Source organism: Triticum aestivum, chromosome 6D, assembly GCF_018294505.1.
Source record: "Triticum aestivum cultivar Chinese Spring chromosome 6D, IWGSC CS RefSeq v2.1, whole genome shotgun sequence".
Classification (NCBI taxonomy): domain Eukaryota; kingdom Viridiplantae; phylum Streptophyta; class Magnoliopsida; order Poales; family Poaceae; genus Triticum; species Triticum aestivum.
This window is the reverse complement of record NC_057811.1, coordinates 289,050,815-289,122,903: the sequence shown is the minus strand read 5'-3', so window position 1 is coordinate 289,122,903 and position 72,089 is coordinate 289,050,815.

The window sequence follows — 72,089 nt, the reverse complement described above, 5'->3', positions numbered from 1 at the left end:
CGACTGATAAAGATCTTCATAGAATATGTAGGAACAAATATGGGCATCTAGGTACCGCTATTGGTTATTGACCGGAGAAGCGTCTCGGTCATGTCTACATCATTCTCGAACCCGTAGGGTCCGCACGCTTAACGTTCATTGACTATATAGTATTATATGAGTTATGTATGTTGGTGACCAAATGTTGTTTAGAGTCCCGGATGAGACCACAGACATGATGAGGAGCGCCGGAATGGTCTGGATGTAAAGATTGATATATAGGATGATATGGTTGGGCCAAGGGGTAAGGCCCACGGGGCTTTAGTTCGATGCAAAAGAAAGGTTTCCGGAGATCAGGGACCAGACGCTAGGGACCCTGGCGCCTAGCCTTGGGCCAGACGCCGAGGCCCATGGCATCTGGGCCAGATGCTGAGGACCTGTCTGGTACTGGAAACCGAGAAGGACTCTTCCTTGCGTTCCAAACCAACTTTGAGGAGGCTCTATCTCCAAAAACGACCCAGGGCTCAACATATAAATAGAGGAGCAGGGCTAGCCCCTAGGGGACACCACGATTCACCAAGCCGTGTGTCGGCGCCCCCTCTCCCTCTAGTTCGTCCTCCGTCCTAAATCCGTTGTGCTTGGCGAAGCCCTACGGAAATAGTTTCACCACCACCGTTACCACGCCGTCGTGCTGCCGAAACTCATCTCCTACTTCGCCTTTCTTGCTGGATCGAGAGGGCGAGGACTGATACATCTCCATCATATCTACTTTTCCTAATGCTTTTGCTCTTGTTTTGGACTCTAATTTGCATGATTTGAATGAATCTAACCTAGACTGACGCTGTTTTCAGCAGAACTACCACCGTGTTGTTTTTGTGCAGAAATAAAAGGTTCTCGGAATGGAACAAAACTTTTTGGAGAATTGTTTTACTACAAAAGAAAAATACTGGAGCCAAGAACCACTGAGGGTGCCCCCTGGTTGGGCACAAGACACCAGGGCGCCTCTCCCCTCTGGCACGCCTGGTGGGTTGTCCCCACCTCGTGGCCCCGCAGACCCTAATTCTGACGCTATAAAATCCTATTTTCAGAGAAAAAAATTAAGGGAGAAAGTTTCATCGCGTTCCAAGATAGGGAGCCGCCGCCACCTCCAGTTCTTTGTTGGGAGTCCAAATTTGGAGCCTGTTCAGGGCTCCAGACAGGGGAATCTTCGGTCTTCGTGATCACCAACTCTCCTTCATCACCAATTCCATGATGCTTCCCACCGGGAGTGAGTAATTCCTTCATAGGCTCGCTGGTCAGTGAGGAGTTGGATGAGATTCATCATGTAATCGAGTTAGTTTTGTTAGGGCTTGATCCCTAGTATCCACTATGTTCTGAGATTGATGTTGTTATGACTTTGCCATGCTTAATGCTTGTGTCGGGGAAAACAACACCTATGGGATCCCGAGGACCCCTACTACGGTTGACGGGGGCGAAGAGCTGCGCAAAGAGCAAGTCGCGATCAACGCGAGGGGATTTTTACCCAGGTTCGGGCCGCACACGATGCGTAAAACCCTAGTCTTGCTTGTCTGTGTTTATCTCGTGTTCTTCAGTTCTTGGACTAGCTACTATGTGTGCCCGTGTCATCCCCATAAAAAAGAGGAAACTGCAGGGGCGCTGCTCTTTTACCCTCCGCACCTTTTCCAATCTTGGAACCGCCGTTCCCCTCTTCTTCCTCGAGCGCAAATTGGAGCTTTCGCCTCTGCTCGCCGCCGTCGCGCCCCCATTGCCCTTGATCCCTCGCCCCTTCTCAGCCGCCATGGCGCCCAAGGCAACCAAGGGCAAGTGAGCGGCCAAGGACGCATGGGGGAAGGAGGTGCCGGAGAGCGTGTTGGTGAAGCTGCGGACGCGGTACGCCCTCTTCACCTCGACGGTCGACGCGCTCACCCTCAGGGAGAAGTTCAGGTGCCTGTGGGGGAGGGAGACGACGGGGCATCCCGCCACGCGCATCGTCCCTGCCTCCTTCACCAAGCCCGGTCCAAATCGATATCCTTTCTTTGTCGACTACTTCTCCTGCGGGCTCTGCCCCCTTTCTTAGATTTCTTCAATGACATCATGCACACCTACGGCTTCCGCCTTCTAGATCTTACGCCGAACGCCGTGGCATGCATGGCCTTCTTTGCTCACCTTTGTGAGGGCTTTGCCGGACTGCACCCCAGCACGATGCTCTTCGGCCATTACTTCACCCCTCGCATCCAGGCAGGGGTGCCATCTCTGGCTGCATCACTTGGATCCCGAGGACCCAGAGCAGGGGCACGTACCCAGAGGGTTCCTAGAAGGAGAGGTGGGACGAGTGGCGGGGCCATTGGTGCTGGATTGAGGAGACAGATCCGTAGGAGTTCTGCCAGGTCCGTCGGAGGCCGCCGGTCCGCGGTAAGGACTGGGGCGAGCTCGACGCTGACGATGGGAAGCTCACGGTTGCCATCACCAGGATCCATCGCCTCGCCTCGGCCAGGCTTACACTCGAGATGATCGGGGCCGACTTCATCCGCCGCCGGATTGCCCCGCTGCACAATAAGAGGAGGCCGGCCAGGGACTTCAGGAATGCGATCGACATCATGAGGCTCCGCCCCGGCCTGAATCACAACTTCACAGTGCTGCAGCATGCTCATCTTTGTTAGAGGCTTTTCCAGCTCAAGGTTGACGAGGTCGGTAGGGTTGAGAGGACCGGCAAGGCCGAGAAGACCGGGAAGGCCGCCAAGGCCAGCAAGTCTGATAACCTATTCGGGTTGCCAGCGGAGGTGGTCCCATTGAGCAACAACTCTTGCCTGACCACTAGTATCGCCATGATGCCGGTTTTCAACGCGCACGGCCTCGATTCGACCTGGGCCGAGCCAAAAGCGGAGCTGGTGTAGACATTCTTCGACAACTTGTCGGAGAGGTATGTTCGTGACGAGCCACAGCTCATCCGCCCCACCACTGAAGAAGAGTTGGCGTACATTGCCACCAGGGCGGAAGAGGAAGCACTTGCCGAGGAGGCCGGCAGCTGATACGTCTTCGTCGTATCTATAATTTTTGATTCTTCCATGCCAATATTCTACAACTTTTACATACTTTTGGCAACTTTTTATACTATTTTTGGGACTAACATATTGATCCAGTGCCTAGTGCCAGTTCCTGTTTGTTGCATGTTTTTTGTTTCGTCGAAAATCCATATCAAACGGAGTCCAAATGGGATAAAAACTGACGGAGATTTTTTTTGGAATATATGTGAATTTTGGGAAGTGGAATCAACGCGAGACGATGCCCGAGGGGCCCACGAGGGTGAGGGGCGCGCCCTGGGCCCTCGTGGCCACTCCGTAAGGCGGTTGGTGCCCTTCTTTCGCTGCAAGAAAGCCAATATCCGGATAAAAATCATGTCCAAATTTCAGCCCAATCGGAGTTACGGATCTCCGGGTATATAAGAAACGGTGAAAGACCAGAATCTAGTACGCAGAAACAGAGAGAGACAGAGAGACAGATCCAATCTTGGAGGGGCTCTCACCCCTCCCATGCCATGGAAGCCAAGGAACAGAGGTGAAACCTTTCTCCCATCTAGGGAGAAGGTCAAGGAAGAAGAAGAAGGGGGGCTCTCTTCCCCTCTCTCCCGGTGGCGCCGGAACGCCGCCGGGGCCATCATCGTCACCGCAATCTACACCAACACCTCTGTCATCTTCACCAACATCTTCATCACCTTCCCCTGTCTATCTACATCGGTCCACTCTCCAGCAACCCGCTGTACCCTCTACTTGAACATGGTGCTTTATGCTTCATATTATTATCCAATGATGTGTTGCCATCCTATGATGTCTGAGTAGATTTTCGTTGTCCTATCGGTAATTGGTGAATTGCTATGATTGGTTTAATTTGCTTGTGGTTATGTTGTTGTCCTTTGGTGCCCATCATATGAGCGCGCGCGTGGATCACACCATAGGGTTAGTTGTATGTTGATAGGACTATGTATTGGAGGGCAAGAGTGACAGAAGCTTCAACCTAGCATAGAAATTGATGCATACGGGATTGAAGGGGACCAATATGTCTTAATGCTATGGCTGGGTTTTACCTTAATGAATGTTAGTAGTTTTGGATGCATAGAATTCCAAGTCAGGGATGACATGCTAGCAGTGGCCTCTCCCACATAAAACTTGCTATCGGTCTAGTAAAGTAGTCAATTGCTTAGGGACAATTTCGCAACTCCTACCACCACTTTTCCACACTCGCTATACTAACTTTATTGTGTCTTTATCTAAACAGCCCCTAGATTTTATTTACATGCTCTTTATTATCTTGCAAACCTATCCAACAACACCTACAAAGTACTTCTAGTTTTATACTTGTTCTAGGTAAAGCGAATGTTAAGCGTGCGTAGAGTTGTATCGGTGGTCGATAGAACTTGAGGGAATATTTTTTATACCTTTAGCTCCTCGTTGGGTTCGACACTCTTACTTATCGAAAGAGGCTACAATTGATCCCCTATACTTGTGGGTTATCAAGACCTTTTTCTTGCGCCGTTGCCGCGGAGCAATAGCGTGGGGTGAATATTCTCGTGTGTGCTTGTTTGCTTTATCACTGAGTGGATTTTATTTGCTGTTTTATGTTGTTCTCTATCTTTAGTTATGGATATGGAACATGAAATACCAAAAAAATTAGGTTTACTTGCTACTCATGGAGATGGGGAACCTCCTAAAACCCTCGATGCTCATTATGTGAAAGATATTATGCACTACTTTAATAATCCTGAGAAAACCCCATTCAATTATGTAATGAAAGACACATTGCATCAATGTGAATACTTTAGGGATTATCGCTTGACTCAAAAAGGGAAACTATTATGGGATCAAATTTATATGTTGCGCTGGTATGCTCGGGATCTATGCTTGAGACATGATTATACTTGTTGCTCTAGGATGAATGCTCCACACCTTCCCTTTTCATGCAAATTTGATGATAATGAAACCTTAGCTTCTTATGCTAATGGTATATATGATTACTATGATGTGGAATGAATAGAATAATTTGTTGCTTTTAAGGGTGCTTGCGAAATTGAATATGTGTTTAAAGAGTTTGAAGATTTTGATGATTCAGTTTATAGACTTGAAAATTGAGCTATCCTTAAATATTGCTATGAGAATTATAAATACAATTATGATATTGATGAATTTATTGAGAAAATCTCCGCTGTCCGAGAAGAGACTAATATTTTGCAGGAGTCTATGGAAGAAGAAATTGATGAAACTGTGAGCTCATTGGATGAAAAAGATGATGAGGGGAGCGAAGAACAAAAGGAGGAAGATCGGATTAGCTACCCGTGCCCACCTTCTAATGAGAGTACCTCTCCAACTCATACATTATTTAATGTCCCTTCGTTCTTACCGAAGGATGAATGCCATGATAATTGCTATAATCTCGTTGATTCGTTTGAAATATCCCTTTTTGATGAACTTGATGCTTGTTATTCTTGTGGCCAAGATGCCAATATGAATTATGCTTATGGAGATGAACTTGCTATTGTTCCTTATGTTAAACATAAAATTGTTGCTATTGCACCCACGCATGATAGTCCTATTATCTTTTTGAATTCTCCCGACTACACTATATCGGAGAAGTTTGCCCTTATTAAGGATTATATTGATGGGTTGCGTTTTACTACTACACATGATGATTTTGATGAATATAATATGCATGTGCTTGCTGCTCCTACTTGCAATTATTATGAGAGAGGAACTACATCTCTGCCTCTCCATGCTTCCAATAAGATAAAATTGCAAGAAACTGTTTATAATATGCATTGGCCTTTAGTATGTGTGCATGAATTGTTCTTTTATGGCATGCCGATGCATAGGAAGAGAGTTAGACTTCGTTGTTGCATGATATATGTTACTTTGTGCTCACTACTAAATAACAAATCATTGTTAATTAAAATTGGCTTTGATATACCTTGGGATCCGGGTGGATCCATTACTTGAGCACTATATGCCTAGCTTAATGGCTTTAAAGAAAGCGCTGCCAGGGAGACAACCCGGAAGTTTTAGAGAGTCATTTATTTCTGTTGTGGGCTTTTATAAAGTTTAAAAATAAAAATAATGTGCCAAGATTTGCCTTTAGGATGTTTACATTGCTTGTTGGTTTGTGCGGTGCAAGACAGAAACTTTGGCTGTAGTGCGCGATTTTACATTTTTTACTGGAATGTCAAACGGTTCTGAAACTTTTTGCACTGTATTTCTATACAAATTGTTTTTTTCCTAATTTTTTCAGAATTTGTGGAGTACCAGAGGTATGGTGAATGTTCAGATTACTATAGACTGTCCTGTTTAAGACAAATTTTGTTTTTGATGCATAGTTTGCTTATTTGGATGAAACTATCGATTTCTATCAGTGGATTAAGCCATGGAAAAGTTATATTACAGTAGCTACAATGCAAAAACAAAATATGAATTGGTTTTCAACAGTACTTAGAGTAGTGATTTGCTTTATTATACTAACGGATCTTACCGAACTTTCTGTTGAGTTTTGTGTGGATGAAGTGTTCGAAGATCGAGGATGTCTCGATGTGAGGAGAAGGAGGAGAGGCAAGAGCTCAATATTGGGGATGCCCAAGGCACCCCAAGTAAATATTTAAGGAGAGTCAAGCGTCTAACCTTGGGGATGCCCCGGAAGGCATCCCATCTTTCTTCAACAAGTATCGGTATGTTTTCGGATTCGTTTCGTTCATGCGATATGTGCAAATCTTGGAGCGTTTTTTACATTTGGTTTTCACTTTTCTCTGATGCACCATGCGGGTATGAGATAGTCCATGGTTGATTTCTAGAATGCTCTTTGCACTTCACTTATATCTTTTGAGTACGGGTTTATAGAATGCTTCATGTGCTTCACTTATATCATTTGAAGTTTGGATTGCCTGTTTCTCTTCACATAGAAAACCACGATTTGTAGAATGCTCTTTTGCTTCACTTATACTTGTTAGAGCATGGGCATATCTTTTCTAGAAAGAATTAAACTCTCTTGCTTCACTTATATCTATTTATAGAGATGACAGGAATTGGTCATTCACACGGTTAGTCATAAAATCCTACATAAAACGTGTAGATCACTGAATATGATATGTTTGATTCCTTGCAATAGTTTTGCGATATAAAGATGGTGATATTAGAGTCGTGCTAGTTGAGTAATTGTGAAATTGAGAAATACTTGTTTTGAGGTTTGCAAGTCCCGTAGCATGCACGTATGGTAACCGTTGTATGACAAATTTGAAGCATGAGGTGTTTCTTTGATTACCTTCCTTATGAGTGGCGGTCGGGGACGAGCGATGGTCTTTTCCTACCAATCTATCCCCCTAGGAGCATGCGCGTAGTGCTTGGTTTTGATGACTTGTAGATTTTTGCAATAAGTATGTGAGTTATTTATGACTAATGTTGAGTCCATGGATTTTACGCACTCTCACCCTTGCAACATTGCTAGCCTCTTCGGTACCATGCATTGCCCTTTCTCACCTCGAGAGTTGGTGCAAACTTCGCCGGTGCATCCAAACCCCATGATATGATACGCTCTATCACACATAAGCCTCCTTATATCTTCCTCAAAACAGCCACCATACCTACCTATTATGGCATTTCCATAGCCATTCCGAGATATATTGCCATGTAACTTCCATCATGTTCATATACATGACTTGAGCATCATTGTCATATTGCTTTGCATGATCGTAAGATAGCTAGCATGATGTTTTCATGGCTTGTCCATTTTTTTATATCTTTGCTATGCTAGATCATTGCACATCCTAGTACACTGCCAGAGGCATTCATATAGAGTCATACTTTGTTTTAGACATCGAGTTGTAATATTGAGTTGTAAGTAAATAAAAGTGCGATGATCATCATTACTAGAGCATTGCCCCAGTGAGGAAAGGATGATGGAGACTATGATTCGCCAGTAAGTCGGGATGAGACTCCGGACTTAAAAAATAAAAGAGGCCAAAGAAGCCCACCAGAACAAAACAAAAAAAGAGAGAAAATGAGAGAAGGGGCAATGTTACTATCCTTTTACCACACTTGTGCTTCAGAGTACCACCATGTTCTTCATATAGAGAGTCTCTTGAGTTATCACTTTCATATACTAGTGGGAATTTTCATTGTAGAACTTGGCTTGTATATTCTAACGATGGGCTTTCTCAAATGCCTAGGTCTTCATGAGAAAGCAAGTTGGATGCACACCCACTTAGTTTCTTTTGTTGAGCTTTCATACATTTATAGCTCTAGTGCATCCGTTGCATGGCAATCCCTACTCCTCGCATTGACATCAATTGATGGGCATCTCCATAGCCCGTTGATTAGCCGCGTCGATGTGAGACTTTCTCCCTTTTTATCTTCTCCACACAACCTCCATCATCATATTTTATTCCACCCATAGTGCTATGTCCATGGCTCGCGCTCATGTATTGCGTGAAAGTTGAAAAAGTTTGAGAATACTAAAGTATGAAACGATTGCTTGGCTTGTCATCGGGGTTGTGCATGACGACAGCATTTTGTGTGACGAAAATGAAGCATGGCCAAACTATATGATTTTGTAGGGATGAGCTTTCTTTGGCCATGTTACTTTGAGAGGACATAATTGCTTGGTTAGTATGCTTGAAGTATTATTGTCTTAATGTCAAATGATAGACTATTGCTTTGAATCACTCGTGTCTTAATATTCATGCCATGATTAGATTATGTGATCAAGATTATGCTAGGTAGCATTCCACATAAAAAATTATCTTTTTTATCATTTACCTACTCGAGGACAAGCAGGAATTAAGCTTGGGATGCTGATACGTCTCCATCGTCTCTATAAATTTTTATTGTTCCATGCCAATATTCTACAACTTTTACATACTTTTGGCAACTTTTTATACTATTTTTGGGACTAACATATTGATCCAGCGCCTAGTGCCAGTTCCTGTTTGTTGCATGTTTTTTGTTTCGTAGAAAATCAATATCAAACGAAGTGGAATCAATGCGAGACGATGCACGAGGGGCCCACGAGGGTGAGGGGCGCGCCCTGGGCCCTTGTGGCCACTCCGTAAGGCGGTTGGTGCCCTTCTTTCGCCGCAATAAAGCCAATATCCGGATAAAAATCGTGTCCAAATTTCAGCCCAATCGGAGTTACGGATCTCCGGGATATAAGAAACGGTGAAAGGCCAGAATCTAGAACACGGAAACAGAGAGAGACAGAGAGACATATCCAATCTCGGAGGGGCTCTCGCCCCTTCCATGCCATGGAAGCCAAGGACCAGAGGGGAAACCCTTCTCCCATCTAGGGAGAAGGTCAAGGAAGAAGAAGAAGAATGGGGGCTCTCTCCCCCTCTCTCCCGGTGGCGCCGAAACGCCGCCGGGGCCATCATCGTCACCGCAATCTACACCAACACCTCCGTCATCTTCACCAACATCTTCATCACCTCCCCCCATCTATCTACAGCGGTCCACTCTCCCGCAACCCACTGTACCCTCTACTTGAACATGGTGCTTTATGCTTCATATTATTATCCAATGATGTGTTGCCATCCTATGATGTCTGAGTAGATTTTCGTTGTCCTATCGGTAATTGGTGAATTGCTATGATTGGTTTAATTTGCTTGTGGTTATGTTGTTGTCCTTTGGTGCCCATCATATGAGCGCGCATGTGGATCACACCATAGGGTTAGTTGTATGTTGATAGGACTATGTATTGGAGGGCAAGAGTGACAGAAGCTTCAACCTAGCATAGAAATTGATGCATACGGGATTGAAGGGGGGCCAATATATCTTAATGCTATGGTTAGGTTTTACCTTAATGAACGTTAGTTGTTGCGGATGCTTGCTAATAGTTCCAACCATAAGTGCATAGAATTCCAAGTCAGGGATGACATGCTAGCAGTGGCCTCTCCCACATAAAACTTGCTATCGGTCTAGTAAAGTAGTCAATTGCTTAGGGACAATTTCGCAACTCCTACCACCACTTCTCCACACTCGCTATACTAACTTTATTGTGTCTTTATCTAAACAGCCCCTAGATTTTATTTACGTGCTCTTTGTTATCTTGCAAACCTATCCAACAACACCTACAAAGTACTTCTAGTTTTATACTTGTTCTAGGTAAAGCGAACGTTAAGCGTGCGTAGAGTTGTATCGGTGGTCGATAGAACTTGAGGGAATATTTGTTCTACCTTGAGCTCCTCGTTGGGTTCGACACTCTTACTTATCAAAAGAGGCTACAATTGATCCCCTATACTTGTGGGTTATCAGCAGCCTCGGCACTGTGGAGGACGAGGCCGACGTGACCGCAGAAGAGAAGGAGTTTGCCAAGTGGACGGGGTCTGCTGTGGAGCCCAGCGGTGCCGGCGCTGGGGTTCCTCTTGTTGAAGAAGCGGTCGAGGAGTCGGCCGAAGAGGAGACCGATGCGGATGACTCCTCGGCCCCAGGGAAGAAACACGTCCTGCGACGGGCTGGCTCCGGCGAGCCGGTGCGGCCCAACAAGACCGCGCAGCGGCAATGGGCCCAGGCGGAGCCCGTGCGCCAGATGAGGCGTACGACCGCAGCAGCGGAAGCCGTGGCAACGAAGAGGGCGGCGGCGGCCGCCTCCTCCTCGTCCAAGCGGCCCAGGACCCCATCCCCTTCTTGTCCCCTCGCCGACGCTACCTCGGAGGCCGATTTCGATCTTGGGTACTTTAGCCCGAAGAGGAAGAGGAGGCCAGAGGAGGAGGACGAGTAAGCACCTTGCCCCTCATCATCTCCTGATCCTCCTCCTGTGCTATCTTTCCCTGACTTGATCTTATCTTCAGAGTGACATGGAGACGCTGGCCCAGAGGGCGGCGAAGAGAGCCAGGGCTTCGACGGGTGACGAGCCCCCGGTGAGCGCTCCACGCACGCCGGTGTTGGTGGTGATCAGCTTGGACGACAACCCTCAGCGCAGCCCCGCTCCAGCCCCGAGCGTGAGTCCGCTATTCACTACCCATCGACGGGCGTTGGGGTGTGTATCCTTTGCGTTGACCGTGCCGGGTTCGCAGGAGGAGAGCGGCAACAGGAGGAGCCGCTGAGGGCCGCCCCTGACACGACCACGCCACCCAGAGGGGTGTCTCCGGCAAGGGCATCTACCGCCGAGCCTACGCGCATGGAGGAAGAGGGGGCTAGTATGGGTGCTGGTGGCTCCATCCCGGCAACAAACGTTGGCGGTGAGGGAACCACTTCTCCTCAGCTCGGCATAGGTAAGCTGCCTGCCTCCCGTCCCTTGCTATCTCTGCCACGTGATGTTCTTTCTTTTCTTTGTTTGGACTTTGATTTCGGCCTCGCTTCATTCTCCTTTCTGGTTTCCAGACCCTTCCTCGACGGACCAAGTGGATGTCGACGCTGTCATCGAGGAGGTCGCCAAGGATGCCAGCCACCAAGCTCGCTGCCGGGGAGGCCGCCAAGTCCGCCGCCGAGGAGGCCGCCAAGGGGCCTGCCGGGGAGTCCGGCAAGGCTGTTGCCGGGGAGGCTAGCAAGGCGGCTGCCGAGGAGGCCACCAAGGAGCTTGCAGGGGAGGCCAGCAAGGCGCCTTCCAGGGAGGCCGGCAGGGCTGCTGCTGGGGAGGCCGGCAAGGCTGCTGCCGAGGAGGCCGCCAAGGGGCCCGCGGTGGATGAGGTGGCCGATGAACAACCTTCGTCCTCCACAGCCCCCGCCCCGGGCAAGTACTTGAAGGTGGGCAATGATCTGTTCGTCTGCCTCCCGGGGACGGCAAGCACCAGAGCGCTAGTCGAAGGGGAGGTTTTCGACGATGAGGCCCTCGCCGCCGCCGGGCTCTAGGTTGTCGACGAACCGAGCGCCAGCAGCGGTGGTTCCCAGAAGGAGCAGCTCCTCCGGGCCATGAGCGCCAATTTCCAGAAACTTCAGGTGCTCCACCATGCCCGCCAGCATAAGGTGAACTCTAGGACGGCGGCCGTGGACAAGGCAGAAGCAGACTTTCAGGAGCGCGTCGCTTAGATGCAAGTCTGGTTCGCCGTGGCAAGGCAGGACCTGAGGGCCATCCAGGATCAGCTGGACGAGCGCCGACAAGAGCTCCTCTTGAAGCAGGCTGACATCGAGAAGGCCCAAGAGGCGGCGAAGGAACATGCCGCCAAGGATGAAGCTGACCAAAGGCAGCGCCAAGCTCTGATGGACACCCAAGAGGAAGACCTCGTTGCTTGTGAACAGGCGCTTGCCGCCACGCTCCGCGGCAAGGACGAGGAGATCGAGAAGCTCGTCGCGCAGTGGACCTAGGAACTGGAGCAGAAGCACAAAGATGCACTTGATGCTCTGGTCCTGGACCAAGCCGGCAAGGTGGAGAAGCTGGAGCTGGAGCGGGAGGAGCTGAAGGAGGAGATCTCAAAGATGACGAAGGACAGGGACATGACTACCCACACTCTGGCGGATTTGCAGGTCACCATCTCCGACAAGACCAAGCTGCTCTCCGAGGCCAACGATTCCATCGATGATCTGAAGCTGGATACCTTGGAAGGGACGCTTTCGGAGGTCAGGGCCCGTGAGGAGAGCCTGAACAAGGCCCTTGCGGACGAGAGGCAGCTGCTGCAGAGTGCCGCCGCTGCCCATAACGACTATGGACAGCACGAAGCTCTAGCCCAGCCGCCTCATCGACGTTGCAAAGAGGCTCACCATGCAGCTAGCCGTCATGGGCATGCTGGACTTCAGGTACTCCCAGGAGGCGAACATAAGCCCCAGTGCCAGGCTGACCTTGTTCTTCGAGCACGTCCTCGACGCCCCTAGAGCAGCTCCGCTCCAGTCGAGCAACTTATCTGGCCAATGAGGCTCAAAAGCTTTGCCGGGGCGCCCTGACCAAGGTGCTCACCAAGGTGGCGTTCTGGAACCCTAGCGTCGACTTCGCCAACGCGCTTCAGAGTTTGCCGGAGGATGCGGACCTCAAGCACTCAAAGAGCGTATCGAGCCCATCATCAGCTGCGTTGACGGAGTCAAGAGGTTGGAAGGCTAGCGCCGGGTCTAGCCACTCCGTTTCTCATTGCCGCTGCGAGTTCGTGCCCAAGACAATTTTATCTTAAGTTAGAAACATGGCAACCACTGACGTAATATAACCTTGCAGTATTTTGAAATAGTGCATGCTATCTTCATGTTTGATCTTTCTTTGTATGTACACACCTTACGCTTAGTTGGATAGGTTTACCGGCGCATAAACCCGTGCCGCGGCGCTTTGAGGAACGGATCCTTAGCAGCCTGCTGGGGGCGCTTGCTGCCGGAGAAGCCATGTTGCCATTTTCGGCGCAACCGCTTGAACTGTTGAGCGGACTTGAAACAGAACAAAGGTGTTGCCAATAGCGGAAGGGTTCCTTTGTGTGCAGGTTTTCCATACAAGGGGCAAAATCTTTCGAGGAAAATAACCCTATAAAAAGGAAATTGCTCAAGGTTTTGCATGACTTAGCTTTTCGTCGCCACGCGGATCGTTGTTGCAGCTGCAGACGACACCGCTCGCCTAGTGGCTGGCACCAGAGTGATGGGGATGATTTTGACATCCTCCGCCGCCAGCGTCTGCCCTGTGGCTTGCCCGCGCTGGCATGGACAGACTGGCGCCGGACGAGCCGACCGCTGGGGCCTTCTTCTTCTTTGGAGCCATCGCGATGAAGGGGTCAATGCGCTAACTTCTAGACCAGATTTTCACAGCCTCACGCCCCCTACCTGGCGCGCCAAAGATGTCGGGGAAAACGACACCTATGGGATCCCGAGGACCCCTACTACGGTTGGCGGGGGCGAAGAGCTGCGCAAAGAGCAGGTCTAGCGATCAACGCGAGGGGATTTTTACCCAGGTTCGGGCCGCAAACGATGCGTAAAACCCTAGTCCTGCTTGTCTGTGTTTATCTCGTGTTCTTTAGTTCTTGGACTAGCTACTATACGTGCCCAGTCCAAAAAGTCCGAATCCTCCCACAGTACGCCTCGGGCCTCCTTTTATATGTCAAAGGGGTCACCACAGTGGCACACAGGAGGTGGAAAGTATCTACAGTGTACAAGTTTATCGCCTGACATCGTAGGACAAATGCATTTAATGCGCTGCCCATGTGCCCTCTTGCTTTATCGGGGACGGCAACAGAGCTCGTCCCGTCCGTCGCCGCCTCGCCTCGCTTCGACGCGCGTCCAAACTGACGAGGCATGCAGTGCCATGCTGGCTGGCTTGCTGGTCGCCGTGCTGGTGCGGTGACAAGGCCTTCACGAAGATCTGCATGCCATCACGTAGGTGCTTGACTAGTTGGCCTAGAAGCTGCATGCTACCATGCAGGTGCTTTCCTAGTTGGTGGGCTGGTTGACGCGTCGGAACAGCCGCGGGGCAGCGAAGCTCTGGCAGGTGCGGGCCTGGTCGCGGCCCCGCAGATGCTCCCGGCAAGGGTCTTGCCGGGGTCTCGCGGCCGCCCCCGGCAAGGATCTTGCCGGGGGTCTTCGTCTTCTGATTCTTATGTAGACTCGCATGCCTTTGGTCTTCACAAAGATCTGCATGCCACCACGCAGGCGCCCCGAGTCTTGGTTTTGACGTTGTCGATGGTGTCAGATTTCTCAGGCTCAAGGGTGGTGGCCTTGCTGGTGTTGGGCAACTCGCCCCGGCAAGGCTCTTGGCGGGGCTACGTAGGCCGCCCCGGCAAGGGCATTGCTGGGGGAAGTCCATCTTGCCCCATTGCTCTTCATGCCTCTGGCTTGAGTGCTGTCTTGGCAGTCTTGTACCTTTCCTTCCTCTGCCCCGCCAAGCATGGCCGCAGGTGTGGCTACGACTTCCCGTGCAGAAGTAAAGGGGTACAGAAAGGCCCCTACTTTTGTACACCGACAGCTTATCACTTAGGGTCTGAGTGCCATGATTTAAGATCTGAACCGTTTATGTTTTCACCATTATATCTATGTTCTAGATCCAATCTTGCAAATCATATTCACCTATTACGTGTTATGATTCGTAAACCCCGGGGTGACAAAAATCAGGATACTTTCCGGTGATGACCGTAGTTTGAGGAGTTCATGTATTCACTATGTGTTAATGCTTTGTTCTGGTTCTCTATTAAAAGGATGCCTTAATATCCTTTAGTTTCCTTATGGACCCCACTGCCACGGTAGGGTAGGACAAAAGATGTCATACAAGTTCTTTCCATAAGCACGTATGACTATTTACGGAATACATGCCTACATTATATTTATGAACTGGAGCTAGTGCCATATCGCCCTAGGTTATGACTGTTATATGATGAATATCATCCAACGAATGCACCGATCCAATGCCTACGAATTTTCCACATATTGCACTTGCTAAGTTACTATTGCTACTGCTATGTTACAACTGCTACACTATTGTTGTTGTTGTTACCGTTACTATTGCTACTGTTCCTACTACCATCAAACTATCATACTACTGTGTTATTTGTTGCAAATAATTAATCTCCAGGTGTGGTTGAATTGACAACTCAACTGCTAATACCTACAAATATTCTTTGGCTCCCCTTCTGTCGAAACTATAAATTTGGGTTGAATACTCTACCATCGAAAACTATTGCGATCCCCTATACTTGTGGGTTATCAAGACCTTTTTCTGGCGCCGTTGCCGGGGAGCATAGCTATATTTGTTGAGTCACTTGGGATTATTATCTATTTATCACTATGAAAAATCTGAAGGATACCAAAACCAAGATATTTCCGTCTAAGATGAGGGGAGGTAAGGAACTGCCATCTAGCTCTGCACTTGATTCACCTTCTGTTTTGAGTAGACTTGCAACGCCCCAACATGCTATTAATCCTGATATGTCACAAGTTATTGATGATGCTACTTCTGCTATGAATGATACTCATGATGATGCTAGTACCTTGCTTGATGATAATGTGCCACTAGGTGAATTTCTTGATGAACAACTTGCTAGAGCTAAGGATATTGAGAATGTTGAAACTCATGAAATTATTGAAACTGATGAAGTACTTGAAACTAAAAATCTTGAAACACCTATTAGACCTAGCTCTCCTAGATATAAAATTCCTAAGATGCCTAAAGGTTATGTTATGGATGGGGAGATAGCTAGAGACTTTCTTGCTTGCAATGATAGGGATGATCTTAAGAAATTATTATGCAAACTGAAAGAAAAATCTTTGAACGCTAGAATGAAATGTAATCCTAAGTTTGCTACTTCACCTGTCTTTGTTACTGATAAGGATTATGAATTCTTTGTCCACCTAGAGTTAGTTACTTTGGTTGAATCTGATCCTTTCCATGGCTATGAAAATGAAACTGTTGTGGCACATCTTACTAAGTTGAATGATATAGCCACCCTTTTTGCTCATGATGAGAAAATTCGCTACTATTATATTCTCAAGTTATTTCCGTTCTCATTAAAGGGTGATGCTAAGATATGGTACAATACTCTTGCTCCTGGTTGTGTGCGTAGTCCCCAGGATATGATTTATTACTTCTCTGGAAAATATTTTTCTGCTCATAAGAAACAAGCTGCCTTACAGGAAATATTTAACTTTGTGCAAATCAAAGAAGAGAGTCTCCCACAAGCTTGGGGGTGGCTTATCCAATTGCTTAATGCTTTGCCTGATCATCCTCTTAAGAAAAATGAAATACTTGATATCTTCTATAATGGACTAATCTATGCTTCTAGGGATTTCCTAGATAGTTGTGCTGGTTGTGTTTTCAGGGAACAAAAGGTTGAATAAGCTAAGGAATTATTGAAGAACTATGATGATTGGACTCTTCCTGAACCACCGCCTAAACCCACTCAGAAGAAGAGGGGTATCTTATTTCTCAGTCCTAAAGATATGCAAGAGGCAAAGAAATGTATGAATGATAAAGGTATTAAAGTAGAAGATGTTAAATTTTTACCTCCTATTGAAGAAATACATGGACTTGATACACCACCTCCATAGGTGGTAGAGGTAAAATCTTCAATGAAATTTGATGAAAGTGACATCCCTTACAATAAACATCCTAGTCAATGCCTTTATGAGTTTGATAACTACATTAGAAAACAAGATCACTTCAATGCATGTTATGAAAAATTGAAATACAACTCTGATATGATTGCTCGATTGAGTGACTTGTTATTTACAATCACTAATGATGTTAGAGGTGTAGGAAAACACACTACAACAGGATGTTGCTAAAGCGACACTACGATTAGAGACCCTTCCAGAAGGATTTGCTGCTTTCTTAAAATGATAGAGAGCGAAACTGTGTGCGATGCATTAATCGCAAACGATGATGTAAAAAACCGTCAAAAAAAGATGCAAACGTTTGCGATGAGGTATACATCAAACACGGTTCAGATTTTAGTTGCGTGTGCGATGAGGGGCATATAGTTCAGTTCAATTAACTGTTTGTGATGAGACAGAACAATAGAAACGGGCAGCCAGATGAAAGCATGCGCGATATATGACATATAGTTCACTGGGATAAACTGTTTGTGATGAGGTGGAACAATAGAAACGGACAACTAGATGAAGGTTTGTCCGATATACGGCATAAAGTTCACTCTAATGACTATTTGTGATTAGGCAACACAAAAGAAACGGTCAGTCAGATCACGGTGTGTGTGATATACAACATATGGTTCACTCGGATGAACTATTTTCGATTAGGCAACACTATAGAAAGATCCAATTACATAGGTGCCTAGTACACACATGACATTTCCACACACCAAAGTAAACTATTACATGCATAATTAACTAGGATAAACGATCATCTGATCATCATCTACTTCTTGTGACGCTTGCCGCCACTGCTCTACTAGGATAAACGGAACAGTATTCTTTACTGTGAATAGTGTGCTCTGCTGCGCACACAAGTATATGGATCATAGCCTCGGGCGAGCAATGTGCCCGCAGGCGTCGTGCTAGCTCGATGTTCCTTCTATGCTAAGTTTCCATTAATTGATGGTGTTTTATGAACACGCCACCGTTTCCCACCATTTCCTCACCGGTTTCCCGCCGCCACCCAGCGATATTGCGCATAAACCTAGGCGGCGTGCGACGCATGGAGGGAACAAGCGCAGCCTGTAGCACCTCCACCTTTTCCAAGCATGCTAACCCACCAAAGTGCCACCTCTGCCATCAACCTCCTCGACGAGGTAAACAAGAAGGCGCCACGGCCCGTTGAGGCCAAGGCGCTCCCCGGCAAGGCGATGGACGACGCCGTGATGCGCGTCATCGCCACGGTTGAGCAAACCCTTGGCGCACGGCGCTTCAGCGCCGTGGATCAAGACAGGCATGTCAGCGTCGAGAGGCTGCAGCTCACCGCACAACATGATCAATGGCGTGCCGCAGAGCAAGCTAGGCGCGTCCGCGCTGAGAGGCTGCAGCTCGCCGCACAACGAGACCATTGGTGCGCCACAGAGCGAGAGGCGCGGCGCGCCGCACAGCAAGAGCGGATCCATCGGCGCTTGCGTGCTGTTGACAGGGTGTCGCAGCTGGGTACACGTCCATGCAGTACCCCCATTCCCCGCCAGGATTGGGCAGAGGTGTTGGAAATATGCCCTAGAGGCAATAATAAATAGGTCATTATTATATTTCCTTGTTCATGATAATCGTTTATTATCCATGCTAGAATTGTATTGATAGGAAACTCAGATGCATGTGTGGATACATAGACAACACCATGTCCCTAGTAAGCCTCTAGGAGACTAGCTCGTTGATCAATAGATGGTTACGGTTTCCTGACCATGGACATTGGATGTCGTTGATAACGGGATCACATCATTAGGAGAATGATGTGATGGACAAGACCCAATCCTAAGCCTAGCAATAGATCATGTAGTTCGTTTGCTCAGAGCTTTTCTAATGTCAAGTATCAGTTCCTTAGACCATGAGATTGTGCAACTCCCGGATACCGTAGGAATGCTTTGGGTGTACCAAACGTCACAACGTAACTGGGTGACTATAAAGGTGCACTACAGGTATCTCCGAAAGTGTCTGTTGGGTTGGCACGAATCGAGACTGGGATTTGTCACTCCGTGTAAACGGAGAGGTATCTTTGGGCCCACTCGATAGGACATCATCATAATGTGCACAGTGTGACCAAGGAGTTGATCACGGGATGATGTGAGTTACGGAACGAGTAAAGAGACATGCCGGTAACGAGATTGAACAAGGTATCAGGATACCGACGATCGAATCTCGGGCAAGTAACATATCGATAGACAAAGGGAATTGCATACGGGATTGATTGAATCCCCGACATCGTGGTTCATCCGATGAGATCATCGTGGAACATGTGGGAGCCAACATGGGTATCCAGATCCCGCTGTTGGTTATTGACCGGAGAACGTCTCGGTCATGTCTGCATGGTTCCCGAACCCGTAGGGTCTACACGCTTAAGGTTCGATGACGCTAGGGTTATAGGGTAAGCATGTACGTGGTTACCGAATGTTGTTCGGAGTCCCGGATGAGATCCCGGACGTCACGAGGAGTTCCGGAATGGTCCGGAGGTAAAGATTTATATATGGGAAGTCCTGTTTTGGTCACCGGAAAAGTTTCGGGTGATATCGGTAATGTACCGGGACCACCGGGAGGGTCCCGGGGGTCCACCAAGTGGGGCCACCAGCCCCAGAAGGCTGCGTGGGCCAAGTGTGGGAGGGGACCAGCCCCAGGTGGGCTGGTGCGCCCCCCCACCAAGGCCCAAGGCGCATGGGAGAGTGGGAGGGGGCAAACCCTAGTCCAGATGGGCCTTAAGGCCCACCCTAGTGGCGCCCCCTCTCCTCCCCTTGGCCGCCCCCCTTGGATGGGATCTAGGGCTGGCCGCCTCCTCTTGGGGTGGGAACCCTAGAGGGGGGCGCAGCCCCCTCCCCCCCTATATATAGTTGAGGTTTGGGCTGCCCAAGATACATGAGAACGTCTCCCTTTTCGGCGCAGCCCTACCCCTCTCCCTCCTCCTCCTCTCCCGCGGTGCTTGGCGAAGCCCTGCGGGATTTCCACGCTCCTCCATCACCACCACGCCATCGTGCTGCTGCTGGATGGAGTCTTCCCCAACCTCTCCCTCTCTCCTTGCTGGATCAAGGCGTGGGAGACGTCACCGGGCTGCACGTGTGTTGAACGCGGAGGCACCGTTCTTCGGTGCTTAGATCGGAATCAACCGCGATCTGGATCGCTACGAGTACGACTCCTTCATCCGCGTTCTTGCAACGCTTCCGCATCGCGATCTACAAGGGTATGTAGATCCACTCCCCTTCCTCTCGTTGCTAGATTACTCCATAGATTGATCTTGGTGATGCGTAGAAAATTTTGAATTTCTGCTACGTTCCCCAACAGTGGCATCATGAGCTAGGTCTATGCGTAGTTTCTATGCACGAGTAGAACACAAAGCAGTTGTGGGCGTAGATGTTGCCAATTCTTCTTGCCGCTACTAGTCTTATCTTGTTTCGGCGGCATTGTGGGATGAAGTGGCCCGGACCGACCTTACACGTACGCTTACGTGAGACAGGTTCCACCGACTGACATGCACTAGTTGCATAAGGTGGCTAGCGGGTGTCTGTCTCTCCCACTTTAGTCGGAACGGATTCGATGAAAAGGGTCCTTATGAAGGGTAAATAGAAATTGGCATATCACGTTGTGGTTTTACGTAGGTAAGAAACGTTCTTGCTAGAAACCTATACAAACCACGTAAAAACTTGCAACAACAATTAGAGGACGTCTAACTTGTTTTTGCAGCATGTGCTATGTGATGTGATATGGCCAGAAGATGTGATGAATGATATATGTGATGTATGAGATTGATCATATTCTTGTAATAGGAATCACGACTTGCATGTCGATGAGTATGACAACCGGCAGGAGCCATAGGAGTTGTCTTTATTTTTGTATGACCTGCGTGTCATTGAATAACGCCATGTAAATTACTTTACTTTATTGCTAAGCGCGTTAGCCATAGAATTAGAAGTAATCGTTGGCGTGACAACTTCATGAAGACACAATGATGGAGATCATGATGATGGAGATCATGGTGTCATGCCGGTGACAAAGATGATCATGGTGCCCCGAAGATGGAGATCAAAGGAGCAAAATGATATTGGCCATATCATGTCACTATTTGATTGCATGTGATGTTTATCATGTTTACATCTTATTTGCTTAGAACGACGGTAGCATAAATAAGATGATCCCTCACTAAAATTTCAAGAGACGTGTTCCCCCTAACTGTGCACCGTTGCGAAGGTTCGTTGTTTCGAAGCACCACGTGATGATCGGGTGTGATAGATTCTAACGTTCGAATACAACGGGTGTTGACGAGCCTAGCATGTACAGACATGGCCTCGGAACACATGCGAAACACTTAGGTTGACTTGACGAGCCTAGCATGTACAGACATGGCCTCGGAACACAAGAGACCGAAAGGTCGAACATGAGTCGTATAGTAGATACGATCAACATGGAGATGTTCACCGATGATGACTAGTCCGTCTCACGTGATGATCGGACACGGCCTAGTTTGACTCGGATCATGTATCACTTAGATGACTAGAGGGATGTCTATCTGAGTGGGAGTTCATTAATCGGATGAACTTAATTATCATGAACATAGTCAAAAGGTCTTTGCAAATTATGTCATACGCTTTAGTTCTACTGTTTAAGATATGTTCCGAGAGAAACATTTAGTTGAAAGTTGGTAGTAGCAATTATGCGGACTGGGTCCGTAAACTGAGGATTGTCCGCATTGCTGCACAGAAGGCTTATGTCCTTAATGCACTGCTCAGTGTGCTGAACCTCAGCGTCGTCTGTAGATGTTGCAGAACATCTGACATACACGTTTTGATAACTACGTGATAGTTCAGTGGGTAATGCTAACGGTTTAGAATTGTGGCACCAAAGACAGTTTTGAAACGTCGCAGAACATATGAGATGTTCTGAAGACTGAAATTGGGATTTCAGACTAGTGCCCACGTCAAGAGGTATGAGACCTCTAACAAGTTTCTTAAGCCTGCAGACTAAGGGACAAAAGCTCAATCGTTGATCATGTGCTCAGATTGTCTGAGTGCCACAATCGCTTGAATCGAGTGGGAGTTAATCTTCCAGATGAGATAGTGATGGTTCTCCATAGTCACTACCACCAAGCTATTAGAGCTTCGTGATGAACTATAACATATCAGGGATAGATATGATGATCCTTGAGCTATTCGCGATGTTTGACACCGCGAAAGTAGAAATCAAGAAGGAGCATCAATTGTTGATGGTTAGTAAAACCACTAGTTTCTAGAAGGGCAAGGGCAAAAGGGATACTTCATAAACAGCAAATCATTTGCTGCTCTAGTGAAGAATCCCAAGGTTGAACCAAACCCGAGACTAAGTGCTTCTGTAATGAGGGGAACGGTCACTGAAGCGGAACTACCCTAGATACTTGGTAGATGAGAAGGCAGGCAAAGGTCGACAGAAGTATATTGGATATACATTATATGAATGTGTACTTTACTAGTACTCCTAGCAGCACCAGGGGTATTAGATACCGGTTCGGTTGCTAAGTGTTAGTAACTCAAAATAAAAGCTGCGGAATAAATGGAGACTAGCTAAAGGTGAGATGACGATATGTGTTGGAAGTGTTTACAAGGTTGATGTGATCAAGCATCGCATGCTCCCTCTACCATCGAGATTTGGTGTTTGCGTTGAGCATGATTGGATTATGTTTATCGCAATACGGTTATTCATTTAAGGAGAATAATGGTTACTCTGTTTATTTGAATAATACCTTCAATGGTCTTGCACCTAAAATGAATCTCGATCGTAGTGATACACATGTTCGTGCCAAAAGATATAAAATAGTAATGATAGTACCACATACTTGTGGCACTGCAATTTGAGTCATATTGGTATAGAACGCATGAAGAAGCTCCATGTAGATGGATCTTTGGACTCAGTCGTTTTTGAAAAGATTGAGACATGCGAACCATGTCTATTGGTATATATGCATGAAGAAACTCCATGCAGATGGATCGTTTGGACTCACTTGATTTTCGAATCACTTGAGACATGCAAATCATACCACATGGGCAAGATGACTGAAAGTCCTCGTTTTCAGTAAGATGGAACAAGAGAGCAACTTATTGGAAGTAATACATTTTGATGTATGCAGTCCAATGAGTGCTGAGGCATGCAGTGGATATCGTTATGTTCTTACTTCACAGATGATTTGAGTAGATGCTGAGTGTATTTACTTGATGAAACACAAGTCTGAATTATTGAAAGGTTCAAGTAATTTCAGAGTGAAGTTGAAGATCGTCGTGACAAGAGGATAAAATGTCTGTGATATGATCATAGAGATGAGTATCTGAGTTACGAGTTTGGCACACAATTAAGACATTGTGGAATGTGTTTCACAGTTAATACCGCCTGGAACACCACAGTGTGATGGTGTGTCCGAACATCATAACTGCACCCTATTGGATATGGTGCATACCATGATGTCTCTTATCGAATTACCACTATCGTTTATGGGTTAGGCATTAGAGACAACCGCATTCACTTTAAAAGGGGCACCACGCAATTCCGTTGAGACGACACCGTTTAGAGAAACCTAAGTTGTCGTTTCTTAAAAGTTTGGGGCTGCGATGCTTATGTGAAAAAGTTTCAGGCTGATAAGCTCGAACCCAAAGCGGATAAATGCATCTTCATAGAATACCCAAAATAGTTGGGTAAACCTCCTATTTCAGATATGGAAGCAAAAGTAATTGCTTCTAGAAACGAGTCCTTTCTCGAGGAAAAGTTTCTCTTGAAAGAATTGAGTGGGAGGATGGTGGAAACTTGATAAGGTTATTGAACCATAACTTCAACTAGTGTGTAGCAGGGCACATGAAGTTGTTCCTGTGGCACCTACACCAATTGAAGTGGAAGCTTATGATAGTGATCATGAAACTTCGGATCAAGTCACTACCAAACCTCGTAGGACGACGAGGATGCGTGCAACTTCAGAGTGGTACGTGATCCTGTCTGAGATATCATGTTGTTGGACAATACTGAACCTACGAGCTATGGAGAAGCGATGGTGGGCCCATATTCCGACCAATGGTTGGAAGCCATGAAATCCAAGATAAATGGAACTTTGAGAAGAAGACGGACGTGGACGGTAATGTTACCGTCTATGAAGCTCGACTTGTGGCAAAGAGTATTTCCACAAGTTCAAGGAGTTGACTACGATGAGATTTTCCCATCCGTAGCGATGCTTAATTCCGTCGGAATCATGTTAGCATTAGCTGCATTTATGAAATCTGGCAGATGGATGTCAAAACAAGTTTCCTTACCAGTTTTCGTAAGGAAAGGTTGTATGTGATACAATCAGAAAGGTTTTGTCGATCCTAAGGATGCTAAAAGGTATGCTAGCTCCAGCGATCCTTCTAAGGACTGGAGTAAGCATCTCGGAGTTGGAATGTACGCTTTGATGAGATGATCAAAGATTTTGGGTTTATACAAAGTTTATGAGAAACTTGTATTTCCAATAAAGTGAGTGGGAGCGCTGCAACATTTCTGATAAGTATATGTGAATGACATATCGTTGATCCGAAATGATGTAAAATTTCTGGAAAGCATAAAGGGTTGTTTGAAAGGAGTTTCTCAAAGGAAGAACTGGATAAAGCTGCTTACATATTGGGCATCAAGATCTATAGAGATAGATCAAGACGCCTGATGATACTTTCAAAGAACGCACAGCTTGACATGATTTTGAAAGAGTTCAAAATAGATCAGCAAAGAAGGAGTTCCTGGCTGTGTTACAAGGTGTGAGTATTGAGTAAGACTCAAGACCTGACCACAGCAGAAGAGAGAGAAAGGACGAAGGTCGTCCCCTATGCTTTAGACGTAGGCTCTACAGTATGCTATGCTGTGTACCGCACATGAAGTGTGCCTTGCCATGAGTTGGTCAAGGGGTACAATAGTGATCCGGGAATGGATCACATGACAGTGGTCGAACTTATCCTTAGTATCTAGTGGACTAAGGAATTTTTTCGATTATGGAGGTGAAAAGGAGTTCGTCGTAAAGAGTTACGTCGATGCGAACTTTGACACTAATCCGGATGACTCTGAGTAGTAAACCGGATTCGTATAGTAGAGCAATTATTTGAAATGGCTCCAAATAGTGCGTGGTAGCATCCACAAGATGACATAGATATTCGTAAAGCACACACGGATCTGAAAGGTTCAGACCCGTCGACTAATAACCTCTCTCACAAGCATAACCAAACCAGAACTCATTGAGTGTTAATCACATAATGATGTGAACTAGATTGTTGACTCTAGTAAACTATTTGTATGTTGGTCACATGGTGATGTGACCTATCAGTGTTAATCACATGGTGATGTGAACTAGATTATTGACTCTAGTGCAAGTGGGAGACTGTTGGAAATATGCCCTAGAGGCAATAATAAATAGGTCATTATTATATTTCCTTGTTCATGATAATCGTTTATTATCCATGCTAGAATTGTATTGATAGGAAACTCAGATGCATGTGTGGATACATAGACAACACCATGTCCCTAGTAAGCCTCTAGGAGACTAGCTCGTTGATCAATAGATAGTTACGGTTTCCTGACCATGGACATTGGATGTCGTTGATAACGGGATCACATCATTAGGAGAATGATGTGATGGACAAGACCCAATCCTAAGCCTAGCACTAGATCGTGTAGTTCATTTTCTCAGAGCTTTTCTAATGTCAAGTATCAGTTCCTTAGACCATGAGATTGTGCAACTCCCGGATACCGTAGGAATGCTTTGGGTGTACCAAACGTCACAACGTAACTGGGTGACTATAAAGGTGCACTACAGGTATCTCCGAAAGTGTCTGTTGTCACGACCGGTTTTTCAATAAAATAATTATTGATAGACCAATCCCTTTTACGGACCAGTAAGGAAGAATTCCTTCTCACTGGTAGACAAAATCTTGGTCACAGAAGAAAAATACCAGGAGTACTGAATATAATACAAGGTTGAGCGGAGGATGCCCAACAATTTATTACATGCACGCCGCTAAAGCAAGACGGCGGATAGGGTGGCTTACTACTAACTCACGATAAAAACGGTGGTGGCAATATCACCGCGAAGCGAGTGATATGACTCCAGAAGACTACAGCTCTTCGAGCGTCGGAGTCAGGCTCGAGGAGACTTACTGCGGGTGGCGGAAGCGTATATAATACAAGTGACCAATATCCGGGATCGCACAGGACTGACTGGGACTCCTCTAGGCGTCGGTGCGCTATCAAACTCTTCATCCAAGAGATCGCCTTCGTCAACATCTGGCTAAATCAACAAGCCAGGTGAGTACTATGAAAGTACTCGCAAGACAGTTCGGACATAAGATATAACAAATGTAAACTTGAAGCATATGAACAATTTATCCAGTGCGTTCAGACATAGAGATAATAAATACTGTGTGCCAAGCGAGGGTCTGAATGACGCCTCGAGCGGAAACTGCAGAATAGTAATACTGGTGCCAAACGAGGGTCTGAATGACTCCACGAGAGGAAACTGCGAGAATAATAATACTGGTGCCAAACGAGGGTCTGAATGACTCCTCGAGAGGAAATTGCGAGAATAATAATACTGGTGCCAAACGAGTGTCTGAATGACTCCTCGAGAGGAACTAAAATAATAATGCCACAGTCGGACGTCTGAGCGACATCACATAAAGGGCTTATAACAGAAAATAAAGGACGAACATGCCACAGTCGGACGTCTGAGCGACATCACATAAAGGGCTTATATTGTAGATCAATAATACAATAGTTCGGGAACATAAATTATCACAAGTACGAGACAATATAAAGTTAGTCCATCCACAGGAATAATAATTTAACTGGATTTACCACTTGAGCTTGTTCACCGGGGGCAAGTTTTTCACGTGGATAGATATGGATATACTGATTTCACTACTTGATCATGGATACGATGACTTGGAAGGAATTGACTCTGCAGAGTTTGTACTTAACCACAGCCAACGGATTTCAGTAGTCATAGGGACTACTTCCGTCTATGGTGTTTTGGAAGAAACACGTCTAACCAGTACACACCCAATTCAACCTTCCGAAGCCAGGGATCACCCTCGGCAACGTTCAAGAAAAACCTTGAGACGGGGAGGCTACAACCTCGCATAGCATGGGATCAAATTTCTATACGCGCGCTCTAAGGGGGTGCCCCCCTCTCGGTCCCAACCGGAAACACCCATGCCCCCTGACCGGATGACTGGCTTTAATCCTGGGCCAAGGTACCATCATCCCGGCCTCTCTGTTTGGTGTGTACACGGAAAGAGGTTACCAACTTACTAAACCGCATCCTGGCAAATGAAACATGTGGTAGCACGGAAGAGGGAAAGAACGATAACGTGACTCCGTCCACGTTAACGTCGGAGAAAGTCGGATGACGCAAGGCTGGCATGCTACAAGAGTACCACCTTGCTGCCCTTCATGTCACCACATGATTAGGCCATCTCTCACCAGAGATCATCGCAACTTTGGAACATGCGGGGAAAAGAACGATAACGTGACTCCGTCCACGTTAACCTCGGAGAAAGTCGGATGACGCAAGGCTGGTATGCTACAACAGTACCACCTTGCTGCCCTTCATGTCACCACATGATTAGGCCATCTCTCATCAGAGATCATCGCAACTTTGGGACATACGGGTAGTTGCCTTACAAGCAACGAGGTATTTACCGACACTCATATGCCACGCACAACTTTCAAGCAAACATGTAAACACCTGCCATATCAAATGTTCAAAACATGCTTGCCTGGTTCGGAGAAGTCGGAGTCTAGCTCGGCGAAGTTCGCGGCTCCGTCACCTCTTCCGGAACCTACGGCAATCACGAAAACGGGCACTAACGTGAAAACCAACGCGTGCACAGAAAATTTTCCAAATATTTTTCAAATAAATCCCATAAAAAACTAGACAAAATTTGAAGGTTGTCAGAAAAAGAATCACTCAAAAATCCCTTTTTATTAAAAAGTTATAAAGGTTTCTATCCAGGGACTTATCTATAATGAAACAGAAAAGTTCCAGGGTTTTAACTGAGAAGACAGAAAACGGTTCGACTGGAAATGCGCAAACGCAAGAGGGAAAGCGTATTTGCCCGAAGGCGCCAACAGAAAACGGTTCGCGAAAGAATAGAACAGAGGCTGACATGCGGGGTCCACATGTCAGGTTTGAAAAGCTCGCCGGCGCCCGAAGACTGCGGTGGACGCCGGCGTCGAACCACGGCGAGTTAGGAGGATCGGAGGGTACCAAGAGCTTCAGCGTGTTCTTCCGCGTCGGTGGGTGGTGGACTCGACCAACGGGGAGCACCACGTCGACGGCGACACTATCTCCGGCGGACGGCGGCTCGGGTGATGGTGGGGAACTCCGGTGGAGGGCTGCAAACTTCGAATTGAAGCGCGGGTCAGAAGGAGAGATGCATAGTGAAGCTACTGGCAAGAGAAGGGAGGCGGAGGTGCACACACGGGGGCGAATCGAGCTGGATCCCGTGGCGGGTCGCGGCGGCCGGAGTCGAGGAAGGAGACCTCCTCGGGGCTCTTCCAGTGGCTAGGCGTGCTCTAGGTGGAGTGCAGGGATGGTGGGTGCTCGAGTTGAAGCTCGGGGCCTCTATTTATAGGCGGATCGACGGGGTGGCCGTGAACGGAGAATCTCCGGCGAGCGATTACGGCGATGCAGTGGATTGGCAGGAGGTTTGAGTGGCCAGGCAGCATCAGTGGAGGTTACTGGTGTCATTCCACAGCTAAACGGAGTTGGTCTTGGCGTAATGGCGTCGGTCCACGGTGAGATGGCCGCACGGGCTCGACGGCGGCAGAGAGCGCTCCGCGCCCTGCGGTTCACGACGAGAGCGGCAGCATGTTCGGGGGAGTGGAAGACCACGCGGCGAGCTCCGGTGGCTTGGGCGGCGCTGGGTGGCGTCGTCAGCGCCGTGCCTCCCGCTGGCGGCCGCAAAGCCGCCGCTGGCGTCGGTCACGTGGAGGCGCACCTTCTGCAGCTTGTCACCGATGTCCGCAAGGTGCCAGGCGTTCGTGCGGTGCAGGAACAAGGGGGAGGGGACGAGGAGCAAGGTGACACAGTGGCACTGGCGAGATCGACAACCATCTCTGAAGAAAACGACAGTAAGCCACTGAACTGTTTTCTGAATTTTCTGAACTTGACAATGACCAGGCACTGCAGGTGTTCGACAAAAATATTTGGCTATGAGATAAATTTTTTCTGGGGCTGTAACTTGGTGAGGTGACCACTCAATGCACCCAGAGGCTGCCTGATTTTACTTGGAATTTTTGGAGAAAGTTTTGAATGAATTTCACCAAATTTGACAAATCTGGTCCAAACTTGCAGCAAGTGTAGTTTGAAAATTTTGAACTGAAGACCAGTGGATCTTCATGGATCTTGGTTGAGGGTTCAAGGACTAGGGAGGAGAGTTGGTTTGGGGGCAGAAATCAAAACAGAAAGTAGAGTTCCTTTGTAAATCACCAATGGATAGAATAGAAGACAGAAATATATTTGAATAAGATTTAAATGGAATATAAACATAGGGGAGGTTCAACTTGCTGGATTAGATGCCAAACATGATCCAAAGATGAGGGGAGGGTCAGGAGAGAGTATTTGCACTAAGGCCATGGCAAGAAGGAATTGTTGAAAGTGGTAAAGGATTATTCCAAAAGCCATAGTGCAAATTTCAAAGAGATTTCCAAAAGGCATTTTCCCAAGTGACAAGTATTTTGTCTTGAGTCCAAATGAAAAGCAAGAACCTCCAAGACCAAAGACAGATCTTGGGTGAATCCAAATAAAACTTTTGCCATAAAAAATATTTGAAAGGTAGAGTTCTTTTGAAGAAAAATTTAGATCACCTCCCTCAGGTCAAATAAAAATCTTTTGAAAAATCCAAATAAAAACTTGGGTGTCACAACACCTACCCCCTTAGGAAAAATCTTGTCCTCGAGATTTCTGCTGATCCTCAAATAGATATGGATACTCTGCCCGGAGAAAATCTTCCTTTTCCCATGTAGCTTCATCCTCAGTGTGGTTGCTCCACTGAACTCTGAAAAACTTTGTCGTTTTCTGACGGGTCCTCCGTTCAGACTCTTCCAATATTTTTACTGGTCTTTCTCTGTAGGTGAGATCTGGTTGCATATCAATGTTCTCATGAGGTACATGCTTATCCGGGTTACCCACACATTTCCTCAACTGTGAGACGTGAAATACGTCATGGACGTCTGACAGTTCCTTGGGTAGGTCTAGTTGGTAGGCTACCGTGCCTCTTCGTGCCTTTACACAAAATGGTCCAATAAATCTTGGGGCTAGCTTCCCCTTAATTTTGAACCGTTGTAGACCCCTCATAGGAGACACTCGGAGGTATACGGAATCACCGGGTTCAAAGCTGACCTCACGATGCTTCCGATCATAGTAGCTCTTTTGTCGGCTCTGCGCTGTCTTGAGCCTGTCCCTGATTTGTTTAACTTTCTCCTCGGCCTCTTTAAGCATGCCCGGGCCGAAGATACGGCTGTCACCTGTTTCTGACCAATTCAGTGGGGTACGACACCTACGTCCGTACAATGCTTCAAAAGGTGCCATTTGCAAGCTGGCTTGGTAACTGTTGTTGTAAGCAAATTCGGCATACGGCAAACTCTCTTCCCAACTGGATCCATAGGTGAGCACACAGGCTCTTAGCATATCCTCTAGGATTTGATTTACACGTTCAGTTTGTCCATCAATCTGAGGGTGGTATGCTGTACTGAAAGCTAGTTGCGTGCCCAGAGCTTGTTGTAGGTGATCCCAAAATTTGGAGACGAATTGGGTGCCTCGGTCTGATATTATAATCTTCGGAACTCCGTGCAAGCAAACTATACGGGAGAGATAAATTTTGGCCAGTCTTTGTGTGGAGTAGGTAGTCTTCATGGGAATGAAATGAGCAACCTTGGTTAGTCGGTCTGTGATGACCCATATGGCGTCATTCCCACGCTGTGATCGGGGTAGTCCGACGATGAAGTCCATTCCTATTTCATCCCATTTCCACTCCGGTATCCTGTTTGGCTGGAGTAGCCCTGCTGGCTTCTGATGCTCGGCCTTGATGCGCTGACATGAATCGCAACAAGCAATAAATGTGGCTATATCTCTTTTCATACCATGCCACCAAAATCTTTCCTGCATGTCCTTGTACATTTTGGTTCCTCCAGGATGGATCGAGTATGGAGCGGTGTGGCTTTCGGTTAAGATTTGTTGCTTGAGTTCCTCAATGTTAGGTACGCAAAGTCTGTCTCCGTACCATAGTGTCCCTTCACTGTCGGTGACGAACTCTGAAGCCTTACCAAGGTTCATTTTCTTCTTTATGCCTTCGATGCTGGGATGTCCCTGTTGAGCCTTCTTAATTTGTTCCACCAGGGTGGGTTGTATCTCCAGATTTGATACGGTGCCCTCAGCGACTAACATCATGTTGAGCCTAGCGAACTCTTTCTGAAACTCAGGCCTCAAGTTTTGCGGACCGTCACTGTCCGGGCTGGGGTTTCGACTAAGGGCATCGGCCACTACATTTTCCTTCCCTGGATGGTAGTGAATGCCGACATCATAGTCCTTGACCAATTCCAACCAGCGTCGTTGGCGTAAATTTAGCTCTGGCTGTGTGAAGATATATTTGAGGCTCTTATGGTCCGTGTATATTTCACAGCGATTCCCCAACAGAAAGTGCCTCCACTCCTTGAGTGCATGTATAACTGCTGCTAGCTCCAAGTCATGTGTTGGGTAATTTTCCTCATGTTTTCGCAGCTGCCGTGAGGCATATGAGACTACTTTGCCATCCTGCATTAGTACACATCCGAGACCTTTTCGGGATGCGTCACAATACACTTCAAAAATTTTGTGAATGGCTGGCACAGTTAATACCGGTGCGGTTGTCAGCTTCTTCTTTAGTTCTTGGAAGCTCTGCTCGCATGCTTCCGTCCATACAAACTTCTTGTCCTTCTTGAGCAACTGTGTCATTGGTTTTGCCACAGTGGAGAATCCTTCAATAAATCTTCTGTAATATCCGGCCATTCCTAGGAAACTCCGCACATCAGTAACGTTGGCGGGTGGCTTCCAGTCAAGTATGGCTTTGACCTTTTCTGGGTCTACGTCCACGCCTTCTTAGTTCAATATATGGCCTAAGAAACCAACTTGTCTTAGCGAAAATTCGCACTTGCTAAATTTGGCGTACAACTGATGTTTCCTCAATTCTCCCAAAACAATTCTGAGGTGCTCAGCATGCTCTTCTGGTGTCCTTGAGTAAACCAGAATATCGTCGATGAATACCACCACAAATTTGTCCATGAATTTCATGAACACTTTGTTCATGAGGTGGAGGAAATATGCGGGGGCGTTCGTTAGTCCAAAAGGCATCACTGTAAACTCGTATAACCCATATCTGGAAGTGAATGCTGTCTTGGGGATATCTTCTGTCCGTACCTTCAATTGGTGATATCCCGATCTCAAATCAATCTTTGAGAATACCTTGGCTTGTGCGAGCTGGTCAAACAAATCATTTATCCGTGGCATCGGATATTTGTTTTTGATGGTGACCATATTGAGGGCTCGATAGTCTATACACAGTCTCAGTGTCCCATCCTTTTTTCTTTGCGAACAACACAGGCGAACCCCATGGTGAGGAGCTGGCTCGAATGAATCCTTTGTCCAATAATTCCTTTATCTGCTTCTTCAACTCCACCAATTCTGAGGGTGCCATTCTATAAGGCTTCTTATAGATGGGAGCGGTGCCAGGTGCTAGTTCAATGCAGAACTCTATCTCTCGGTCTGGTGGCATGCCTGGTAGTTCTTCAGGGAACACATCAGGAAACTCGCATACCACTGGAACTTTTCTCAGTTCTGCAATGTCCATTTTGTTCAGTTTTGGTTGCGGTGATCGTGGCCTTCCTTGAGCGGAAACTCTTATTGTCTTGCCGTGATGGTGAGTGGGAATCACTGTCCGATTGAAACAGTCGATGAATCCTTTGTTGGTGGTCAACCAGTCCATCCCTAAGATGACATCCAGTCCCTTACTCTCCAACACGATGAGATTCGCGTGAAATTGGAGTCCTTCGAACTCAATGACCACTCCTCGGCAGTAACCCTGAGCGATTTGCTTATTTCCGGGGGACTTGATGATCATAGATTTTTCCAAGGGAAGTATTGGAAAACCATGTTGCAAAACAAAACTCTTCGAAACGAACGAATGGGAAGCTCCAGAATCAAACAAAACCGTGGCAGGTACTGTGTTGGCAGGGAACGTACCGAGCACGATGTCTGGGGCATTCTGCGCCTCTTCCCTGGTCACATGGTTCAGGTGACCCTTCCTGTGGTTGTTGTTGGGGTTGAAATTGTTGCGCTTGGGGGCTGGATTGTTCCCACCATTGTTTGGCTTGGGTGCCGAGTTCCTTGGCTTTGGGCACTGTTTAGCATAGTGCCCTTCTTGACCACAAGTATAGCAGGTGACCCCTGGACGGTATGTGTACTCCTTATCCCTGGCATGGAACTGTCCGACGGGCCTTGGTTCAGTGGCCGTGGATCTCCTTGTGTCTGTCCGTGGAACCTCAGCCTTGCTTCGGTTGTGGCGAGCAAGAGTTGTCTTGTCCCTCTTTCGCTTACGGATATCTTCCAGACTACGGCGCTCATTCTCCAAGGTAATGGCCTTGTCCACCAGAGTCTTAAAATCCGTGAAGGTGTGCACAATCAGTTGGCATCTTAGTGCTGGTGCCAGGCCGTCCAGGAATTTTTTCCATCTTCTTGCTTTCTGTCATGTGCTCGTCGTAGGCATAACGAGACAGCTGGGTAAACTGACCATTGTATTCTGTTACTGACATGCCTCTCTGCTTCAGGTCATCAAACTCTCTTTTCTTGATCTTTAGGATGCTCCTGGGGATGTGTGCCCCACAGAAGCCTTCCTTGAATTCTTCCCAGGTGATGTTGTGTTCACTGGGATGCATGTGTAGGAAATTTTCCCACCATGCTGCAGCTGCTCCAGTAAGGTAGTGTGGTGCATAAAGCACCTTCTCATGATCTGAGCACTGAGCAATAATCAGTTTCCTTTCAATGTCACGAAGCCAATCATCGGCTTCCAGCGGCCTATCGGTGTGAGCAAAAGTTGAGGGGCGAGTCTTCTGTAACTTAGATAACTTGGAATGCTGTTGATAGGGCTCACGGTGGTTTCCCATATTGATGACATGATTTATCATCTCTCGGTGCTGTTCCTGGCTTTGCTCGAAGAGACGGCATACTTGAGATAGGGCTGCTTCGCTGTCGTGTTGACTGGACTGACCCTGAGTGAAATTGTTGCTAGTCTGTGTCCCGTAAACCTCTTCTGGCTGATTGGGCATGGAGCGAGTCCACGGGCGAGACATTTTTCCAGTCTGGGGTATTATATTGCAAAACCCATGAGAAAAACTATGCAGTACAGGGAAAATCTTTGCAAAGGCAACAAATTTAAAAGATCTCAAGGTTTTCAAGAAAACATAAGCGATTTTGCATGGAGAAGAACTGCTTAGCAACTATCTTACATGCGAAAAGCAAACACATGATACAGCACTCAGGATGTGCGTACACATTCCTGACATGTTATTTAGACTAGCGAACTACTCCGGAAGGCAGCAAACACACCAATACAAACTAGCGTACAGATAAAACAGAACATCATACAAGCAGGCATAACACGCAGCTACTCGGCGCTCTCAGTCGGAGATGGTGAAGATTTCCTTTCCCTTGCCGATGGCAAGACTCAGCGGTCCAGGAGAATCAACCTCCACCTCCTGTCTAGCTAGCTCCTAGCACGCAACGCTGCGCTGCGGTGATGGTGCAGGGGCGACTGGTGGTAGAGCGGGTGCGGCAGGCGGTGCGGCTCTGATTGGAGTAGGAGCGATGACGCGGTCGAACTCCTCAGTGGTAGGCAGACGGCGAGCAGTGGCCAAAACGGCCGGTGCATACGAGGCTGAAGATGAGACGAATGTCAGAGGCGGCGCCGTGTGGAGAAGCTCCTTCCTGCTGGCAGGACCGCCCCGGACTAAGTCCATGCGGGCAGCTACAAGATCGTCTACGAGGTTGTCGAAAGACTCCTCCAGAGCCTTGAGATACTCCACAACCATCTCGATGGCTTCATCTCGCTCTCCGCGATGGCAGGCGAATGCATAGTGACTGGTGTAAGGCACATGGCATGGGAGGTAGCGGTAGCGACGAGTCTTCATCGTAGGAAGGATGTCCCGAAGGCGAGCTATCGCCTCACGGGCAGCCATCTGCATGGCATGCCTCTCCGTAGGCATGGCCCTTCCCACAAAACGGAAGTGGCGAGCAGCAGAACGTCCTCCCTTGAATTGCACCACAGCTTGGTGCATAGACACGTCGTCGCTGAGCTTGTGCTGATAGAGTGTGAACTCCGGGCGAGCTACTGGCCCGATCGCGAGCTTGGTGATGGAGACGAGGAGCTTGACAAACCCCTCGGGCACGTTCGTGAACACTCGATTCTCACAGCTGCTGCCAGCCATCTACAAAAGTAGGCAAAAATTCTGAGTAGTCATGTCATAAATTTATGATGACCAACAGAAAATAGCTACAATTGCAAAATGCTGAAAAAGCACAAAAGACGCTAATAACCGATTAGCGATCGCACCTAGTGGCTTCCTACAGTCAGCCTGGCTCTGGTACCAAGCTTGTCACGACCGGTTTTTCAATAAAATAATTATTGATAGACCAATCCCTTTTACGGACCAGTAAGGAAGAATTCCTTCTCACTGGTAGACAATATCTTGGTCACAGAAGAAAAATACCAGGAGTACTGAATATAATACAAGGTTGAGCGGAGGATGCCCAACAATTTATTACATGCACGCCGCTAAAGCAAGACGGCGGATAGGGTGGCTTACTACTAACTCACGATAAAAACGGTGGTGGAAATATCACCGCGAAGCGAGTGATATGACTCCAGAAGACTACAGCTCTTCGAGCGTCGGAGTGAGGCTCGAGGAGACTTATTGCGGGTGGCGGAAGCGTATATAATACAAGTGACCAATATCCGGGATCCCGCAGGACTGACTGGGACTCCTCTAGGCGTCGGACACGCTATCAAACTCTTCATCCGAGAGATCGCCTTCGTCAACATCTGGCCAAATCAACAAGCCAGGTGAGTACTATGAAAGTACTCGCAAGACAGTTCGGACATAAGATATAACAAATGTAAACTTGAAGCATATGAACAATTTATCCAGTGCGTTCAGACATAGATATAATAAATACTGGGTGCCAAGCGAGGGTCTGAATGACGCCTCGAGCGGAAACTGCAGAATAGTAATACTGGTGCCAAACGAGGGTCTGAATGACTCCTCGAGAGGAAACTGCAAGAATAATAATACTGGTGCCAAACGAGGGTCTGAATGACTCCTCGAGAGGAAACTGCGAGAATAATAATACTGGTGCCAAACGAGTGTCTGAATGACTCCTCGAGAGGAAACTGCAAGAATAATAATAATGCCACAGTCGGACGTCTGAGCGACATCACATAAAGGGCTTATAACAGAAAATAAAGGATGAACATGCCACAGTCGGACGTCTGAGTGACATCACATAAAGGGCTTATATTGTAGCTCAATAATACAATAGTTCGGGAACATAAATTATCACAAGTACGAGACAATATAAAGTTAGTCCATCCACAGGAATAATAATTTAACTGGATTTACCACTTGAGCTTGTTCATCGGGGGCAAGTTTTTCACGCGGATAGGTATGGATATACTGATTTCACTACTTGATCATGGATACGATGACTTGGAAGGAATTGACTCTGCAGAGTTTGTACTTAACCACAGCCAACGGATTTCAGTAGTCACAGGGACTAGTTCCGTCTACGGTGTTTTGGAAGAAACACGTCTAACCAGTACACACCCAATTCAACCTTCCGAAGCCAGGGATCACCCTCGGCAACGTTCAAGAAAAACCTTGAGACGGGGAGGCTACAACCTCGCATAGCATGGGATCAAATTTCTATACGCGCGCTCTAAGGGGGTGCCCCCCCTCTCGGTCCCAACCGGAAACACCCATGCCCCCTGACCGGATGACTGGCTTTAATCCTGGGCCAAGGTACCATCATCCCGGCCTCTCTGTTTGGTGTGTACACGGAAAGAGGTTACCAACTTACTAAACCGCATCCTGGCAAATGAAACATGTGGTAGCACGGAAGAGGGAAAGAACGATAACGTGACTCCGTCCACGTTAACGTCGGAGAAAGTCGGATGACGCAAGGCTGGCATGCTACAACAGTACCACCTTGCTGCCCTTCATGTCACCACATGATTAGGCCATCTCTCACCAGAGATCATCGCAACTTTGGAACATGCGGGGAAAAGAACGATAACGTGACTCCGTCCACGTTAACGTCGGAGAAAGCCGGATGACGCAAGGCTGGTATGCTACAACAGTACCACCTTGCTGCCCTTCATGTCACCACATGATTAGGCCATCTCTCATCAGAGATCATCGCAACTTTGGGACATACGGGTAGTTGCCTTACAAGCAACGAGGTATTTACCGACACTCATATGCCATGCACAACTTTCAAGCAAACATGTAAACACCTACCATATCAAATGTTCAAAACATGCTTGCCTGGTTCAGAGAAGTCGGAGTCTAGCTCGGCGAAGTTCGCGGCTCCGTCACCTCTTCCGGAACCTACGACAATCACGAAAATGGGCACTAACGTGAAAACCAACGCGTGCACAGAAACTTTTCCAAATATTTTTCAAATAAATCCCATAAAAAACTAGACAAAATTTGAAGGTTGTCAGAAAAAAGAATCACTCAAAAATCCCTTTTTATTAAAAAGTTATAAAGGTTTCTGTCCAGGGACTTATCTGTAATGAAACAGAAAAGTTCCAGGGTTTTAACTGAGAAAACAGAAAACGGTTCGACTGGAAATGCGCAAACGCAAGAGGGAAAGCGTATTTGCCCGAAGGCGCCAACAGAAAACGGTTCGCGAAAGAATAGAACAGAGGCTGACATGCGGGGTCCACATGTCAGGTTTGAAAAGCTCGCCGGCGCCCGAAGACTGCGGTGGACGCCGGCGTCGAACCACGGCGAGTTAGGAGGATCGGAGGGTACCAAGAGCTTCAGCGTGTTCTTCCGCGTCGGTGGGTGGTGGACTCGACCAACGGGGAGCACCACGTCGACGGCGACACTATCTCCGGCGGACGGCGGCTCGGGTGATGGTGGGGAACTCCGGTGGAGGGCTGCAAACTTCGAATTGAAGCGCGGGTCAGAAGGAGAGATGCATAGTGAAGCTACTGGCAAGAGAAGGGAGGCGGAGGTGCACACACGGGGGCGAATCGAGCTGGATCCCGTGGCGGGTCGCGGCGGCCGGAGTCGAGGAAGGAGACCTCCTCGGGGCTCTTCCAGTGGCTAGGCGTGCTCTAGGTGGAGTGCAGGGATGGTGGGTGCTCGAGTTGAAGCTCGGGGCCTCTATTTATAGGCGGATCGACGGGGTGGCCGTGAACGGAGAATCTCCGGCGAGCGATTACGGCGATGCAGTGGATTGGCAGGAGGTTTGAGTGGCCAGGCAGCATCAGTGGAGGTTACTGGTGTCATTCCACAGCTAAACGGAGTTGGTCTTGGCGTAATGGCGTCGGTCCACGGTGAGATGGCCGCACGGGCTCGATGGCGGCAGAGAGCGCGCTCCGCACCCTGCGGTTCACGACGAGAGCGGCAACGTGTTCGGGGGAGTGGAAGACCACGCGGCGAGCTCCGGTGGCTTGGGCGGCGCTGGGTGGCGTCGTCAGCGCCGTGCCTCCCGCTGGCGGCCGCAAAGCCGCCGCTGGCGTCGGTCACGGGGCGGCGCACCCTCTGCAGCTTGTCGCCGATGTCCGCAAGGTGCCAGGCGTTCGTGCGGTGCAGGAACAAGGGGGAGGGGACGAGGAGCAAGGCGACACAGTGGCACTGGCGAGATCGACAACCATCTCTGAAGAAAACGACAGTAAGCCACTGAACTGTTTTCTAAATTTTCTGAACTTGACAATGACCAGGCACTGCAGGTGTTCGACAGAAAGATTTGGCTATGAGATAATTTTTTCTGGGGCTGTAACTTGGTGAGGTGACCACTCAATGCACCCAGAGGCTGCCTGATTTTACTTGGAATTTTTGGAGAAAGTTTTGAATGAATTTCACCAAATTTGACAAATCTGGTCCAAACTTGCAGCAAGTGTAGTTTGAAAATTTTGAACTGAAGACCAGTGGATCTTCATGGATCTTGGTTGAGGGTTCAAAGGACTAGGGAGGAGAGTTGGTTTGGGGGCAGAAATCAAAACAGAAAGTAGAGTTCCTTTGTAAATCACCAATGGATAGAATAGAAGACAGAAATTTATTTGAATAAGATTTAAATGGAATATAAACATAGGGGAGGTTCAACTTGCTGGATTAGATGCCAAACATGATCCAAAGATGAGGGGAGGGTCAGGAGAGAGTATTTGCACTAAGGCCATGGCAAGAAGGAATTGTTGAAAGTGGTAAAGGATTATTCCAAAAGCCATAGTGCAAATTTCAAAGAGATTTCCAAAAGGCATTTTCCCAAGTGACAAGTATTTTGTCTTGAGTCCAAATGAAAAGCAAGATCCTCCAAGACCAAAGACAGATCTTGGGTGAATCCAAATAAAACTTTTGCCATAAAAAATATATTTGAAAGGTAGAGTTCTTTTGAAGAAAAATTTAGATCACCTCCCTCAGGTCAAATAAAAATCTTTTGAAAAATCCAAATAAAAACTTGGGTGTCACATCTGTTGGGTTGGCACGAATTGAGACTGGGATTTGTCACTCCGTGTAAACGGAGAGGTATCTTTGGGCCCACTCGGTAGGACATCATCATAATGTGCACAGTGTGACCAAGGAGTTGATCACGGGATGATGTGAGTTACGGAACGAGTAAAGAGACTTGCCGGTAATGAGATTGAACAAGGTATCGGGATACCGACGATCGAATCTCGGGCAAGTAACATATCGATAGACAAAGGGAATTGCATACGGGATTGATTGAATCCCCGACATCGTGGTTCATCCGATGAGATCATCGTGGAACATGTGGGAGATAACATGGGTATCCAGATCCCGCTGTTGGTTATTGACCGGAGAACGTCTCGGTCATGTCTGCATGGTTCCCGAACCCGTAGGGTCTACACGCTTAAGGTTCGATGACGCTAGGGTTATAGGGAAAGCATGTACGTGGTTACCGAATGTTGTTCGGAGTCCCGGATGAGATCCCGGACGTCACGAGGAGTTCCAGAATGGTCCGGAGGTAAAGATTTATATATGGGAAGTCCTGTTTTGGTCACCGCAAAAGTTTCGGGTGATATCGGTAATGTACCGGGACCACCGGGAGGGTCCCGGGGGTCCACCAAGTGGGGCCACCAGCCCCAGAAGGCTGCGTGGGCCAAGTGTGGGAGGGGACCAGCCCCAGGTGGGCTGGTGCGCCCCCCACCAAGGCCCAAGGCGCATGGGAGAGTGGGAGGGGGCAAACCCTAGTCCAGATGGGCCTTAAGGCCCACCCTAGTGGCGCTCCCCCTCTCCTCCCCTTGGCCGCCCCCCTTGGATGGGATCTAGGGCTGGCCGCCTCCTCTTGGGGTGGGAACCCTAGAGGGGGGTGCAGCCCCCTCCCCCTATATATAGTTGAGGTTTGGGCTGCCCAAGATACATGAGAACGTCTCCCTTTTCGGCGCAGCCCTACCCCTCTCCCTCCTCCTCCTCTCCCGCGGTGCTTGGCGAAGCCCTGCGGGATTGCCACGCTCCTCCATCACCACCACGCCGTCGTGCTGCTGCTGGATGGAGTCTTCCCCAACCTCTCCCTCTCTCCTTGCTGGATCAAGGCGTGGGAGACGTCACCGGGCTGCACGTGTGTTGAACGCGGAGGCACCGTTCTTCGGTGCTTAGATCGGAATCAACCGCGATCTGAATCGCTACGAGTACGACTCCTTCATCCGCGTTCTTGCAACGCTTCCGCATCGCGATCTACAAGGGTATGTAGATCCACTCCCCTTCCCCTCGTTGCTAGATTACTCCATCGATTGATCTTGGTGATGCGTAGAAAATTTTGAATTTCTGCTACGTTCCCCAACAAGAGGTTGTCTGTGCGGTACTTGCGCCAGAGGCCGGCCGCGCCCTACTTGCACCGGACGCCCGCCGCACCGTTCGCATGGGTCGCGTCGTTCTCCTTGTCCACGGCCCACTCGATGCCAACGTGTTGGTTGCTAGGCTCAACCGCCTCCTTGGCCTAGGTGTCCACCTGGGCACAGTAGAGGAACATGGCCGTCGCATCTCGAGCTGGTGATCTCCGATGAAATAGACAACTTGGAGCTCGGGATCGCGCTTTAGATGTACCACGAGCGTGTCGACCGCTTGGATGAACGCCCGCACGAGTTCAGGCAGAGCCAAGAGCTACCGTAGGCAAGGGCTGCTAGCTGGTCATGGTCTCATGGACGCGTTTTATTTGTTGAGTCGCTTCAACGTGGATTGCTATGTATTCACAACAATCATAATATTGCTTTGTTTCAATGTGTGCTCTCTGTTTTTCGTTCTTATATGTTCTGTTTAAATGTGTGTGTGTGTGTGTCTGTGCTTTCCATTCTGTATATGTGGATGATAACAGCTAGATACAAATTAGTATACAAAAATAGATAGAAAATGGAATTCATTATATATATATTAATTGTTCATTAGTTCATCACAGAATATATATAATATCATCACATATACGTGATGATACTTAACTACTAGGTACAATGCATGAAATTGAAAATGAACAATAGTAAAACTAATAATCCCTCCTAGGGGTAGTATTCTGGCAGCCCCTCGCGAGCAGCTCCCTGGTGCATGGTGTTTTCCTAGCGCGGAGGCAGTACTCCGCCTCCTCCGCCTCGCAATGCTTGACGTACTGATTTGACTCTTGCTGGCGGACAAGCGCGAACGATCTTGCCATTTCGTTGGGTGTCCACCGGAGCTCCTCGTCGGTGGCACGCTGGAGCTTATCAGCCCACCTCCATGCGGCGATGAGGCGCCTAGCGCCTTTGACCTTCCTCGCAAAGTACCTATCTTCGTACACCTCCTCCGCACGACGACGCGCCCGCCCTCAAAGCTCCACCTCCTCATTTTTAGGCGGCATCACGGGCTGCACAGGCTGCCTGGTACCTTGCTTCCTCCTCCACCATCTCCTTCTTGAACGCGACTTGCCTGACTTACTCAGTCGCCCGCAGCGACTTCCATAGACAAAGATTGTACTGGCCCCAAAACCACTCCAAAGTTGGGGGTCCGGTGCAACCTCGTCCGGCGGTGCATAGGGGTCCTCCTCGTCGCTGCTCTTCGACTGAGCGTCCTCGGGGGGCAGCGCCTCCTCGTCGGCACATGGGCAGATCGACGGCGCCATGGAAGAGATTTGAGAGAGAGAGAGGCCGACTGAGGGGAGGATATAGATGAGAATGCAGGTGAGACAACGTGAGCAAGGTAGTATTTATTGCTGGCCGGAATCTAGGTCGACGGGAACAGTGCACACGACGGTCACCGGAATTGACGAGTACTGTAGTTTGAATTACACATGATTCCCAGAGCAAAAGCCGCGTGTGAACTTAATAGCTAATGGTTTCCAATATAGAACCGTGTCTGATTAATAACCCGCGCTAACCTCGAAGTGCGAAATAGAGTGCCAATCATGTGGGGCTGCTACCTCTTGAGCACTGCGTTGGTTTTCCCTTGAAGAGGAACGGGTGATGCAGTAAAGCAGCGTAAGTATTTCCCTCAGTTTTTGAGAACCAAGGTATCAATCCAGTAGGAGGCCACGCACGAGTCCCTCACACCTACACAAACAAATAAAATTCTCGCAACCAACGCAATAAAGGGGTTGTCAATCCCTTCACGGTCACTTACGAAAGTGAGATCTGATAGATATGATAAGATAATATTTTTGGTATTTTTATGATAAAGATGCAAAGTAAAGAAAGCAAAATAAAAACGGCGCAAGAAATAACTTGTTGACGGGAGATTAAATATGATGGAAAATAGACCCGGGGGCCATAGGTTTCACTAGTGGCTTCTCTCGAGAGCATAAGTATTACGGTGGGTAAACAAATTACTGTTGAGGAATTGACAGAATTGAGCATAGTTATGAGAATATCTAGGTATGATCATGTATATAGCCATCACGTCCGCGACAAGTAGACCGACTCCTGCCTGCATCCACTACTATTACTCCACACATCGACCGCTATCCAGCATGCATCTAGAGTATTAAGTTCAAAAGAACAGAGTAAAGCTTTAAGTAAGATGGCGGGATGTAGAGGGAAAAACTCATGCAATATGATATAAACCCCATCTTGTTATCCTCGATGGCAACAATACAATACGTGCCTTGCTGCCCCTACTGTCACTGGGAAAGGACACCGCAAGATTGAACCCAAAGCTAAGCACTTCTCCCATTGCAAGAAAGATCAATCTAGTAGGCCAAACCAAACTGATAATTCGAAGAGACTTGCAAAGATAACCAATCGTACATAAAAGAATTCAGAGAAGATTCAAATATTGTTCATAGATAAACTTGATCATAAACCCACAATTCATCGGTCTCAAGAAACACACCGCAAAAGAAGATTACATCGAATAGATCTCCATAGGAGAGGGGGAGAACATTGTATTGAGATCCAAAAAGAGAGAAGAAGCCATCTAGCTAATAACTATGGACCCGAAGGTCTGAGGTAAACTACTCACACATCATCGGAGAGGCTATGGTGTTGATGTAGAGGCCCTCCGTGATCAATGCCCCCTCTGGCGGAGCTCCGGAAAAGGCCCCAAGATGGGATCTCACGGGTACAGAAGGTTACGGCCATGGAATTAGGTTTTTGGCTCCGTATCTGGTAGTTTGGGGGTACGTAGGTATATATAGGAGGAAGAAGTACGTCGGTGGAGCAACGTGGGCCCCACGAGGGTGGAGGGCGCGCCTAGGGGGGTAGGCGCGCCCCCCTACCTCGTGCCTTCCTGGTTGATGTCTTGACGTAGGGTCCAAGTCCTCTGGATCACGTTTGTTCCGAAAATCACGTTCCCGAAGGTTTCATTCCGTTTGGACTCCGTTTGATACTCTTTTTCTGCGAAACTCTGAAATAGGCAAAAAAACAGCAATTCTGGGTTGGGCCTCCGGTTAATAGGTTAGTCCCAAAAATAATATAAAAGTGTATAATAAAGCCCATTAATGTCCAAAACAGAATATAATATAGCATGGAACAATCAAAAATTATAGACACGTTGGAGACGTATCAAGCATCCCCAAGCTTAATTCCTGCTCGTCCTCAAGTAGGTAAATGATAAAAATAGAATTTTTGATATGGAATGCTAGTTGGCATAATTTCAATGTAATTCTCTTAATTGTGGTATGAATATTCAGATCCGAAAGATTCAAGACAAAAGTTTAATATTGACATAAAAATAATAATACTTCAAGCATACTAACTAAGGAATTATGTCTTCTCAAAATAACATGGCCAAAGAAAGTTATCCCTACAAAATCATATAGTCTGGCTATGCTCTATCTTCACCACACAAAGTATTTAAATCATGCACAACCCCGATGACAAGCCAAGCAATTGTTTCATACTTTTGATGTTCTCAAACTTTTTTAATCTTCACGCAATACATGAGCGTGAGCCATGGACATAGCACTATATGTGGAATAGAATGGTGGTTGTGGAGAAGACAAAAAGGAGAAGATAGTCTCACATCAACTAGGCGTATCAACGGGCTATGGAGATGCCCATTAATAGATATCAATGTGTGTGAGTAGGGATTTCCATGCAACGGATGCACTAGAGCTATAAGTATATGAAAGCTCAACAAAAGGAAACTAAGTGGGTGTGCATCCAACTCGCTTGCTCACGAAGACCTAGGGCATTTTGAGGAAGCCCATCATTGGAATATACAAGCCAAGTTCTATAATGAAAATTTCCCACTAGTATATGAAAGTGATATCATAGGAGACTCTCTATCATGAAGATCATGGTGCTACTTTGAAGCACAAGTGTGGTAAAAGGATAGTAACATTGTCCCTTCTCTCTTTTTCTCTCATTTTTTTGGGCCTTTCCCTTTTTATGGCCTTTCCTTTTTTTATTTAGTCCGGAGTCTCATCCCGACTTGTGGTGGAATCATAGTCTCCATCATCCTTTCCTCACTTGGGACAATGCTCTAAAAATGATGATCATCACACTTTTATTTACTTACAACTCAACAATTACAACTCAATACTTAGAACAAAATATGACTCTATGTGAATGCCTCCGGCGGTATACCGGGGTATGCAATGAATCAAGAGTGACATGTATCAAAGAATTATGAACGGTGGCTTTGTCACAACTACAATGTCAACTACATGATCATGCAAAGCAATATGACAATGATGGAGCGTGTCATAATAAACTGAACGGTGGTAAGTTGCATGGCAATATATCTCGGAATGGCTATGGAAATGCCATGGTAGGTAGGTATGGTGGCTGTTTTGAGGAAGGTATATGGTGGGTATATGATAACGGCGAAAAGTGCGCGATATTAGAGAGGCTAGCAATGGTGGAAGAAAGAAAGTGTGTATGATCCATGGACTCAACATTAGTCATAAAGAACTCATATACTTATTGCAAAAATCTACAAGTTATCGAAGCAAAGTATTACGCGCATGCTCCTAGGGGGTAGATTGGTAGGAAAAGACCATCGCTCGTCCCCGACCGCCACTCATAAGGAAGACAATCAATAAATAAATCATGCTCCGACTTCATCACATAACGGTTCACCATACGTGAATGCTACGGGAATCACAAACTTTAACACAAGTATTCCTCAAATTCAAAACTACTCAACTAGCATGACTCTAATATCACCATCTCCATATCTCAAAACAATTATCAAGTATCAAACTTCTCATAGTATTCAACACACTCATAAGATTTTTTTTCTAATCTTGAATGCCTATCATAATTAAAGCAAATTACCACGATGTTTTGTAGAACTCTCAAAATAATCTAAGTGAAGCATGAGAGAACAATAGTTTCTATAAAACAAAACCACCACCGTGCTCTAAAAGATATAGGTGAAGCACTAGAGCAAAAACTATATAACTCAAAAGATATAAGTGAAGCACATAGAGCCTTCTAACAATTTCTGAATCATGTGTGTCTCTCTCAAAAGGTGTGTACAGCAAGGATGATTGTGGCAAACTAACATATAAAGACTCAAATAATACAAGACGCTCCAAGAAAAACACATATCATGTGGTGAATAAAAATATAGCTCCAAGTAAAGTTACTGATGGAAGTAGACGAAAGAGGGGATGCCTTCTGGGGCATCCCCAAGCTTTGGCTTTTAGGTGTCCTTAGATTATCTTGGGGTGCCATGGGCATCCACAAGCTTAGGCTCTTGCCACTCCTTGTTCCATAATCCATCAAATCCTTCACCCAAAACTTGAAAACTTTACAACACAAAACTCAGCAGAAAATCTCGTGAGCTCCGTTAGCGAAAGAAAACAAAACACCACTTCAAGGTACTGTAATGAACTCATTCTTTATTTATATTGGTGTTAAACCTACTGTATTCCAACTTCTCTATGGTTTATAAACTATTTTACTAGCCATAGATTCATCAAAATAAGCAAACAACACACGAAAAACAGAATCTGTCAAAAACAGAACAGTCTGTAGTAATCTGTAACTAACTAAAACTTCTGGAACTCCAAAAATTCATCCAAAATAGGACGACCTAGAAAATGTGTTTATTGATCAGCAGAAATTGGAATCAATATTTTATCACGTTCTGGTGATTTTTAACAATTATTTTCGTGAACAGAAAGTTTCTGGAATTTTCAGCAAGATCAAATAACTATCATCCAAGAAGATCCTATAGGTTAAACTTGGCACAAACACTAATTAAAACATACAAACACATCTAAACAGAGGCTAGATCAAATATTTATTCCTAAACAGAAGAAAAAAAGCAAAATAAAAGAAAAATAAAATTGGGTGGCCTCCCAACAAGCGCTAACATTTAACGCCCCTAGCTAGGCATAAAAGCAAGGATAGATCTAGGTATTGCCATCTTTGGAAGGCAATCCATAAGTGGCTATCATAATAGATTCATAAGGTAATTTTATTTTTCTTTCTAGGGAAGTGTTCCATGCCATTCCTTAATGGAAATTGGAATCTAATATTTCGTTCCTTCATATCAATAATTGCACCAATCGTTCTAAGGAAAGGTCTACCAGGAATAATAGGACATGAAGGATTGCAATCTATATCAAGAACAATAAAATCTACGGGCACATAATTCCTATTTGCAACAATAAGAACATCATTAATTCTTCCCATAGGTTTCTTAATGGTGGAATCCGCAAGGTGCAAGTTTAAAGAGCAATCTCAAAATCACGGAACCCTAGCAAATCGCACAAAGTTTTTGGGATAGTGGAAACACTAGCACCCAAATCACACAAAGCATAGCATTCATGATCTTTAATTTTAATTTTAATAGTAGGTTCCCACTCATCATAAAGTTTTCTAGGGATAGAAACTTCCAACTTAAGTTTTTCTTCATAAGATTGCATCAAAGCATCAACGATGTGTTTAGTAAAGGCTTTATTTTGACTATAAGCATGTGGAGAATTTAGCACGGATTGCAACAAGGAAATGCAATCTATCAAAGAGCAATTATCATAATTAAATTCCTTGAAATCCAAAATAGTGGGTTTATTAATATCTAGAGTTTTGGTCTCTTCAATCCCACTTTGACCAATTTTTGCATCAAGATCTAAAAACTCCAAATTTTTGGAACGCCTTCTAGGTAAAGGTGGATCATATTCAGTCCCATAATTATCAAGATTCATATTGCAAAACAAAGATTTAATAGGCGACACATCAATAACTTTTAGATCTTCATCTTTATTTTCATAGAAACTAGAAGAACATGCTTTCACAAAACAATCTTTCTTAGCACGCATCCTAGCGGTTCTTTCTTTGAACTCATCAATGGAAATTCTATTGGCTTTGAGAGACTCATTGATATCATGCTTAGGTGGAATAGATCTAAGTTTCAAAGAATCAACATCAAGAGAAATTCTATCAATGTTCCTAGCTAATTCATCAACTTTAAGCAATTTTTCTTCAAGCAAAGCATTGAATTTTTTTTGCGAATTCATAAACTCCTTAAACACTAGTCTCAAATTCAGAAGGGATCATAATAAAATTTCCATAAGAATTGTTGTAGGAATTACCATAATTATTAGAGGAATTACTAAGAAACGGCCTAGGATTAAAGTTTCCTCTATACGCGTTGTTACCAAAATTATTCCTAACAACAAAATTCACATCCATAGATTCATTATTATTCTCAATCAAAGTAGACAAAGGCATATCATTAGGATCAGAAGAAACACTTTTATTAGCAAATAATTTCATAAGTTCATCCATCTTTCCACTCAAAACATTAATTTCTTCTATCGCATGCACTTTTTTATTAGTGGATCTTTCGGTGTGCCATTGAGAATAATTAACCATAATATTATCTAGGAGTTTAGTAGCTTCTCCTAAAGTGATTTCCATAAAAGTGCCTCCCGCGGCTGAATCTAAAAGATTTCTAGAAGCAAAATTCAATCCGGCATAATTTTTTTATAATCATCCACAAATTCAAACCATGAGTAGGGCAATTACGTATCATTAATTTCATCCTCTCCCAAGCTTGTGCAACATGTTCATGATCAAGTTGCTTAAAATTCATAATATCGTTTCTAAGAGAGATGATCTTAGCGGGAGGAAAATACTTAGAGATAAAAGCATCTTTGCACTTATTCCAAGAATCAATACTATTTTTAGGCAAAGACGAAAACCAAGCTTTAGCACGATCTCTAAGCGAAAACGGAAATAGCTTCAATTTAACAATATCATTGTCCACATCTTTCTTCTTTTGCATATCACACAAATCAACGAAGCTATTTAGATGGGTAGCGGCATCTTCACTAGGAAGGCCGACGAATTGATCTTTCATGACAAGATTCAACAAAGCGACATTAATTTCACAAGATTTAGTATCGGCAAGAGGAGCAATCGGAGTGCTAAGAAAATCATTGCTGTTGGTATTGGTAAAGTCACACAATTTAGTATTATCTTGAGCCATCGTGACAAGCAAGCAATCCAACACACGAGCAAACAAGAAGCGAGCGAAAAAGAGGCGAACGAAAAAGAGAGAGGGCGAATAAAACGGCAAAGGTGAAGTGGGGGAGAGGAAAACGAGAGGCAAATGGCAAATAATGTAATGCGGGAGATAAGGGTTTGTGATGGGTACTTGGTATGTTGACTTTTGCGTAGACTCCCCGGCAACGGCGCGAGAAATCCTTCTTGCTACCTCTTGAGCACTGCGTTGGTTTTCCCTTGAAGAGGAAAGGGTGATGCAGTAAAGAAGCGTAAGTATTTCCCTCAGTTTTTGAGAACCAAGGTATCAATCCAGTAGGAGGCCATGCACGAGTCCCTCACACCTACACAAAGAAATAAAATTCTCGCAACCAACGCAATAAAGGGGTTGACAATCCCTTCACGGTCACTTACGAAAGTGAGATCTGGTAGATATGATAAGATAATATTTTTGGTATTTTTATGATAAAGATGCAAAGTAAAGAAAGCAAAATAAAAACAGCGCAAGAAATAACTTGTTGATGGGAGATTAAACATGATGGAAAATAGACCCGGGGGCCATAGGTTTCACTAGTGGCTTCTCTCGAGAGCATAAGTATTACGGTGGGTAAACAACTTACTGTTGAGCAATTGACAGAATTGAGCATAGTTATGAGAATATCTAGGTATGATCATTTATATAGGCATCACGTCCGCGACAAGTAGACCGACTCCTGCCTGCATCTACTATTATTACTCCACACATCGACCGCTATCCAACATGCATCTAGAGTATTAAGTTCAAAAGAACAGAGTAACGCTTTAAGTAAGATGACATGATGTAGAGGGATAAACTCATGCAATATGATATAAACCCCATCTTGTTATCCTCGATGGCAACACTACAATACGTGCCTTGCTGCCCCTACTGTCACTGGGAAAGGACACCGCAAGATTGAACCCAAAGCTAAGCACTTCTCCCATTGCAAGAAAGATCAATCTAGTAGGCCAAACCAAACTAATAATTCGAAGAGACTTGCAAAGATAACCAATCATACATAAAAGAATTCAGAGAAGATTCAAATATTGTTCATAGATAAACTTGATCATAAACCCACAATTCATCGGTCTCAACAAACACACCACAAAGAAGATTACATCGAATAGATCTCCACAAGAGAGGGGGAGAGCATTGTATTGAGATCCAAAAAGAGAGAAGAAGCCATCTAGCTAATAACTATGGACCTGAAGGTCTGAGGTAAACTACTCACACATCATCGGAGAGGCTATGGTGTTGATGTAGAAGCCCTCCGTGATCAATGCCCCCTCCGGCGGAGCTCCGAAAAAGGCCCCAAGATGGGATCTCACAGGTACATAAGGTTGCGGCCGTGGAATTAGGTGTTTGGCTCCGTATCTGGTTGTTTGGGGGTACATAGGTATATATAGGAGGAAGAAGTACGTCGGTGGAGCAACATGGGCCCCACGAGGGTGGAGGGCGCGCCCAGGGGGGTAGGCACGCCCCCCTACCTCGTGCTTCCTGGTTGATGTCTTCACGTAGGGTCCAAGTCCTCTGGATCACGTTTGTTCCGAAAATCATGTTCCCGAAGGTTTCATTCCATTTGGACTTCGTTTGATATTCTTTTTCTGCGAAACTCTGAAATAGGCAAAAACAACAATTCTGGGTTGGGCCTCCGGTTAATAGGTTAGTCCCAAAAATAATATAAAAGTGTATAAGAAAGCCCATTAATGTCCAAAACAGAATATAATATAGCATGGAACAATAAAAAATTATAGATACGTTGGAGACATATCAGGGGCCAATCACTTTAGGAGACTTCTAGTAAGTTACTCCGGTTTACAAGGGATGTGTGTCCAAACTTTCATCAAACAGGCCAATCTTTTTACCACATCATCATGGTGGCATTACATTACGTCAAGCAAGGTTTCATGTGTTTCCGATCATTTTTTAATTTTTTGGAATTTAAATGGCATGACACTCCATGCATGTGTCTAGGCCGTGACACCAATATGTTTGAAAATTCCTTCCAATTTACTGCACATGGAATTAACTCGCACACAAGTACACAAAAATATGATTTTCAAACCGTTATGGTTAGCCGTTGCATGTAGATGTAGTTCAAATTTGAATTACGGTCATTAAATGGCTAGAAATTCACTTAAATGTCTTTAAAAGGTCAAATGACCCCTAGAATTTTCCAAATTTTCACATGACAGCCGTATTAGTGCACATTAACTGTAGAAAAGTTTTGAAGCCCATAAGAGGAAGCCATCTCCCGTTTGTCATCAAACATGCACTGTTCCTTCTCGGAACCACGAGCCTTCTAGTGAGTTGCTCCGGTTTGTGAAGAGTGTGTGTCCAAACTTTCGTCAATTAGACCAATTTTCTACCACATCATCTTGGTGGCATGACACTACGTCAAGCAAGGTTTTCATGTGTTTCTGATCATTTTTTAATTTTTTGGAATTTAAATGCCATGGCACGCCATGCATGTCTCCAGGCCGCAACACCAATATGTTTGAAAATCTCTTCCAATTTACTGCACATGGAATTAACTCGCACATAAGTACACAAATATGATTTTTCAAACCGTTATGGTTAGTTTTTGCATGTACATGTAGTTCAGATTTGAATTACGGTCATTAAATGGCTAGAAAATCACTTAAATTTCTTTAAAAGGTCAAATGACCCCTGGAATTTTCCAAATATTCAAATGACAGTTGCATTAGTGCACGTTAATTGTTGAAATTTTTTGAAGGCCGTAAGAGGAAGCTATCGCCGGTTCGTCATCAAACATGCATTGTTGCCTCTCGGAACCACGAGCCTTAGTGAGTTTCTCTGGTTTGTGAGGGGTGTGTGTCCAAACTTTCGTCAAACAAGCCAATTCTTTTACCACATCACCTTGGTGGCATGACATTACATCATGCAAGGTTTCATGTGTTTCTGATCTTTTTTTTTGGAATTTAAATGCCATGGCACTCCATGTATGTACATGTCCAGGCTGTGACACCAATATGTTTGAAAATTCCTTCCAATTTACTACACATGGAATTAATTAACTCGCACACAATTATGCAAATATGATTTTTCAAACCGTTATGGTTAGTTGTTGCATGTAGATGTAGTTCAAATTTGAATTACGGTTATTAAATGGCTATAAAATCACTTAAATGTCTTTAAAAGTTCAATGGCCCCTGGAATTTTCAAAATTTTCAAATGATAGTTGTATTAGTGCATGTTAACTGTAGAAAATTTTTGAAGGTCGTAAGAGGAGGCTATCGCCCGTTCGTCATCAAACATGCATTGTTCCCTCTCGAAACCACGAGCCTTCTAGTGAGTTGCTCCGGTTTGTGAGGGGTGTGTGTCCAAACTTTCATCGAACATGCCAAATTTTTTACCACATCATCTTGGTGGCATGACATTATGTCAAGCAAGGTTTCATGTGTTTCTGATCTTTTTTTACTTTTTTGGAATTTAAATGCCATGGCACTCCATGCTTTGTGTCATTGCCGTGAGACCAATATGTTTGAAAATTCCTTCCAATTTACTGCACATGGAATTAACTCGCACACAAGTACACAAATATGACATTTCAAACTGTTATGGTTAGCTGTTGCAAGTACATGTAGTTCAAATTTGAATTACGGTCATTAAATGGCTAGAAAATCACTTAAATGTCTTAAAAGGTCAAAGGACCCCTGAAAGTTTCCAAATTTTGACATGACAGTTGTATTAGTACTACAAATTTTCTCGTACATTTAAAACACCATCCGTTGCCACTTTACTCCAAATTCGTCTTTCACAGCTAATAAAAATATCCACAACATCACACATAGTTTTTTTGTAGGAACCGTTTGTGATGAAAATTCGTGGGTCTATTTAAGTCTTCCTCCTTAAGCTTCGCTGGCTCGTGTGCTCCAGTGCCGGCAACCCCCCGAATCCACGAATCCCAATCCCCATTCCCGCAACGCCTTCTTACAAAGATGATGCCATGGAAACGCTTCGTGAGGGCCCGTACGATGGCCGCGTCCTCCCCAAGCGCGGTCGCCTGCGCCAAGAGTGCGTTCGCCTACGCCGAGAGTGCCGCCGCATCCGCATTGAGCGCGGCCGCATCCATCGAGAGGGCATCTGAGGTAGCCGACAGGGCAGCTGCAGCAGCCGAGACGGCTGCAGCAGCTGCTGCGACGGCGGCTGCAAACGCTGAGAGAGCTCGAGCTACCGTCCGTGCCGCCGATGTCGCCCTGGCCCGGGTCGAGGCCATCCACGCCAAGATCGAGGATGCACATGCCAAGATATTCCAGGCCACCTCGGAATTCAGCATGCAACCAATGTCCGAAAAGGCGGCGGTGGCCATGGAGCCCCTGCTTTCTCATGAGATCGCCGAGCGGGACCTGGAGATGCAGGAGGTGGCGGGAGGAGGAGTTGCGCATGGCCGAGGTAGAGAAGAGTCTGTCCGTCGAGGAATCGGCGGTGGAGTACCAACGCGAGCTCTGGCGTAGCCACTACTACGAGTACTACAACCTTGAGGGCGGCCCCGAGGACGAGGATGAGGACGTGGTCGACTTCAGCAGGGAGGACGCGGAGTCCACCAACGGCGGCATGTCGCCAGGAAAAGTCATCGATGTCTCATCTCACACCGGCGATGCATAGGCCGGCGCGGCGGCGGCTTTGTTAAAATTATGCGTACTTAGGCTATGTTTTTAATGCCGGTCTTTTGTTAGAGCAATGTTTAGGCCAACTGGCTCTCTTTAATTACTAAAATTGCTCGATTCAGTAAGTGTGGTCTTTGTGTTGTACGCTCTTTTGTGTGCCGAAATTAGAAAGCGATGTTAAATTATGCAATGACGTGGATGAGGACGGTACCCAGGGAAATTTCCACCAAAATTTGAATTATCAAACTCATCCCATGCGCGTAGATCAGAAGTTTCCCTCCACATTTCAAAATTTTTGGCCTACGACCGAAATATCTACCCCGCCCCCCTTCCGCACCTCCTTTTCTCCCCGACCACAAGTCACATTTCCCTTGTTTCCTCCTTCCTTCCTTCCGAAGCTATAGCCGCTTCCTCGCTCTCGCCATCCCGCATCCTACCACCGGGGTCGCCATGGTCTTCTTCAATGACCTCTCCAGCGGTTCCTCCTCCGATGACAACTCCTTCACCACTCAGGTGTGCCTCTCTTCTCTCTCGGGCTATGACTTGGAATGAAGGATTTTAACCCGGTTGTCGATTTGAGTCATTTCTTCCTCTTGTAGCTCCCTAGGACCTTCAATTGCAACGACTGGAGCAGGGTGCACTACTGCAGGATGCTGCTAACGTGAAACTACGATCAGAGACCCTTTCAAGAAACTGTGTGCGATGCATCAATCACAAACGGGGATGTAAAAAAACCATCAAAAAAGGTGCAAAATGTTTGCAATGGAGGATGCATCAAACACGGTTCAGATTTTAGTTGCGTGTGCGATCCAGGGCATATGGTTCAGTCCAATGAACTGTTTGCGATGAGGTGGAACAAAAGAAACGGGCAACCTGATGAAGGCGTGTGCGATATAGATCATATGATTCACTCGGATGAACTGTTTGTGATTAGGCAACACAAAAGAAACGGGTAGCCAGATGAAGGCGTGTGCGATATACAACATACGGTTCACTCGGATGAACTGTTTGTGATTAGGCAACACAAAAGAGACGGTCAGCCAGATCAAGGTGTGTGTGATTGAGGGCATACGCTTCAGAAGGATTAACTGTTTGCAATTAGGCAACGGAATAGAAACGGGTAAGCCAGATCAAAGTGTCTGCGATTGATGGCATACACTTCACATGGATGAACTGTTTGCGATTAGCCACAACAAACTGAAACAGTTAGATAGATCAACGTGTGTGCGCTAGACGGGCACACCCATTCTAATTAAAAGAAGCGTGTGCGATGGTAATAACGAGCGCGCACAGTTGTTGGAACAAGATGTGTGCTGACATTGCCTATTGCGGTGCACCCTATGGTGCAAACGCCACGTACGCGGCCGAGAAGGCGTACGTGCCCACGTTACGCCTTCCGGGAATAGTGCCGCACTTATAACCGTCAGTAAAGTTTGAGCATGCGTCCCGTCACAATTTTTTTAGAAGAACAGGGAGGCCGCGTCCCGTCACATTCCAAATTGCAAACCTGTTCACACCGATCAAAACCTAAACGGTTTCCCACTTAGGAGCGTATTACTACGCGGTTATAAATACTACTACTCCAAGATGACTGCACATTCCTCCTCAACTCCTCATCCACAAAAAGTCAAAAACAAACAAGTCATTCATCATCGTTCCCTTGCGTCCGCCATGGCCAGCGTGAGTTCTGGGTCGAGAGATTGCCACCAGGGAGAGGCGAGCCTGGAAGCGGGAGCACGAGAGATGTCCCGCCTCGCCGCGAAAGCAGCCAACATGTCCCGCCGCACGGCCGTAGCAGCAGAGAGGTCCCGCCGCGCCGCCGAAGCAGCACGGAGGACCCGCCGCGCCGTCGATGCAGCAGACTGGTCCGGCCGCGCCGCGGAAGCAGAAGAGATGTCCCGCCGCGCCGCGAATGCAGCAGAGATGTCCTCCCTTGCCGCGGCGGCCTGGGAAAATGCCTCGCGGGCAGGCGAGGACTCTTACAGGCGCATGCGTGCCCTCGTCCTTAGGCAGATGGATCAGAGCTCCAGGTGGGAGAGGTTGCAGGATGACCTGAAAGCCTCGTTTGAACAGTCTACCGACGTCATCCGGCAACTAAATGAGAGCAATGCGAAGCTCCGGGCCGAGCGCGACCTGCTGAGGGCGAAGATCGTCGGAAGTGCGGAGCAGCAGGAGCAGACCACTGCCTTGTTGAAGAGGACCGGCGTCATCGTCGAGAAACTTATGGACGAGAATGCCATGCTGCGCATCGAGCTCAGAAGGCTGGTGGAGGAATCCGTGGATGCTCTCAACCAGAATCTTGAGGAAAAGAAAGAGCTCGTCGCCGCTCGCCGCGGAGACTAGTTCCCGCGGCCTGCAGCAACGCATCAAGAAAGTAGAGATCAGCGAGCCAGATCGTTGTCTTCCTTCTTCTTTTGCCCTTGTGTATTTCGGGCGTTGCCGCATGTGGCTTTTTTAATTATGTTTCTAAATATGTAAGACAATTATTATCCACTGTCATCGTCCTTATATTCATCATGCTTGCTATAAATCGTAGTCGATGCTATATAGGTTCGTCGGATCTTACATCAAGATCCGTGCAAAACTTTCTTTTCAGATTTTCATTTTTCTCTCTTAAATCTCAGTCCAGTGAGACATATAGCCACGCCGTAGAACAGGTGCTCGGGCGCCATTAATGGAGACGTTGGGAGGGAGGTGCGCGGCGGGTAGCGGTCAAAGGGCTCTCCTCCCGATGAGCACGCGCAGGGGTCTGATCGCACGCCTCCCGTACTCAAATAGCTACCCCGCACGGCACCTCCTAGCCAATAAAAAAGGGGACGCGTGGCCGCACGTAATTGGTAAGTCGAACGCCCACGGTTTCAATAATACTTGTGTTTCCGATTTGTAACGTGACAACACTTGTTCCAAAATGACTTTGTTGATTGTTAATGTGTGGGCCTTCGCAAATCGGACAGAAAATTACCACAGCATGTTGGTGCCATGTCATGAGACCATGCCAAGTTTCATGATTTTCAGGCGTGTTTTGGAATTACAGGAATTAAAAAACCAAGTTTCTCAATCTTTCCGGCCGAGCCACGACGCCCAGATGTTTGAATTTCACTCCCATCTCTTGCATGGGACCTAGAAATTCACCCAAGGACACACATGTGATTTTTCAAACAACTTTGCTGCACTGGAGCATGTGCTTGTAGTTCAAATTTGAATTATGCACATTAAATGCCCAGAAACTCAATTAATGTATAAAAAGGCCAAACGAACCCGGAATAATTCCAAAATTTAGCACGGTACTTCTATTTGGTCTAATCTGGCTGTGTAAAAAAATTAAGGCGGGAGAAGGCAGTGTACGTATGTCGTTTCGCACACGGAGGTGACACGTTCCCTCTCGGAACCACGAGCCTTCTTGAGGGAAGCTCCGGTTTGCAAGAAGCTTACACCAAAGCTTGTCCCAATTCGGCCAAAAAAATTACCGCAGCATGTTGGTGCCATGTCATGACACCATGCCAAGTTTCATGATTTTCAGGCGTGTTTTGGAATTACAGGAATTAAAAAACCAAGTTTCTCAATCTTTCCGGCCGAGCCACGACGCCCAGATGTTTGAATTTCACTCCCATCTCTTGCATGGGACCTAGAAATTCACCCAAGGACACACATGTGATTTTTCAAACAACTTTGGTGCACTGGAGCATGTGCTTGTAGTTCAAATTTGAATTATGCACATTAAATGCCCAGAAACTCAATTAATGTATAAAAAGGCGAAACGAGCCCGGAATAATTCCAAAATTTAGCACGGTAATTCTATTTGGTCTAATCTGGCTGTGTAAAAAAATTAAGGCGGGAGAAGGCAGTGTACGTATGTCGTTTCGCACACGGAGGTGACATGTTCCCTCTCGGAACCACGAGCCTTCTTGAGGGAAGCTCCGGTTTGCAAGAAGCTTACACCAAAGCTTGTCCCAATTCGGCCAAAAAAATACCGCAGCATGTTGGTGCCATGTCATGACACCATGCCAAGTTTCATGATTTTCAGGCGTGTTTTGGAATTACAGGAATTAAAAAACCAAGTTTCTCAATCTTTCCGGCCGAGCCACGACGCCCAGATGTTTGAATTTCACTCGCATCTCTTGCATGGGACCTAGAAATTCACCCAAGGACACACATGTGATTTTTCAAACAACTTTGGTGCACTGGAGCCTGTGCTTGTAGTTCAAATTTGAATTATGCACATTAAATGCCCAGAAACTCAATTAATGTATAAAAAAGGCGAAACGAGCCCGGAATAATTCCAAAATTTAGCACGGTACTTCTATTTGGTCTAATCTGGCTGTGTACAAAAATTAAGGCGGGAGAAGGCAGTGTACGTATGTCGTTTCGCACACGGAGGTGACACGTTCCCTCTCGGAACCACGAGCCTTCTTGAGGGAAGCTCCGGTTTGCAAGAAGCTTACACCAAAGTTTGTCCCAATTCGGCCAAAAAAATTACCGCAGCATGTTGGTGCCATGTCATGAGACCATGCCAAGTTTCATGATTTTTAGGCGTGTTTTGGAATTACAGGAATTAAAAAACCAAGTTTCTCAATCTTTCCGGCCGAGCCACGACGCCCAGATGTTTGAATTTCACTCCCATCTCTTGCATGGGACCTAGAAATTCACCCAAGGACACACATGTGATTTTTCAAACAACTTTGGTGCACTGGAGCACTGTGCTTGTAGTTCAAATTTGAATTATGCACATTAAATGCGCAGAAACTCAATTAATGTATAAAAAGGCTAAACAAACACGAAATAATTCCAAAGTTTAGCACGATACTTCTATTTGGTCTAATCTGGCTGTGTAAAAAATTAAGGCGGGAGAAGGCAGTGTACGTATGTCGTTTCGCACACGGAGGTGACACGTTCCCTCTCGGAACCAGGAGCCATCTTGAGGGAAGCTCCAGCTTGCAAGAAACCTACACCAAAGGTTGTCCCAATTCGGCCAAAAAAATTACCGCAGCATGTTGGTGCCATGTCATGAGACCATGCCAAGTTTCATGATTTTCAGCCGTGTTTTGGAATTACAAGAATTAAAAAACCAAGTTTCTTAATCTTTCCGGCCGAGCCACGACGCCCAGATGTTTGAATTTCACTCCCATCTCTTGCATGGGACTTAGAAATTCACCCAAGGACACACATGTGATTTTTGAAACAACTTTGGTGCAATGGAGCACGTGCTTGTAGTTCAAATTTGAATTATGCACACTAAATGCCCAGAAACTCAATTAATGTTTAAAAAAGGCCAAACGAACACGGAATAATTCCAAAATTTAGCACGATACTTCTATTTGGTCTAATCTGCCTGTGTAAAAAAATTAAGGCGGGAGAAGGCAGTGTACGTATGTCGTTTCGCACACGGAGGTGACACGTTCCCTCTCGGATTTAGGAGCCTTCTTGAGGGAAGCTCTGGTTTGCAAGAAGCTTACACCAAAGCTTGTCCCAATTCGGCCAAAAGGTTTACTGCAGCATGTTGGTGCCATGTCATGACACCATGCCAAGTTTCATGATTTTCAGCCGTGTTTTGGATTTACAGGAATTAAAAAACCAAGTTTCTCAATCATTCCGGCCGAGCCACGACACCCAGATGTTTGAATTTTATTCCCATTTCTTGCATGGGACCTATAAATTCACCCAAAGACACACATGTGATTTTTCAGCAAACTTTGGTGCATTGGAGCATGTGCTTGTAGTTCAAATTTGAATTATGCACATTAAATGCCCAGAAACTCAATTAATGCATAAAAATGCCAAACGAACCCGGAATAATTCCAAATTTAAACACGACACTCATGTACTAGTTGCATGTTCACTGTACGTAAATGTTCTAGCAATTCAAACACCATCCTTTCCCTCCGTAACACCATTTTGTCTTTCAAAACATAATGAAAAAATCAGGTATACCACAAACAGTTTACTAGAAAGAATCATGTGGGATGCGATATAAAATATCTTGGTGCATCGTCTTGTCTGGCTTACGCAGGAAGCTTCGTCGTCTACAGTCCACCGCCCCCGCTTGAACATACTCGCGCGCCAGTTTCTTGCGGCACCGAGCGAAATATTTTGGCCACCGCGGAAATATCTATCTCCCCGCCCCTCCCTCCTACCAAAAGCCACATTTCCACTGTTCCTCCTTGCTTTCCAAGTTCAAACCTTCACTGCTGCTTAATGGCAGGTCAGCCTCCTCACCGGCGACCCTTCTTCTTGCAGCGCCGCCACCTCGCCGGCTACCCTTCTTCTTGTAGTGCCGCCTCCTCGCCGACGACCCTTCTTCTTGCAGCGCCGCCTCCTCGCCGGCGACCCTTCTTCTTGCTGCGCGGCCTCCTCGCCGCTGACCCTTCTTCTTGCTGCGCGGCCTCATCGATCTGGTCAAGTAATCCACACCCACCCACACCATCCTCCTGCTTTCCCGTCCCACATGCCCCGACTGACGGAGCGACACCTTCCACTGAAATCACTACCCTCCTCCTCCAATTAAGCGCCGCCCACAGCCATTTTACACGCAGTATAACATGGAAATGAGTAGCATGCGGCCGCACGCACGGACGAGGTCGCTATGGCTGACATGCGTGTCGACCGCCAGATCTTGGAGGAGCACCTCGTCTTCGAGGCCACCGTCGACACCGCCGCGCGGTTGTCTACTTTAAAATACAGTTCGTGATGTTTTCTCGAGGCCACCGCCAGTGGCTTCTAGTGATTTGTCCTCTGTAATGTTAATATGCAATCTGATGTTCAGTTAACAGTTTGGTCCTCTGAAATGTAATGTTCAGTTAACACTTTGGTCCAACAATTGCTACATTTCGTAGTGCTGTTCTCAAGCATTCTTTGTTTTGTTAACTGTCTTATCTTCTAGTACATGTTTCTATTCTGCAATGTCGTGCTCAGTTAACTATTTTGGTTCATTTGGTCTGCTGTCCATTTAACTGTTTGGTTCAGTTCTACAATTTGATTTTCATTTGCTGTGGGTACAATTTTGTATTGTTATGCATGTGACACCAATCGAATTTGGCTGTACTCAATACATATTCTACTGATAGTATGGCAACTCTCAGTTAACCTGATCAAGATCTTCCTTATGTGTGTTGCAGGGAAACAATGGGAGACACTGCGGTTTACCATCGAGGTTTGTTCAAGCAGGGTCCTTTGGCTAATAGCACATTATTGTGCAGTTGCAGGAATCATTCTAATATTTAGGTTTCTTACAATTTGGTCTTGCACATGTAGGTCCTGCTGTCAGAGGCTTAGACCCACTGTTCGACCCATTTTGCATATGGGGAAATGAGATGTCCATGAATATCAGTCAAGTCAAGAAACTCAGAAAGATTGTTAGGATGAAGAAACTTGCGACGAATAACAGCAAGATCTTTGTTTGCACAATGAAGAAGACATCAGTCAACTATAGGATGGTACCAACTCTTTTACCTTGTTTTTACCCCTTGCGCCATTTCAAAATTTACAACAGCGATTTATGCATAGCTTTGTTTTCAGTACTTTTCAAAGCAGTTCACCGATGATTACCTCTCAAACCACCTGCATGGTCAAGAGGCGAGGAAGGTATTCATTCAACACCCACGGTACAATATTGAAGTCTTGCTGAAGAGGACGAAGGTTGGGCGGGCAATTATCCATAGCCACTGGCCTAAAGTTGCAAGGACATTCAACATCACTGAAGGCTCAATATTTGCCTTCCGCTTCTGCAGTTTCCCAGATGAGATTCATCTGTCTATTTACCGTGTATGATGCTACTTTCCAAAGGTTTTTAATGCTGCATGTGAAACTTGGTGCTGTTGTGTAATGGAGTAACTGAGTGCCGAAGCTATCTGATGTAATTCGATTATGAAATCCTGGTTGCTTTTATACGGATATGAAATATCTGGCGTGTTTTATAAGAAATATTAGTTTGATTAGTACATGGATTATCAATAATAGGCTAATTACCCTGCTTATTGGGGTTTTCTATTGCAAATGGTTACTCAGACAACACCGTGGGCGATGAACTCAAACAACCCGCACGGTTTCTAGAAAGTAGGCGTGTTCGATCAACTAACAATCACACACGGCTTCCGGCAGCGAAGTGTTTGCGTTAGGCCACCTTGCACAAATGTTTCCACACAAAGAACTGTGTGGGATGTACATACCTACGGAAATGATTTTCTGGGATTCACTGCGTAGGATGTACATACCTACGGAAATGATTTCTGGGATTCACCGTGTGGGATGTACATACCTACGGAAATGATTTCTAGGATTCACCGTGTGGGATGTACATACCTACGGGAATGATTTCTGGGATTCATCGTGTGGGATGTACATACCTACGGAAATGATTTCTGGGAGTCACCGTGTGGGATGTACATACCTACGGAAATGATTGGGTTTCCATGCCTCACCGATTGCACACGGCCCCAGCCTGGGTCCCACGAGGGCCTATCCTTGATGATTTCTGGGTCGTGTGGGAAGGACCCCCCCTATCGCCCACACTCACTTGGCGATGGTTCCAAATGCCGTCGCGGAAAGGGGTTTTAAACCGTTTGTTTAGGACGTCGCTGTACCAGTGTTGGCTGAAGATCTGCCTGCTCGTTGTTACCATCAATCTCCATGCGTGAAGCTAGTTGTGTTTGAATCTGTGGAAGTGGGAGGAAGTTTCTGGCATGTGCAGAGAAGGTTAGCCCCACTTCCGTTGTTGCAAATCATTTGTTAGATGTGATTCAAACACTGTCACTGTGCTATGTTATTCTGGATGTTAGGACAGTGTCACAGTTTGTACCTAGTTCTAAAAATGTTGCCATCTTATCAACGGTGCCATTAGAAAATTATTTGGCACCACTTCAGCAGTTTGTGCAGCCTACTTTGGTCCACACATCCGAGCAGCCAAGCAGTAAAATACTAAATCTTTATGGCATGAAGTAACTAGGCATCGGAGCAACTAGGTGCTCCGGACTCTGGGTCCCTGATTTTTTTCTGTTGATCGGCTCGCCCGTGCAGGGCACCGGTGCCAAATGGAGCAACAGTTGTCTTTACACCGGTTTTGGCATACATAGTGGACGGCCTTAGTGCTATTAGTTCTATGTTACTAAATTTGTGCATGTACACACCTGTTAGTATGTGTCATCCAACCACTGTCGCTATGTTGTTGCAGTTATATTTAGCTTCCTCATGAAATGTTCAATTTGTTATTTATAGTACATGAGTAAGAACTTGTAGCGTTTTTGTAGTTAATTATAGCTTCTACTGTTTCAGAATTTGGTTGTTGTCTCAGTAGCAATTAATCCATCTGCACATTGATCTTTTTGAGAAGACATGTCATAATTAACCCTTTTCTTCAGTTTTTCAAAATATGTATTTGGTGATTTTCTATGTTGCTAGAAACCCATTTCCCCTACAATTGTTGTTGATCTAGTTTTAAATATTATAGGATGAACAGAAGTGTTCTTACCTGGAGTGGTTTGATCAAGAGTGTCCATAGTCTTTGAAGATGTGCCTAGCAAAGCTCTGGAGCATGTAGGCGGAAGATAACAGAGGTAGGCTTAGAGAAAGTGTTGTCAACGCTGAAGAATATTTGAAGATGCGGGATAAAAAGATAAAGAGGGAGAATGAGCTCAATTTTTTTAAAATCAAACTTTGCTAAGATGGTGTTGGCGAAGGAGGAGGCACTTTCCCAGTTGGTCAGTGCAAAATAGGTTCTTGCTGAACTGAAAGCAGAGGTGGATAAGACGAGCCTGGATGATCTCGATTAGGGAAATGAATATATTGTTCGAATATTGTTCCTATGAAGGTGAACTAGCTATATGGTGTATTGTGCTGTTTTCAGGTAGCTATCGTACTGTGATGTTAAAATATATTTATGTGCCTGATATGAAATTGGCAAACAGCTGTTTGATATGAAATGTGAATTTGCGTAATACTGGAATTATTAATTGTAAACTAATAAACCTGCTAAATGGGCCATGGAACTTTGCAAATGATTCTAGCAGTAAAAGCGCTTGCGATGGATAGCCCAATGCCATACAGTTTTCTTCATCAAATCGTGTGTGATGTAGTTGAATAAAAGCAAACAGTTAACCGAGGCAGAGCATGTGTGATAGTTACACCTATCACACACGAGGCTATACATAAAACTGTGTGGGATGTATATACGAACGGAAACGTTTTCCCTGGATTAACTGTGTGGGATGTACATACGAACGGAAACATTTTCCCTAGATTGACTGTGTGGGATGTACATAAGAATGGAAACGTATTCCTTGGATTGACTGTGTGGAATGTACATACCAAACATAAACGTTTGTTTTGGACTGATTGTGTGGGATGTACTTACGACCGGAACCGATTGGGCTTGTATATCCGTATTTGACCGCTCGCCCGTCGCACATGACCTCACTTTGCCGAGCGTGTGTGACCGAAGGGCCTATCCCCGACGGTTTCTGGGCCGTGTGGGAGGGACCCCCTATTGCAGTAACTCACTTGGCAATGGTTCAAAACATCGTCGCGGAAATGGGTTAAAAACCGTTTGTATAGCACCTCATTGTACTAGTGACATGCCTCTATGGTTCAAACCCAACTAGAACAAGTTGCTAAATCTCAAAGAGAATTGCTTGATGAAATGAATAATAGTATGAATGATCATGCTGTTAGAGTAATGACTAGAGGAGGGAGAATGACTCAGGAACCACTTTATCCTGAGGGACACCCTAAAAGAATTGAGCAAGACTCTAAAAGAACTAACACTGATGCACGTAGTCCTTCTAAAAGGGAACAGAAAAAGAAAAATGATAGGACTTTGCATACCTCTAGTGAACCTGAAATAGAAAAACCAGCTCCTGAAGCTAATAATGATGCTTCTATCTCAGATGCTGAAACTCAATCTGGTAATGAACATTCACCTATTGATAATGAAAAAGATAATGATGATGTTCATGAAGACACCCGACCAGACAATGATAAAGAACCAGATAATGATGTTGAGATAGAACCTGCCGTTGATCTTAATAACCCACAACCCAAAAATAAACGATATAATAAAAGAGACTTTGTTGCTAGAAAACATGGAAGAGAAATAGAACCATGGGTTCAAAAACCCATGCCCTTTCCACCTGAATCAACTAAGAAAAAGGATGATGAAGAATTTGAACGCTTTGCTGAAATGATTAGGCCAGTCTTTTTGCGCACCCGCTTGACTGATATTTTAAAGATGGCCCCTTATGCAAAATACATGAAAGACATCATCACTAATAAGAGAAAGATACCCGAAGCTGAAATCTCCACCATGGTTGCTAATTATTCTTTTAAGGAAGGAGTACCTAAAAAACTTGGAGATCCAGGAATACCAACTATACCTTGCTCCATAGAAAGAAATTATGTTAAAACTGCTTTGTGTGACTTAGGAGCTGGTGTTAGTCTTATGCCTTTCTCTTTATATAAAATACTTGACTTGAATAAACTCACTCCTACTGGAATATCTTTGCAAATGGCTTATAAATCAACTGCCATAGCTATCGGTATTTGTGAGGATGTGCCCGTTGTTGTTGCAAATGTTACTATCTTAACAGACTTTGTTATACTTGACCCGCAAAAAAAAACACTTTGTTATACTTGAGATGCCCGAGAATGACAACATGTCGATTATCCTTGGTAGACCCTTTTTGAATACTGCAGCGGTTGTTATTGATTGCAATAAAAGCAAGGTCACTTTTCATATCAATGGTAATGAGCATCCGGTGCAGTTTCCAAAGAAACAATTCCAAGTGATTGGTATTAATGTTATTGAAAAATCTCCCACAATCACTATTGGAAGCTTTCAACTGCCTCCACCTACTGCCAAAAAGAAATATGACATACTTACTGTTGGGGGTATTCACATCCCCATTGAGGTAACTTAGTGTTTTACAAAAGTTCTTCGGTTTCATGCTAACCAAAAGTGGTTGTTAATAAGACTTGATCAACCTTATTAATGGATCATTTTCGAGAGGTATGAAGTTGATGAATTTAGTAGGCACAACCTCCTGCTCCCAACTTTTGTTTTCCGTTTTTCTTAGTTAAATAAAATAAGCATGTTTAGTCTGTTTTCTGAATTTTCCATGCAATAAAAAATGATCCGAAAATAGAACTTTTCAGAATGCCCTAAAATTTTAATATGATTTTTTCCTGAATATTTCTGAATTTCTGGTACAAATAACATCAGAGGGTGGGTGCACCTGGTGACCACAAGACACGAGGGCGCGCTAGCAACCCCATGCGTGCCCTTGTGGGTTGTGCCCCCCCTCACTTATCTCTTTAGCCCATGTCATCTCCTACCTCCAAAAAAATCACCACAACTCTCTCTTTTCTCTCTCTCTCTCTCATGTTCTTGATCTCTTTGCTCAAAGCTCCATTTTTGAAACTATTTTGGGGGATTGCTATTTGGTATGTGACTCCTCCATTGCTCCAATTAGTTTTGCTTTAGTTGTTTATATTTTGAATAATTAGCTACTCTTGGTGCTACTGTAGATGGGCTTGCATGTTAAATTCTTAGAGTTATAAGTAGTTTGAATGCTTGATATGGCCTCTATGCATCCTTATGAGTAGTTGCTATCAATCTTGTGAAGTTTTGTTGACAACAAATTTGTGTCCCAAATTTTTCAGAAATTGTAAGCAAATAAAAATGCAATTCTTTAGTAGTTCTTCAAGGAGGAGGTCTACGGAGGCATCATCTAGTAGTGGTTCGATACGTCGGTCTTATGTTGAACCAAGTGCAAGCGCAATGCGGGATGCCACTACCAAATCATGCTTATGGCCGTGTAATGATTTCATGGTAAGCGCATGCATTAAGGAAGAATTTGATCAATATGTTCACAATACTGAGCTCGGCTCCTACATTGAAGATATGTGCAATCAGCATCTCAACCTCATAGAAACTTTTACTAAGAAATTTAAATATTTCCCTCGTGAGTCTAGAGTTTCGTTTAGCCTTTATGATCACCCTTGTACCATGCCTCTAAGTGTGTTCTGTGATGCCTACAAAATTCCATATTGGGTTTCACTAGACAAGCCACCAAGATCTGAGTATGAATCATTTTTAACTAGCCTTTACTACGGTGAGGGTAGAGGAGTGACACAATGTAGAATAATAATTATTCATTTCCCATCAATTCAATACTTTGCAATCTTTAATGGTAAATGCATCATAGGCAAGGAAGATTGTAGCACGCTATGTGCCCCTGACTTGAGCCTCATACACACTGCTCTCACCAGAATTAAACGTTATAATCTTGGAGCGATTGTTTCACGAAGATTGCAACATAACGCTGGTAGTGGATATTTCTATGGTGGGATTTATGCTTCTCGTTTAGCTAAAGTGGTTGGTGAAACGCCTTGCTGTCGCTTGAACTACGCCGGTCTTTCCCCAAATAGGAAGGGATGATGCAGCACATCTACGGTAGGTATTTCCCTCAGTTATGAAATCAAGGTATCAATCCAGTAGGAGAACCAAGCAACACTATGTAAACGGTACCTGCACACAAAGAACAAATACTTGTAACCCGTCGCGTAAGAGGGGTTGTCAATCCATCCATGATAAAAAGATAGATTGGTTTGTGGTAGATTGGATAAATAGCTCTCGGCAAAACGCGAAATAAAATATGCTAATAAAAAGTGCAGCAAGGTATTTTTGGGTTTTTGGAATAATAGATCTGGAAATAAAAGTGGGAAATAATAGATCGGAAAGCAAATATGATGAAGAATAGACCCGGGGGCCGTAGATTTCGCTAGTGGTTTCTCTCAAGAAATAGCACACGGTGGGTAAACAAATTACAGTTGGGTAATAGATAGAAAATCGAATAGTTATGACGATATCCAAGGCAATGATCAATATACAGGCATCACGTTCAAGATTAGTAGACCGACTCCTGCCTGCATCTACTACTATTACTCCACACATCGACCGCTATCCAGCATGCATCTAGTGTATTAAGTTCATGGAGAAACGGATTAAAGAAATAAGAACAGTGGCATGATGTAGCGAGATCTATTGATGTAGGAATAGCCCCCATATTGTTATCCTTAATAGCAATAATACATGCATGTCTTGCTATCCCTTCTGTCACTAGGAAAGAACACCGCATGATCGAACCCGTCACAAAGCACCTCCTCCCATGGCAAGAAAAAGCGATCTAGTTGGCCTAACTAAACGAAAGATTCGAAGAAGAAATACAAGGCTATAAATAATCATGCATATAAGAGATCAAAAGAAGACTCAAATAATATTCATGGATATAGATCCGATCATAAACTCAAAGTTCATCGGATCCCAACAAACACGCCGCAAAAAGAGTTACATCAAATAGATCTCCAAGAGACCATTGTATTGAGAATCAAAAGAGATAGAGGAAGCCATCTAGCTACTGCCGACGGACCCATAGGTCTATGATGAACTACTCATGCATCATCGGAGAGGCACCAATGAGGATGATGAACCCCTCCATGATGGTGTTTAGATTGGATCTCTTGGTTCTGGAACTTGCGGCGGTTGGAATTGTGTTTCGTCGACTCCCCTAGGGTTTCTGGAATATTTGGGGATTTATAGGGCGAAGAGGCGGCGCGGGAGGCCACCAAGGTGGGCACAACCCACCTGGGCGCACCTGGTCTCCTGGGCCCGCCCAGGTGGGTTGTGCTCCCCTCGAAGCCTCCCTCTGGTACTTCTTTGGCCCATCAGGTGTCTTCGGGCCCAGAAAAAATCTCCAAAAAGTTTCGCTGCGTTGGACTCCGTTTGGTATTGATTTTCTATGAAGTAAAAAACAAGCAAAAGACAGCAACTGGCACTGGGCACCATGTCAATAGCTTAGTCCCATAAAATGATATAAAGTTGCTTAAGATGATTGTAAAACATCCAAGAATGATATAATATAACAACATGGAACAAGCAAAAATTATAGATACGTTGGAGACGTATCAGCATCCCCAAGCTTAATTCCTACTCATCCTCGAGTAGGTAAATGATAAAAATAGAATTTTTTATGTGAATGTTGCCTAACATGTTCATCACATATTCTTTTATTTTGTAGCATGGACATTTGGACTTTTATATGGTTCAAAGCAATAGTCTAGTTTTGACATGAAGAGATTTCAATACTCAAGCATATCAATAAGCAACCATGTCTTTCAAAATATCAACACTAAAGAAAGTTATCCCTAGCCCATCATGCTCAATCATTGATCCATTCATGAAACACACTCGCATATTAGCTACATCCAATGCTCAAGTACGATCATAGTGCCCCTTAGTTGATGCTTTGTAAGAGAAGATGGAAACTCAAAATATAAATAAAAACTGCATAAAGTAAACAGATTGGCCCTTCGCAGAGGGAAGTAGGGGTTTGTAGAGGTGCCAGAGCTCAAAGCTTAAATTGAGTGATAAATTTTTTTTGAGAGGCATACTTTTCCCGTCAACGAAAACGACCAAGTAATTCCCAACACTTTCCATGCTAGATATATCATAGGCGGTTCCCAAATAGAAAATAAAGTTTATTCCTTTTTCCACCATTCTTCCACATTCCACATCTAGTTGTATCCACGTGTACCGTCCATACCAACACTTTCCAAAGAATTTATTATTTGACAACATAAAGTAAATTTATTTTTCATTTCCGGACTGGGCATCCCTATTACCACCGTACTCTCGTGCAATGACAAGTGAATAAACACCCGTCGTGAGAATAACACATATAGCATGGAAAATATTGGCCACCCCCTGCAGCCTCATGAGCGGTACAAGCACACAAAAAGGAAAGTTTATTTTGGAAACTGGAGATGGCACATACAAATTTTCTTAGAACGGCATGGGAATACCGCATATAGGTAGGTATGGTGGACTCATATGGCAAAACTGGGTTTAAGGATTTTGGATGCACAAGTAGTATTTCTACTTAGTACAAGTGCAGGCTAGCAAAAAGATTGAGAAGCAACCAACCAAGAAACGCAAAATCACATAAGTGAGCATTAAGCATAACTAGCACTGAATAATGCACCACAAGTAGGATGTAATTTCATTGCATAACTATTGACTTTCGTGCTTGCATAGGGAATCACAAACCTTAAGACAAATATTCTTACTAAAGCATAATTACTCACCAACAGGACTCACATATCACTATCATCATATCGCAAAACTATTACAAGGAATCAAGTTTATTTTGTCCAATGATCTTCATAATTTTTTAATATATCTCTCTTGAATATCTATCACTTTGGGATTAATTTCATATGTTGCTTTTAATAGCTCAAATAAATTTAAGTGAAGAACATGAGCATAAATTTTTTTATCTCTCGAAATAATATAAGTGAAGCATGAGAGAATTTCTTAGAAAATTTACTAACTCTCAAATAAATCTAATTGAAGCATGAGAGCGTTTCTTCAAAAATATTAAAGCACACCATGCTCAAAAAGATATAAGTGAAGCACTAGAGCAATTCCATAGCTCAAAAAATTTAAGTGAAGCATATAGAGCAATTTTAATAAATCATAGCATAATTTTGGCTCTCTCAAATAGGTGTGTCCAGCAAGGATAGATGACACAAACTGAAAAGCAAAACAAGCAAAGACTGATATAATACAAAACGCTCCAAGATAAACTCATGATATGTGACGGATACAAATATTGCTCCAAGTAAAATACCGATAGTCGTTAGAAGAAAGAGGGGATGCCTTCCTGGGCAACCCCAATCTTAGTTGCTTGTTTCTCTCTGGATAATAACTTGGGGAGCGATGGGGCATCCCCAAGCTTAGACTCTTTTCACTCTTTATTCCTTCATCCATCGTGATTTAACCCAAAACATGAAAACTTCAATCACATAAAACTCAACAAAAACCTTCGTGAGATCCGTTAGTACAAGAAAGCAAATCACCACTCTAAGTATTGTTGGAAACCCATTAATATTTTATTTTTTCATTATATATACTTTATTCTAACTTTACCATGGCTTATACCCCCCGATACAAACCATAGATTCGTCAAAATAAGCACACAACACAAAGGAAACAGAATCTGTTAAAAAAGAATAGCCTGTAGTAATCTGAAAACTTCGTATACTTGTGTAACTCGAAAAATTCTGAAAATTTCGGACGATGTAGGAAATCTGTATCTCAATCTTGTGTAAAAACTTCAGAATTTTTAGTCGCCTCTGTGATTTATGAAAATTATTTTACTGAACGCAAAAGTTTTTGTTTTCCAACAAGATCAAATCAACTATCACCAAACATAATCCCAAAGGCTTTACTTGGCACAAAAGCTAATTAAAACATAAAAACACAATCATAACATTAGCATAATTGTGCAAGTACTCAAGAACAGAAAGAAAAGGCAAAAATAAAATTTACTCATTGGGTTGCCTCCCAACAAGCGATATCGTTTTATGCCCCTAGCTAGGCATAATGATTTCAATAATGCTCACATGAAAGATAATAATTGAAACACAAAAAGAGCATCATAAAACATGTGACAAACACATTTAAGTCTAACAGACTTCCGATGCATAGGGATTCTCTAAGCAAACAAATTACCAAGACAAGAAATATCTAGCATAGGCAAGGAAGAAGAAAGAAACAATAGCCATCTCAACATAACGAGAGGTAAATTAGTAACATGAAAATTTCTGCAACCATATTTTCCTCTCTCATAACAATTACATGTAGGATTATAATCAAATTCAACAATATAGCTATCATATAAAAATTTCTCTTCATGATCCACATGCATGAAAAGTTGACACTCTTCCAAAATAGTGGGTTTTCATCAAATAAGTCATGACCTCTCCAAACCCACTTTTATCAAAAAATTCATAAGACTGAACACTCTCCAAATATGTGGGATTATTTTTACCTAAAGTTGACGCTCTTCCAAACCCACTATCAATAATATTGCAAACATTATTATCAATATCAAATTCATCATGAGGCTTAAATAAATTTTCAAGATCATAAGAAGAATAACCCCAATAATGATTATTGCAATAAGTAATGGGCATGGCAAAATTAGCATCCCCAAGCTTGGGGTTTTGCATATTATTAGCACAATTGACATTAATAGAATTTATAGTAAAATCATTGCAATCATGCTTTCATTCAAGGAGCTATCATGAATCACTTCATAAATTTCTTCATCACAATATTCAGATTCACGAAACTGAAGCAAAACTTCATAAAGATAATCTAGTTCACTCAACTCACTAGCAATTGGTTCATCATGATTGGATCTTTTAAAAAGATTAGCAAGTGGATGGGGATCCATATTAATAGATTTAT